This window comes from Cynocephalus volans, chromosome 5 (assembly GCF_027409185.1).
Source record: "Cynocephalus volans isolate mCynVol1 chromosome 5, mCynVol1.pri, whole genome shotgun sequence".
Lineage (NCBI taxonomy): Eukaryota > Metazoa > Chordata > Mammalia > Dermoptera > Cynocephalidae > Cynocephalus > Cynocephalus volans.
Window position 1 is genome coordinate 52,670,068 of NC_084464.1, and position 72,089 is coordinate 52,742,156.

The following is a 72,089-nucleotide window of genomic DNA, read 5'->3' on the forward strand; positions in this document are numbered from 1 at the left end:
TGTGCTGAACATCTCAGGAACGTGAGGAGGGCTGCCAGCACCAGGCCCTTGGTCACAAGGAGGCCACACAACAGAAGCAGCAGGAAACTGCTGGCAGGCAGATGGGAAGGGAGAAAGAAGTTTGGTCCCACTGAGGGACAAGGGAGGGAAGGTCTGGGCTGGGGGCAGCAGCCCCCGAACCCAGCATGGGACCACAGCATGTATGTGTGCAGCACCCAGACAGAACTCGCTAGAAAGGGGCAGTGGTTTGGGGCAAGACCCAGGGGCCTCCTGGTAGAAGATCATGGGAACCCAGGCACCCAGTGGGGAGGGAGAGGTTGGCCAGGAAAAAAGATATGACCAGGGTTGTCATTTCTCTGGGTGACACTGCTAGGGAGCCCACAGCACGAGTTCTATTGGATGGGGAGCAGAGAGCCACTGGGGCCAAAGGTATAAGCAGCCTTATTAGGGTTCAGGGGAAGACTCTTTGGATCAGCGATAGGCAAACCTGGGTGGGGGCTACAGAGGTGCATGTGGAGAACCTGAGACCACCTGAGCAGCACCGGGCCAGGAGACTGCAGGCCTTGATCCTAGTCCTGGTCCAGCCCTGAAATAGCTGAGTGACTTTGGACAGGCCACTTGCTTTCTCTAGGCCTCCTTTCCCTCCGTTGTGAAATCAGCACTGACAGATATTCCCTTTCCTCCATGCTGGGCTCCATCCAGTTTAGAGTTACCCTGTCACTCCTGCCCAGCCCAGCTCTGGACTGAGTCCTGGGGACCCCCTTCAAACTCCTGTACCTCCCTGGCCTCCTCATTCCTGCATCAGAGACCAGCCCTCCTTCTGGGGAGACCCCAGACCTACCTGGGCTCAGGGCTGCTGGCAGAGGCTGGACTGGCCCTCTCTGGAAAAGTAAGTGCAGCTGAGGACAGGACAGAGAAGGCAAGGGCAGCCCTGGTCCCCAGGAGGGAAAGGGTGAGGGGTCAGACCAACCCTGGGGTCCCTCAGGCCAGGGCTGACTGGGGCCCCAATGGGAGGGAGCTTCTCCTGGAGTTGGTGGAAAGCGGAAGAGAGAGAATCCTGATACTGAGTCACCCCCAAAGGCAGGGAGACCTCAGGATGGCTCCTGCGGAGATACCACAGGCCCTTTATCCCAGGAACCCAGATCTGATCCTGTCAGCAACTCAGACCTCAAATCACGGAGTCCTGAGCCCCTTCTGGTCTTGCCTTGAACTCAGGTCCAGGAAAAACAACCATCGTGTCCAGCCTGGGGAGATCTGGACCCCAGGCCCTCACACAGATGCCATGTGCCTATAGAGGGTGGACAGTTCTGAAGGGGAGGTTGTTCTGTGCCAGCGTGTGGCCTGGGGCTTGACACCCAGTGGGCCCAAAGAGTGGCTTCTACCTGTTGGGGCCAGGACACGCAGGATCCAGGACATGGAGGTGACAGCCTGAATCTGAGGACTGGAGACCCAAGAGCCCCACAGCCATTGTGGAAGGAAGCAGAGAGCTGGTGGGGTCTGTGGAGGAGGCAAGAGAAGGGAGTGACCAGTTTTATTTTCCTGGACACCCAGGAAGGTGCCTTCCCTTAGCAAAGAGCTCACCTGAAGTCACCATCAGGTGGACATTTTTGAGAATAAGGACACTCTTCCTGGAATCATCAAATATTCCACACCAGTAGTGTCCTGTATCCTTTGTCCTGACTTCAGTCATGGTAATGATGAAGAAGCCAGCATCAGCGTTGTCCCAGATAAAATGTGGAGGGCTCTTAGCCATTACGTGGGGTCCGGAGCTGGTGACTAACCTGGAACAACGATGTGTTTCCGCTTCCTTACACCAGGTTTTATTCTCATACTCACATTTCTGGGGAGGGAACTGGCATTTCACAGAGGCCACCTGCCTCTGCACTGCTCACACCACCTCACTGTCGTGGATCTGTGCCCAGGAACCTAGGAAATAAGCCTGTCAGTTCAGCCTAAGGAATAAGGCACAACCACAGTCAGCACCTGACCCCAGACGGCGCTGCAGCCCCAGCACCACACCTGCTCTCTGTCCGACCTGTGTTCAGAGACCGCTCCCCATCTCTCCTCACCTCCACCTCCCCTCCCCCCACCCTCCACCCTTGCCCTGGTCCCTGGATCTACTCCCCTCCCTCTGCCCCTCACCTGAGGCCAGGAGCAGCAGACCCAGCAGCAGATGTGGGGCCTCTGATGCCATGTTGCCCCCTCCCTGTGCTGGGGTGTGTGCAGTGGGGAATACAGGGTGGTTCTGGGACAGACAGTCCTGGCAGCTTGGCCTGACTCTGCTCAGATGCTCCAGCACAGGGAAAGGGAAGACTGAGAAAGGAAAGGTCCTTGACTGGGTAAGTGTGAGGTCTGCAGGACAGACTCTGTGGGCAGAGGGGAGGGTGGAGCATCACTGCCCTGCAGGGGCCTCAGCCCTGGCCACCCAGCTCCCCAGTCCAGCCCATCCCCAGCCCCCTCCCAGCAAGTACCAGGTGAAAGTCCCGGGAGGAAGCTAGGATGGAAATAACAGGCTGCCCTGCTTCTCCCAATCTCTTTCCCTTCTATTTCATCCTTCCAGACCCCGGCTTCCTCTGCCCACCTCCAACACCCCAGGAAAGGACAGGCTGAAAGCAGGTCAGGGTTCAGGGGAGTGTTTGAGGCCTAGCAGGCCCTTAAGCTGTCTTGTCCCCAGGAAGAGCAGAGACCTCCTGGCTGGGAGAGTGCATGGTTGAAATGACAGAGGGCACACCCACTGCCAGACTCTCACAGCCCCTGAGAATTTCAGATGGCGTGAGCCTGGATTCATTATAACACATAGGAACCAGAGTAAAGCGTTTCCAGGCCAGCCACCCACAGCCAGCTGCCCGCCTACCACTGCACGCTCCTACACTCCTCTAGCACACACCCCAAGAAGTATAGCACAACAGGCATCACCAAAATGCCTAATACCACATTATTTCATGTTTAATGGTCTCTTTAGTGCATAGGTTTGTATGCAGCACACATGGACTGTATATGGTACTGCATACAAATCACATTTCCCTTCTATGCTGTAACAAACACAGACTGTGATGTAAATAAACATGAAATAATGAGTTAAAGCCACTAAGGAGCTTATCTAAATTGGACTTGGGTTGGTTGTGTCCCCAGGCGCCTGGCAGAGCCAAACGGTGGGAGCCCCAAAACCTTATGCCATTCAGAGAGCAGCTGAGACACCACAGCCACTGACCCTCCACTCATAGCACCTTGATAGTCTTCCTTGGTACACAAGGACGTTTGTCACAGTGGGTTTTTTCAATCAGCGTGTTTTGGGTAAGCTCTGTGCAGGTCATAGGAGTGAATGGATAGGTTGAGTGCAGATTGTGAGAGAAGTCTGCAGTTTCCATTTTGAGAGGTTATGCAGGAGCTAGGAGATTCAAGGAGAGAGGAGAGGGGATTTCAATTTTATGGAAACAAGGCAGAAGAGAAGGGACCTCAGGAAAAAGCATAAAAACACATCTGCACAGTTTACAAAGACTGGTCACAGGAGTATCTAACTCTGGAATTCCCAGACATGTCTATACCCTAGAATCACCTGAGGATTTTTTTTAAGTGTTGACAATTTTATTTTCACATTTCACAGTACAAATGAAAACTGCACTTTTTTTTGTCCCACTTCTCCCCTCCAAAACTATTCTCTCTTTAATAGGAAAGGGGAGCAAGTCTTGCATGTCACGCTGTTAGAAAACACCCATAGTCACAGCACCATGATCTCTTGATGAAGTACAACAAGTAACATAAAACTGATATAAAGAAGCCTCCTCTCTATTCTTAGCTGTCCAGTCGTGTCATTCCTGGCCGAGTGGGCACTATCATGGGACGGGCAGGAGGTCTCATCATTGGAGGACCAGGCATCATTGCCACGTGGCCTCCCACGGGTGGCCTCATTCCAGGAGCAGGTCCCACTGGCATCATCCCAGGAGGAGGAGGGCCCATCACTGGCATCATGAGAGGACCCCCCACATGGGGTGCTGGCATATACCAGGGCGAGGAGCACCCGGGAGACCGGGAGGAGGTGGGATCATTGCCCCTGCAGGAGGAAGAGCAGAGAATGGAGTAGGAGGTAGATTTCCTTGTTGAAAAGCAGCCGTTGTTTGGTCAGTCAGGCTCTGAGCCTGCTCTTCCATCCATTCCCTATAGCAGTCTTTCACATTCTCTTTGTGTTTCCTACCACTGCAGTGTGTCTTTCTCACAGATGGAGAGTCGTGGGTGAGGTATGTATCACAGTAGTCACAATAAAACTTGGGCATGTTGCTCTGCAGGTCGTTGTCCACTCAGCTCAGGCCACACCCAGACCGATTAAATGAGGCTCACTGAGGTGGGACAAGGTGATACCAGGTGCAGACAAGTCTGGGAATGACTGGTCTAATTTAATTTCCACGGCTCTTAGAAACGCTGCATCACCCATGCTCTTAAGGCACAGAGGATGACAGCGAGTGAAAAACAGACCTCAGCGTGAGCTCATTGCAAAGCACTCACAAGAGCCAGATTCTGAACAGGAAGTCGTTGTAGCAATACCTTAATCCACTGATCTCAGTTACATCTTCCTTTTCCTTTAAAAAAAAAAATAGACAGGTTTTCAAGATGGCGGTAGCTGCGGCAGTTGGCGTGGAGTAGCTGAGGTGGGAAAGGCGGCCACTGGGCCTCAAGAAGCCGGGAAACTTGTGGACCTTCCTCTTGCCATCTCTTAAGGGAGGACTGCTGCTGCTGGCCGGTCGTGGGGGGTGACTGCCACTTTGCCCTCGGCAGGAGAGGCTGCCTCATTTACAGGCAACAGCTTTGAAGAATGGAGCAGGAAAAGAACTGTTTCTTAGCTGCAAAAGCGAGTCTCTAAACAGGGAACATGGTGCCAGGGCTGCTGTGGATGCAGACAGGATCCCGGAGGCCGGGGCTGCGCTGAAGGCGGCCAGATGCCCTATTCAGGATTCGAGGTTTCAGGCCGGCATAAAAGAAGATTCCTGGGAGCGCCCGAGCTGCGCCGCAGGACCGAGCAAGCAGCCTGAGGCGGCAGCAGCCGAGAACGGGGAAGGTGACAAACCAGAGGCAGAGAGTGAGCGCCCGACCTGACACAGCCCTGTGAGTGACCCCTGGCCCGGCCCTGCTTGGGGGGCTGATGCCCACCCAGCTTCCGCCTGCATCACCGGGCCATTCACCGCCCCAGGGCTGCCTCCATTTTCCCAGGTGCTGGCAGCTCTGCCCGGCTCGGCTCCTCACTCAGCCTTCCCACTTGCTTGCCCTGGCGTGGGGCTTCCCGGGGCCTGCGGGCCGGCCTCCCCTCCCACTCCCTCCAGTTCTCTGGCGGGGCTGGTGGCGTGGGGCATCCCCGGCCAGTGATGGGAGGGCAAGGAAGTACGGGCGGGGATGACTGTCACTCCACCACACCCTGGACTCTGGCCCCGGTAAACTTCCTGTTACTGGGAGGCAGATACCATCTCAGCGGCCACCAGTTCGGAAAAATGCCTAACCAATTTCTGGTTGGGAATAGTGTGGTAGGAGAGTTCCCAAGTCCGCTTGAACCTGCCGGAGAGCTGATTGCAGGCGGGCACTAGACTTGGTCCATGCCGGGGGGATACAAAGGTGAACAAGTCCCGAGAAAGATCTACACAGTGCTACAAAGGCACCCAGAGTGACCGGTCATCTGTGCCTAGCAGAAACCTGGTAGACTTCCTGGGCAAGGCGCTGCCGAGCAGGGTCTTGAAGGCCCAGCTGATAGACGAGGGTTGCAGAAGACACGTCCCAGCCCAGCCCAGTTCGCACAGAGTGGGGAGACGTGCGGCCAGGGAGGCGGAGACTCGACAGAAACCACACACCCTGTGGGGTCACCACTGCACGATCCAACAGCCTGGGCCAGAGCACACAGAACAGGGAGAAGTCCTGCACAGGAAGTGAAAGCTCAACCCTGTGGTACGTGATCCACCAGCCCAGCAGAGTCCAAGCTGACCAGAAAGGTGGCTCCCTGGAGGGGCCCAAGACCCGAGGCAACCACACACACAAGGCACTAGAGGCCAACTGAGCAGTCACAGAGGTAGCCATACCAAATTGGCAACCACAGCAACATCTTAGTTAGTCAATAGTCTCAAACCGGTGGACTGTGAAACCCCCTGCCACAATGAATAAACATCAAAAAAAAGATACCAGAAATACAAAAAATCACAAAAGTACACCACCAAAAGTTAATAAATCTCAAACTCTAGATCCTATAGAACAAGAAGCCCTTGAAATGACTGACAAGGAATTTCGAGTGATAATTCTAAGGAAACTGAATGAGATACAAGAAAACTCAGCTAGACATCATGATGAAATGAGGAAAAGTATACAGGACCTGAAAGAGGAAATGTACAAGGAAATCAATGTCCTGAAAAAAAAATGTAGCAGCACTTGCTGAACTGAAGAAGTTATTCAGCGAAATAAAACACACAATGGAGAGTTTAACCAGCAGGCTTGTCGAAGTTGAAGAGAGAACCTCTGAACTTGAAGATGGGCTGTTTGAAATAACACAAGCAGACAAAAAGAAAGAAAAAAGAATCAAAGACCTTGAAGAAAATCTGAGAGAGATATCAGACAACCTTAAGCACTCAAATATCCGAGTCATGGGTATTCCAGAAGGGGAGGAAAATGGAGATTCCATTGAAAACATATATAACAAAATAGTGGCAGAAAACTTCCCAGGTATAGGAAAAATCACAGATCTTCAGATCCAGGAAGCTCAATGATCTCCAAACGTATTCAACCCAAAAAGGCCTTCTCCAAGACATGTCATAGTCAAATTGGCAAAACTCAGAGACAAAGAGAGAATCTTAAAAGCTGCAAGCGAGAAGCGTCAAATCACCTATAAGGGAGCCCCAATCAGGCTAACATCAGACTTTTCATCACAAACCCTAAAAGCCAGGAAGGAATGGGATGATATATTCAAAATACTAAAAGACAAAGATTGCCAGCCAAGAATACTCTACCCTGCAAGGCTATCCTTCTGAACTGAAGGGCAAATAGTATATTTCTCAGACAAACAAAAACTGCGGAAGTTCACTACCACATGACAACCCTTACAAGAAATCCTCAAGGGAGTACTGGGTTTGGTTCCTGAAAAATAACTACCACTGCCATAAAAACCCAAGAAAAACCAAAACCCACTAGTATAATAAAAATGGCATTCATGAAGAGAAAACAATCAAACAAAAACGCTATCTACAACCTAAGGAACCAACAAACACAGAAACCAAACAGTAAATCAGAAAGCAAGGAACGAAAGACACCTAAGACAACCAAACAACCAATAAAATGCTAGGAATAAATCCACACCTTTCAATAACAACTCTTAATGTAAAAGGCTTAAATTCCCCAATCAAAAGACACAGACTGGCTGACTGGATCAAAAAGGAGGACCCAACTATATGCTGCCTACAAGAGACCCACCTCACCCATAAAGATTCACATCGACTAAGAGTGAAAGGATGGAAAAAGATTTACCATGCAAACAGAAAAGAAAAACAAGCTGGAGTAGCTATTCTTATATCTGACAAAATAGACTTTAAACTAAAAACCATAAAAAGAGACAATGAGGGACACTACTTAATGATAAAAGGACAGATCCATCAAGAAGACATAACAATCATAAATATATATGCACCCAATGCTGGAGCAGCCAGATTTATAAAACAAACTCTATTAGACCTAAAGAAGGAAATAGACACTAATACCATAATAGCAGGGGACCTGAACACCCCACTGTCAATATTAGACAGATCATCTAGGCAAAGAATGAGTAGAGAAACACAAGATCTAAACAAGACTCTAGACCAATTAGAATTGGCAGATATCTACAGAACATTCCATCCAACAACCTCAGAATATTCATTCTTCTCATCAGCACATGGATCATTCTCCAGGATAGATCACATATTAGGTCACAAATCAAGTCTCAATAAATTCAAAAAAATTGGAATTATCCTATGTATTTTCTCAGACCACAATGGATTAAAACTAGAAATTAATAACAAATGAAACTCTGGAAACTGTACAAACGCATGGAAATTAAACGGCATTCTACTTAATGACATATGGGTCCAAGAAGAAATCAAGCAGGAAATCAAAAAATTTATTGAAACGAATGAAAATAATGATACATCATACCAAAACCTGTGAGATACTGCAAAAGCAGTATTAAGGGGGAAATTTATTGCATTAAATGCTCACCTCAGAAGAATGGAAAGATGGCAAGTGAACAACCTAACACTTCACCTTAAAGAACTAGAAAAACAAGAACAATCCAAACCTAAAGTTAGCAGACGGAAAGAATCATTAAGATCAGAGCAGAACTGAATGAAATTGAAACCAAAAAAACAACACAAAAGATCAATGAATCAAAAAGTTGGTTTTTTGAAAAGATAAATAAAATTGACAAACCATTAGCATGGCTAACAAAAAAAAAGAAGAGAGAAGACTCAAATAACAAAAATTAGAAATGAAAAAGGTGATATTACAACTGATTCATCTGAAATACAAGGAATCATTCGAGACTACTATAAACAACTATACGCCAACAAATTTGAAAATCTGGAGGAAATGGATAAATTTCTGGAAACACACAAGCTCGGAAAACTGAACCATGAAGACGTAGAAAATTTGAACAGACCAATAACAATAAAGGAGATTGAAGCTGTTATCAGAACGCTCCCAACAAAGAAAAGCCCAGGACCAGATGGATTCACAGCAGAATTTTACCAAACATTCAAAGAGGAATTGACACCGATTCTTTACAAACTATTCCAAAAGATTGAAACAGACGCAAATCTCCCAAACTCATTCTATGAAGCAAACATCATCCTGATACCAAAACCAGGTAAAGATATAACCAAAAAAGAAAACTACAGGCCGATATCCTTGATGAATATAGATGCAAAAATCCTCACTAAAATACTAGCAAACAGAATACAGCAACACATACGTAAAATTATTCACCATGATCAAGTGAGATTCATCCCAGGGATGCAAGGTTGGTTCAACATACGCAAATCAACAAATGGGATACACCATATTAATAAAGTCAAACACAAGGACCATGTGATCATCTCCATAGATGCTGAAAAAGCATTTGATAAAGTTCAGCACTCATTCATGACAAAGACCCTCTATAAGTTAGGTATAGAGGGAAAGTATCTCAACATAATTAAAGCCATATATGCCAAACCCACTGCCAATATCATCCTGAATGGGGAAAAGCTGAAAGCTTTTCCTTTAAGAACAGGAACTAGACAAGGATGCCCACTCTCACCACTCCTATTCAACATAGTGTTGGAAGTACTAGCCAGAGCAATCAGAGAAGAGAAGGAAATAAAGGGCATCCAGATTGGAAAAGATGAAGTCAAACTGTCCCTGTTTGCAGATGACATGATCCTATATATCGAACAGCCTAAAGCCTCTACAAAAAAACTGCTGGAATTGATAAATGATTTCAGCACAGTAGCAGGATACAAAATCAACACACAAAAATCAGTAGCATTTCTTTTCTCCAATAGTGAACATGCAGAACAAGAAATCAAGAAAGCCTGCCCATTTACAATAGCCACCAAAAAAATAAAATACTTAGGAATTGAGTTAACCAAGGAGGTGAAAAATCTCTATCTTGAGAACTACAAACCACTGCTGAGAGAAATTAGAGAGGATACAAGAAGATGGAAAGATATCCCATGCTCTTGGATTGGAAGAATCAACATAGTGAAAATGTCCATACTACCCAAAGTGATATACAAATCCAATGCAATCCCCATCAAAATTCCAAAGACATTTTTCTCAGAAATGGAAAAAACTATCCAGACATTTATATGGAATTAAAAAAGACCACGCATCGCCAAAGCAATGCTGAGCAAAAAAAATAAAGCTGGAGGCATAACACTACCTGACTTTAAGCTATACTACAAAGCTATAACAACCAAAACAGTATGGGACTGGCATAAAAACAGACACACTGACCAATGGAATAGAATAGAGAATCCAGAAATCAACCCACACACTTACTGCCATCTGATCTTTGACAAAGGCACCAAGCCTATTCACTGGGGAAGGGACTGCCTCTTCAGCAAATGGTGCTGGGATAACTGGATATCCATATGCAGGAGAATGAAACTAGATCCATACCTCTCACCGTATACTAAAATCAACTCAAAATGGATTAAGGATTTAAATATACACCCTGAAACAATAAAACTTCTTAAAGAAAACATAGGAGAAACGCTTCAGGAAATAGGACTGGACACAGACTTCATGAATATGACCCCAAAAGCACGGGCAACCAAAGGAAAAATAAACAAATGGGATTATATCAAACTAAAAAGCTTCTGCACAGCAAAAGAAACAATTAACAGAGTTAAAAGACAACCAACAGAGTGGGAGAAAATATTTGCAAAATATACATCTGACAAAGGATTAATATCCAGAATATATAAGGAACTCAAACAACTTTACAAGAAGAAAACAAGCAACCCAATTAAAAAATGGGCAAAAGAGCTAAGTAGGCATTTCTCTAAGGAAGATATACAAATGGCCAACAGACATATGAAAAAATGCTCAACATCACTCAGCATCCGGGAAATGCAAATCAAAACCACATTGAGATACCATCTAACCCCAGTTAGGATGGCTAAAATCCAAAAGACTCTGAACGATAAATGCTGGCGAGTTTGTGGAGAAAAAGGAACTCTCATACATTGTTGGTGGGACTGCAAAATGGTGCAGCCTCTATGGAAAATGGTATGGAGGTTCCTCAAACAATTCCAGATAGATCTACCATACGACCCAGCTATCCCACTGTTGGGAATATACCCAGAGGAATGGAAATCATCAAGTCGAAGGTATACCTGTTCCCCAATGTTCATCGCAGCCCTCTTTACAATAGCCAAGAGTTGGAACCAGCCCAAATGTCCATCATCAGATGAGTGGATACGGAAAATGTGGTACATCTACACAATGGAATACTACTCAGCTATAAAAACGAATGAAATACGGCCATTTGCAACAACATGGATGGACCTTGAGAGAATTATATTAAGTGAAACAAGTCAGGCACAGAAAGAGAAATACCACATGTTCTCACTTATTGGTGGGAGCTAAAAATTAATATATAAATTCACACACACACACACAAAAAAAACCGGGGGGTGGGGAAGAAGATATAACAACCACAATTACTTGAAGTTGATACGACAAGCAAACAGAAAGGACATTGTTGGGGGGGAGGGGGGGAGGGAGGAGGGATGGAGGTTTTGGTGATGGGGAGCAATAATCAGCCACAATGTATATCGACAAAATAAAATTAAAAAATAAAAAAATTAAAAAATAATTTAATTTCCATGGTATCCTGTGAAGCCGTCATCTCTATCCCCTTTCACAGTGAGAAAACTGAGGCACAAGAGTTTTGCCAATTCCTCTCCGGTTCCCCAGTGAATTAGTGGCCTCAGGAGCCAGGCCTCCCTGTCCGCCCTCAGGCAGCTCTGAATAGGGGGCATCTGCAGGAGCACAGCCGAGCTCAGGCCTCTGAGCACCCCCCCCCGGGTGATAGACAGGCTGCCCCTGCCCCCTGCTGGCCAGAGGGTGCTATTACCGCGAGCGTGCAGGTGCAGTGCAACAGCTCTGCAGTTTCTCCCAGATTCTTCCTTTGTCTCCTCCCTGCAGTGTCCCAAGAGCACTTTCTTCCACTATCCACCCCCTGTGGCCCTCTGTCCTTCTGATTTCTCTTTGCTGTGTAACAAGGGGCTCCTCCCTTCCAGGCAGACAGTGAGCACCTGTACTGCGGTCTCCCCACCAATGTCTGTGACGTAAACACCCTCCATGCAGAGCCAGGTCTCAAACCCCTCAAGGGTGGAGACTCTGCTCTGCATCTGGGCCTTCGGGCCTGTCAGGAGCTCAGCTGGATACCCAAGAATAGAAGCAGCAGAGAAGGGGCACCTAACCAGTCTTTGTCCCCAGTCCTGAGAAAGGTTGCCTCTTCACAGACGTGGCTCCCCCAGGGGGAGCTTGGGGCACATGGCTGTGTGGGAACTGGGCTCTGGGCAGTGACCAGGAAATGAGGGACTGGGGGTCACTTTCATGGAATAGCAATGCCTGTGGCCCTTTCCATGAGGAAACAGCCCTGGGTGACCCCTGGTTGTCTCTGGAATCCCACTCTGTTGACTCTTCTAGGGAATACCTGTACCTTCTTCTCCTGACCCTAAGATTCAGGACATGAGAAGAATCTGGGAGAAGCTGAGACCACAATAGTCCCAGGAGGGGGGTAAGGAAAAGCAGCTCTACCCGCCCAGTCTCCACATGGCTGCAGAGCAAAGCGGACTCAGTTTCCCTGTTTGTAAAATAGGAACATTACATCCTCTCTCCCATCAAGTCCCTCAGGTGAATAGCTCTGAGTAGACTTCCAGTGGCCTTCCCTTAGATGATTTTTCCTGGATCTTCCTAACTGGAGCCCTTTGCTCTGAGTCCCCTGCAGAGGATGCCACCAGCCCAGGAGAATGCCCAGTGATGGGTGTCTCCAAACTAAGTGGGCCTGAGCTCCTTTGTCATGCCTCCTTCCACTCCCCAGACACCCATACACACGCACGCGTGCACACACACAGACACACGCACGCACGGTCAGGCTGATCAGGCTGGGGCCCTGATTGAGTTGGGGTTCTTTGCACTTCTCCACACACTCTCTAATGCTTGACATTAATCCTGTGTCCTCCAGAGGCCAGAGTCAGGTACAGACGGTGCAGCCCACATCACAGGTGAAGACCCTAGATGGAGGGAGCATGGGGGATGGAACTGGCTGTCTTCAAGATAGAAGGGGATGAAGATTTGGATAGAGGAGACTGGGACTCCAGAAGCTGGAAAAGATCTGGAGGGTTTGGTGACAAAGGAAATCATGGATTTGAAAGCCATTTATCACTTTCAAGTTCTACACAAATTTGGCACAGACATAAAACTCTAGTATAATTGACTCAAATTTCATGTTTATCCAAATTTTACAATATTCTATGAGAGGAAAATACAGGTACCTTGTGGGGAGGGTTCTTTTTTTATTAATATTATTCTTTTACATTCTAAGATGTTGCAGAGCTGTTGGGGAGGAGAGGAAGAGGGGGGAGGGGAAGAAAATAGGGTGGGAGGAGGAAGGAGGGGGGCATGGTTGAGGCCTGTGGCACCCCCCTCATTCCTGCAGAGGAGGCTTCTAGCACTGGCTTGGTCATTGCTGGGCTGGGTGCAGATGTCAGAGGATGTGGCTGAAGTCCTGGGTCTTCCAGCAGTGGTTCCGTGGTTGACGGTGGGCTGGTTGCGGGTGTCGGGGGGCATGGCTGAGGCCCACAGCCCTCTGCCGTCACTACCTTGGGAGCCCAGGGGGCTTCCAGTCCTTCTAGGTTTTATAGGTGTTCTTTGGTGATGTGAGACCTTTTCTAGTTAATATCAAACTTTGTCTCTGGTCTGTGGGTATTTTGTTTTTCCTTTCAGTTCTGTGTTGGGTTATTCACTGTTCCTATCATTTAAACTCTGCACTGGAACTAATTTTTGGTCCTTTACTTACTTCTAAAATGGGGAACTTCCTGTGGGGACCAGCACTGGAGCCCTGTGGTTTAGCTAAATTGCTGCTTTGCTGCTGATTCCATAGGGAAGGCTTTTTGGGCAGCTCAGGTTTTAATGGTTGACTTTATAGGTACTTCTGGCTCTAGTGAGAGCTGTTGTACCTGGGTTGTGTGGAAACTCTAGTTTGGGCCTGAGTCTTTCCAGCAAACTGCTCCCCCTGTAGTTCTATATTCCTGACCAGTCTCCACTGAGTGGTCCTACGCTGACTGGAGGGCAGATCAGCTGTCTTTGCTGTGCCCCAGTGTTCCCCGGTGGCCCGTGTCCCTCACCACCCGTGCTCTAAACACTTCCTAGGGGACGGGCCATGTGCCAGTCCCTTTGCGATGACTCACTGGCCTCTGAGTGGCTCCTTTTTTCAGTTGTGGCCCCTCACTCCTATGTGGATACACAGGAATCCTGTTAGTGGTCTTCCTGGCCTGAGGGCAACCAAGGCCCTCTTTGCCCCTGCCACCTCCAAGCAGCTTCACATGAAGGGCACAGCTATGGCTTTTGCCAGCTCCTGTTCCATGTGCTCACCAGCTCCAGCCTTAAAGCATCTGGGGCTCAAAATGGTGGGAGCGATCCTTCCTTTCTCTCATTGTGCCTTCTCCTGCCTTCGTGAACTCCCAGGGGAGGATTCTTAAGTATAGAATTTTTCTGTTTTTTTCCATCTTGACCATTGTAAGGTTTAGAACATTTGTGTGGGGAACCCTGGGCAATCACTTTATGAACTGAACTTACCCCTTACTTTGACTCTAACAAGCACACTTGAAGCCACCGCTCACTCTTCCTCCTTCCTCCCCTGCAGGCTGCCGTCTGCCGAGGTGTGTGGTCTTCTCTGGCCCCAGGTCACAGAGCCCACACCACACCCACTGCTGTCCTCACTTACCAGGCCCGCTGTGCCTTTCACTGCTACATCATTTCTTTTCTTAAAATGTATTTTATTTATTGAATCAAAATCAATTACACATATTTTGGGGGTTGAACATTGAGATATGTTGATTAAATCAATATTACTAGCATATATATTGTTACAAATCATAATTCTTCTTTACGCCCCTTGTCCAACCTCTCCCCTTCCCCCATTCCCTCCCCTCCCCCCTCTAATTGCCCTAGATTTCCTCTCTCCTTCTGAATGAATAATGGTTACTCTGTTAATTTGTTGCCTAGATGATCTGTCCAATGCTGAGAGGTGTGATCAGGTCCCCCAATACTACCATAGAACAGATGCTTCTTCTGTCACTCTGAAATAGGTTTTGTGGAAAGAGACATCCTCTTCTTTTCTTTGTCTCTGCTGGTGACTCTTCTTGTGTGAATGCACTCCGGTGGTTGGCGGACCATCTGCGTGGTGGCTGTGGCATCTAGCTGCTTTTGTGGCAGCTGTGGTTATTGTGGTTGTGGTGGGCCACACACATGGAGGTGCTGTTTTGGGTATGCTCCTTGGCACTGGCGGTATGCCTGGTTGTGAGGTGTGTTTGGTCCCCTTCTCCATGCCTGGTCCCTGGGCAGGCCCTAAGGCGCTGGCACCATGTGCCTGGTTGTGGGGGGTAGCCAGTCCCCTTCCTTATACCTTGGGTCACCAGGTGAGACCCAAGGAGCTGGCTTGGTGTGCTTGGTTGTGGGAGAGTGGTCCAGTCCCCTTCTCCATGCCCCAGGTCGCTGGGCAGGCCACAAGGTGCTGGCATGATGTGTCTGTTTAAAGGAGAGTGGTCTGGTCCCCATCTCCATGCCCCAGGTCTCTGGGCAGGCCCCAAGGCGCTGGCACCATGTGTCTGGTTGTGGAAGGAGGGTCTGGTCCCCGGCTCCGTACCTCAGGTCACTGGGCAGGACCTGAGGCACTGGCTTGGTGTGCCTGGTTGTGGGAGAGAGGTCCAGTCCCCATCTGCATGCCTCTGGACCAGGTGGGCCCCAAAGTGCTGGCACGGTATGCCTGGTTGTGGGAGAGAGATCCGGTCCCCTTCTCCTTGCCTCGGGTCCCTGGGTGGGCCCCAAGGTGCTGGCATGGTGTGCCTGGTTGTGGGAGGAGAGTCTAGTCCCCGGCTCCATGCCTCGCGTCACTGGTCAAGACCTGAGGCGCTGGCTTGGTGTGCCTGTTTGTGGGAGGGGGGTCCAGTCCTCTTCTCCATGTCTCAGGTCCCCGGGCTGGCCCCAAGGCACTGGCACAGTTTGCCAGGAAGTGGGATGGGGTCCGGTCCCCAGATCCAAGCCTCCAGTTCCCACGCAGGCCCCAAGGTGCTGGTGGTGTGCCTGGGCCAGAACTAATTTTTTGTCCTTTGCTTCTAACGTGGGGGAACTTCCTGTGGGAACCAGTACTTGAGCTGTGTGGTTGTTTAAATTGCTGCTTTGCTGCTGTTTCCCTAGGGAAGGCTTTTTGTGCAGCCCAAGGTTTAATGGTTGACCTTATAGGTACTTCTGGCTCTCCAGAGACCCAGTAGATCTGTGTTCTGTAGAATCTCTGATCTGGGCCTGAGTTTTTTCATCAAACTGCACCCCATGCAATTCTGCATTCGTGACCAGTTTCCTCTGAGTGGTCCTGAGCTGATTGGCGGGCAGATCGGCTATCCTTGCTGTGTCCCAGTGTTCTCCTGGTGGGCTCATCTCCCCACCCACCCGTGCTCCAAACACTTTCCATGGGATGGGCCCTGTGCCAGTCCCTTGCAATGACTCACCAGCCTCTGAATGGCTCCCTTTTTTCTCAGTTGTTCTGGCTCCTCACTCCTGTGTGGGTCCATGGGAACCCTATTAGTGCTCTTGCTGTCCTGGGGGCCACCAAGGCCCTCTTCTCCCCTGCTGCCTCCAAGTAACTCCATCTGAAGGGCACAGCTGTGCCTTCTGCCCGCACCTGCTCCATGTGCTCAGCAGCTTGAGCCTTAAAGCAGCCACGGCCCGAAATGCTCAGAGCAGCTTTTTCTTTCTCTCATCATGGCTTCTCCCACCTTCATGAACTCCATAGGTCTCTCTTCCTCTTCCCCTGAGCTCCACCGGCCCCAGCTTGGCTGATGTTACATTTTTATAGTTGTAAATTTGGTTGATTTGTGGGAGAGAGTGACGCTGGGGACCGTCTGTTCCACCATCTTGACTGGAACTCCACTGCTACATCATTTTCACTTTTGGACACCAGAAAAACATTCAGGTTTTGAACTTTAGGAGCTTTACAGCTTCGGGATCCCTGATTTTTGCTTAGGACACCCATAGGTTTGTTTTTTATAATCTCTACCATGCCAGGATGGGTGGGAGAGGAAAAATCCCCACCTCCCAAGGGCATTTTTTAGGAAATAGAAAATGACACCATTTGTTCTCAGATCCTGACATTTCTCCAGGGCTCTGGCCTCCTCTTCAGGACAGGGGACAGAAGCCCATCAGCCCAGGACTCCCAGTCCACTATCTTCCTTCATTCAGCTTCTCTTTCTTCTCCAGCTCAGAGAATCTTTATTTAGTCCAGGAAATTAGGGGTAGGACTAGAAGAGCTGCTTCTTCCAGATCACATACATTTCAGACAACTTTTCCTCAATTTATTGAGTAACAATTTACATAAAATAAAATTCACCCATTTTAAGTGTACATTTACATGAGTTTTGACAAATATATATATCCATGTATCAATCGCCACTAGCAAGATATAGAATCTTTGCATCTCACCAGAAAGTCCTTTTATGTGCCTTTATAGTCAATGCACTTCCCCAAAATGTCCTTCATCAGGTGAACAGGTAAACAAATAACACATCACACAATGGAATGTTACTCAGTAACAAAAAGGAATATACTGCTGATAAACCAATCAATAAATGAATCTGCATTAGTCTAAGCAAAAGAAAAGAAATATTAAAGAACCCATACTGTATGATTCTGTGTATATGAAAATGTATTGCAGGCAAAGATTTTCCCTGATGTTTTCTAATTTTGGTTTCTATATTTGGGACTATAATCCATTTTGAATTAATTTTTTAATATGGTGTGAGGTAAGGGTTAATTCATTTTTCTCCATATGGATATCTAGTTGTTCTAGCACCATTTGTTGAAAGACTTTCCTTTTGCCCATTGAATTGCTTTGGTAGCTTTGTTAAAAATCAGTAGCCCACATATGTGTGGGACTATTTCTGGACTATCTATTCTTGAGGATTTCTGGTCAAGATGGCTGAATAGATGGTCCCCAGTGTCACTCTCTCCCACAAATCAACCAATTTACACCCATAAAAAAGCAACTACAGCCAAGCTGGGGCTGCTAAAGCTCAGCGGAAGAGGAAGAGAGACCTACAGAGTGCATAAAGGCAGAAAAAGCCACCATGAGAGAAAGAAAAAACTGCTCTGACCATTTCAAATCCCAGCTGCTTCCAGCCTGGAGCTGCTGAGCACACAGAGCAAGAGCTGGCAAAAACCGCAGCTGCACCCTGCAGATGAAGTTTCTTGGAGGCAGCAGGGGAAAAGAGGGCCTTACTGGTCCCCATGCCAACAAGATCACAAATAGGGTTCCCATGGACCCATATAGGAGTGAGAAGCCACAACAACTGAAAAAAAGGAGCCACTCAGAGGCTGGTGAGTCATCCCAAGGGACCAGAACACTGCCCATCCCATGAGAAGTGTTTGGAGTATGGACAGTGGTGGAGACGGGCCCACCAGGGAAACAGTGGGGCATAGCAAGGACAGCTGATCTGCCCCCCCAATCAGCATGGGACCACTCAGAGGAGACTGGTCAGGAACATAGAATTGCATGGTGTGCAGTTTGATGTAAAGACTCAGGCCCAGAACAGAGTTTCTACACAACCCAGGTGTACCGGATCTCACGAGAGCCAGAAGTACCTATAAACTCAACCATTAAAGCCTGAGCTGCACAAAAAGCTTTCCCTAGGGAATTGTCAGCAAAGCAGCAATTTATCTCAACCACAGAGCTCCAGTGCTAGTCCCCACAGGAAGTTCTCCCATTTTACAAGTAAGCAAAGGACAACAAATTAGTTCCAGCACAGAGTTTAAGTGGTGGGAACAGCAAATAATCCAACACAGAACTGAAAGAAGAAACAAAGTACCCACAACCAGAGACAAAGTTTGCTACTAACTAGTAAAGGTCTCATTTAACCAAAGAACACCTATAACACCTAGAAGAACTGAAAGTCCCCTGGGCTACCAAGCCAGAAAAGGGGGAGGGCTTTGGGCCTCAGCCATGCCCCCTGACACCCACAATCAGTCCCAAGGGTGGGGGCCTCAGGCCTCGATCACATCCCCCAATACACACAACCAACCCAGTGATGACCACTGCCCTGGGCGGGGGGGTAGAGGGCCTCAGCCATGCCCCCCAACACACACACCAGCCCAATGATGACCACTGAGCTGCCATAGGAAGTGCCCCAGGCTCTCCTGAGCTGGGATGGTGGGGGGACCTTGGGCCTCAGTCATGCCCCCCTGACATGTGCAACCAGTCCAGCAATGCCCACCAAGCCACAGAAAGAAGGATCCTGGCTTTCCAAGTTGGGGTGGTGGGTGAGGGCTTTAGCCACACACCCCTGACATCTTTACCCAACCCAGCAATGACCAAGCCACTGCTGGAAGCCCTCTGGTCTCCCCTGTGGGAATGAAGGGGGTGCCACAGGCTTCAATCCCTCCCTTCCTCCTTCCTCCTTCTTCCATCCCATCCCTTTCCTCTCTCCCCTTCCCTTCCAACTACTCTGCAACAACATCATACAATGTAAAAAAATAATAATATTAATTTTAAAAATTAATAAATTTAAAAAAATTATTCTTACTCTAATACTATATTGTCTTGATTACTATAGCTTTATGGTAAGTCTTAAAATCAGGTGGTGTGAGCCATCCAACTTTGTATTTCTTTTCCAAATTGTTTTGGCTATTCTGTGCCCTTTGCATTTTATAAGTTTTATCAATTTCAACAAAAATATCTATTAAGATCATGTCCTATGTGATCATATTGAGTATATACATCAGTTTGGAGAAAAGTAACATCTTAACAATATTGACTCTCCCAGTTCAGGAAGATGGTATTTCTTTGCATTTATTAGGTCTTCTTTAATTTATCTCATCAACATTTTGTAGTTTTGAATGTATAGGTCTCGCCCATATTTTATTAAATTCATCCCTAAGTATTTAATGACTTTTGTTGCTATTTTAAATAATGCTATTGTTTTTAATTTCATTTTTCTATGGTGCACTGCAATTATATAGAAATTCAATTTGAGTTTTCTACATTGAGCTTGTACCCTGAAACATTGCTAAATTCTGCTATTGGTTCTTGTAGCTCTGGGGGTAGATTACTGAATTTAATATGTATGCAATTATGTTGTCTGTGAACAAAGAGTTTTCCTTCTTCCTTTCCAATCAGTAGGTTTTTATTTCTTTGTATTGCTTTATCACAGTAGTTAAACCTCAAGCACCATGTCGAATGAAAGTGCTGAAAGGTGTAGCCCTGTTTTTTCTCCTAAGGGAAAGGATGGATGGAGTCTTTTGACGTTAAGTATGACATTGGCTGTAGATATTTTTCAGATGCCTTTTATCAGAAAAAGGAAGTTCCCTTATATTTTTAGTTTGCTATTAGGTGCTAATTTTTCAAATGCTCTTTCTATGTCTTTTGAGATAATCATATTTTTTTCTTTCTTTTTAATATGGTGATTTACATTGATCAATTTTTCATATGTTAACCCAACCTTGGATTCCTGCCATAAACCCCATCTGATTATGGTACATTTATATATATATATATATATATATATATATATATATATATATATATATATATATATATATATATATATATATATATATATATATATATATATTATTGAATTCAGTACACTAATATTTTGTTCAAGGTATTGTCTTCATGAAGAACATTCGTCTATTATTTTCCTATGTTCTAATTCCTTTTTCTGCTTTTTGTTTCAGAGAACTCTTGCCTTCTAAAATGACTTGGGATGTGTTCTCTATTTTCTTAAAGAGTTTAGGTTTGGTATTAGTTCTTTCTGAAATATTTGTGGCATCTTGTCTTGCTAAAAACTATATTTCTCTTGAAATTAGAGACCCAGATGGCTTCATTGGTAAATTCTATCAAATATTTCTATGTCTGAAATGTTTACTGTTGTTATTATGGATTATTATTTATTTTAAATGTTTAATTTAAAATTAATTATCACAAGAAAGAAGGAAGGAAAAAAGACCACAGTAGTGCATTGGTCTTGCAAAGGGAGAGAACATTCCTTGGGCTACAAAGTGGAGTGGGGGGGAAAGGTGGTGGGGGAGGGAGGTTGGGGATAATTGGGTGGGGGACATGGGGTGCAAATGCAATGTGTGGTAATGGGTATGCTGCCAATATGAATCTGGCCCTCACATCATGGGCACGAGGGGTGACAATCAGCTTTGTATCTCATGAATATTCATAATAAAAAATAAAAAAATAAAATTAACTATCACAATACTCTATTCTGTAGGAAACTGGTCTGTCTTACTTATCAATCTATGCTCCGCATCTAGAATGGTAGGCTCTAAATAAATATTTGTTGAATAAATTGTATGAATGAATGAATAGACTCTACTTTGGCTCTTTATGATTTTTCAGCTAATATCTTTGAGTTTTCAGAAGCTGGAAGAATCAAGGAGTGGATTCTTCTCTGGAATTGCTGGAGGCTGTGCAGTTCTACCAACACCTTGATCTCAGACTTATGGCCTCCAAACGGTGAGAGAAAAAAATTTCTAAGTCACTCAGTTTGGTAATTTGTTACAGTAGCCCTAGGAAATTAATACATTATCTATCAGGATTTTTATTTTTTGTAATTATAGAATTACATTAATTTATATGTTTTCTAACACATTTCCTATTTATCATTTCAACTAGTTTGTCATTACTAAGGGCATATATATGTATTTCCTTCTACAAATTTTTTTGAGCAGTGTATTTACTCATTTAATTTAATTTAAATTTTTTCACCTTTCTGGATGGGCATTCTTGTCTTTCACTATGTTTGTGATATATTTTATATGTACAAATACTTATAAATATGTTCTTTTAAAATATTTAACATTTTATGCATGTTTTAAATTTATACTAATTACATTGACATAAATTTATTATTTTTATTACAGCTAAATACATACAAACCATAAATGAATAATCAAATTATTAGAAATAATAGATAAGATTATCAGCTTAGCTAGATACAAGATCCATATGCAAAAATTAATTGCATATATAATCACAAACAACAAGCAATTACAAAATGTGATTTTATAAAGACACAATTTTTGGTCACTTTCATAACTAGGATGCAATAGTTATTTAAACGTGTGTCTCCTTGGTCTCGTCTCAGTGCTTACCACCACCACTTGTCGGTCTTTTAAAAAAAGAAAGACATGAGTTTCTGTCGAGTAACACCATCTGGTTGTCTTCACATGGTCAGGATAACTTAGGCATAAGCTGGATGGTCAAGTTTCCCTTCACTCTCTGTAGAAATTGATTTGTTGTTTTCTAACATTTGGTGCTGCTCTAGAAAGCTCTGGAGCCAAAGAGATTTGTTATCCCTTTGTAAATAACCTTCTTGTCTTTCCAGTCCTGAAGCTTGTAGAACATTTTTCTACAAAAAATGCCGCAGGTATGACAATGGCTGACCAGTATTTGGTTCCCCTTTACCTCTGGACAGAGGATCATGCTTTTCAGCTCTCTGATCATCTGCTTGGCTAGTGACATGTGCATGGAAGTGGAACTCCTCACTTCCAGCAGAACCACTTAAGGGCCAGTGCTCAACTTGCAGCATGCTCTTCCCTTTCCATGGCAACCCAGAAAGCAGGGGTCGATGTGCAGATCCGTAAAGTCAATGCACCTTGGATGCTGAGTGGGCCGCAGAGGACATACACCCTGGAGAGTCATCGGGTTGTGCTGTGGCCTTCACAGGAGCAAGGAAACACTTTCTTTGTGTGAACCCACTGAACTGGGGTTGTTACTCCAGCAAAATCTGCCAGAACTGATATAGATAGAGTTTACTTCTCTTTCATTGGTTATTAACAAAGTTGCTCCTAGGAGAGGGTACTTCAAAAGGTTCATGGAAAAATAGAATTGAAAGACACTGCAAATCTTTCCATGAACTTTTTGAAGTGCCCTCATCTATCATCCTTCATTTCAGAAAAGCTTTCTTCCATTAAGATTACATTTTTACTTGCGTTCTCATTCTACCAGCCTCTCCTTCAGCAACACCACTGTACATCAGCTGCTCCATTCTTTGTCATTTTCCACCTCAGGGGTTAGCAAACTTTTTCTGTAAAGGGCCAGACAGTAAATATCTCATGCTTGTGGCCCATATGATCTCTGTTGCAACTGCTCATCTCTGCCATTATAGCATGAAACCTTCCATAGAGAATGCATAAATGAAGGAACACGTCTGCATTCTAATAAAACTTTATTTACAAGATCATATGTGAGACTGGATTTGGCTCAATGGCTGTAGTTTACCAACCGCTGCTCTAAAAGCAAGGAGCAAAGAAAGAGTTTGCATGGGATCAGGAGAGAACACCCTCAACACCGGATGGCGGCAAAGGGAGTTTCCAAGGAGATCACACGGGGATGTCTCCAAGGGATAAAACCAGATGGGAACTGATATGTATGAACAGATTGAGGTGAAATTTACATTTTTGGTGTAGAGTTTGAAAAGGAATTGATGATAGTACTTAGAATATGAAGCAAATTTTTTAAATTAGGCAATTCATAACCTCATGAGAAATAAAAAGTTCTGCCAAAGAGAAAATGTAATCATAATAAGTTTACATGACTAGGCTATGAGAATATATGGTCAAAAAATATAAAATCTAAATAATAATTTACAGATAACTATATTTGACCATATTGGAAGAATAGAGGAAGGGGAAGGACAGGTGTGGGAGTGATGTGAAAGAGAAACCGTCCTCATCTTGCATTGTACACACTTCGTGGATAATACTTAAAACTATAGAACAGACTAATGTCAATGTCAGGATACGTATGAAAAATTCTTTAAATTGACTCCCTCAGAAGAAAGAGAATTGGGTGTAATGTGTGAAAGCATAGAATTGCTGCCTTTTTATTAATATGCACTTACAGCATACAGTTTTTAAAGATATGAACAGGCATTATTTTGATGAGATGTTAAAACTTAAAACAATGGGGTCGACCCTGTGGCTCACTCAGGAGAGTGCGGCGCTGGGAGCGCCGAGGCCGCAGGTTCAGATCCTATATAGGGATGGCCGGTGCGCTCACTGGCTGAGTGCGGTGCGGATGACACCAAGCCAAGGGTTATGATCCCCTTACCGGTCACAAAAGAAAAAAAAAAAAAAAACCTTAAAACAGTGCTGCAATAACAGCCATTGTACCCTTTCTCAATTCCTAGATTTAGAATTGCTTAGTCAAAGATGATTTGTGTTTTATTTTCTAATTTTTTTTTAAGCTGATTAATGATGATTTTTTTTTTTTTTTTTTGGCAGCTGGCTGGTACAGGGATCTGAACCCATGGCCTTGGTGTTGTAAGGCTGTGCTCTAATTAACTGAGCTAACTGGCCAGGCTTGTTTTTTAAAATGGATTTCAATTCATCTCACCACACTCTTTCAGAAAGGTGGTACCGATTATTTTTACCCAGAAGAATATGCAATTGCCTTTTTCCTAAAACCTCCTCTACCCTAGTAACCATCATTTATTTTAATTTTTGTCAATCTGATGACAAGAGTGGTTTTGCATTTATTTTGATAATACTTATTTTGAATAAATTTTATTAATATTGTCCATTTATGATTTGATCATCACATACTGTGCACACATCCTGATAGCCAACTCCGTACCCCATAAATATGTATAAATAAAAATAATAAAAAACAAATAAAAATATTATCCACTTATATTTCTTCTATAGAAAATTGCCTGCTCATAGCCTTATCCTCTTTTTCTACTAATCTAATAACCCGTTATTGCCAAGTAGGAAAAAACATTTATTTACAACTGCAATTTACTCCTGAATTTTATTTACTAAGTTTTTGGATAATGTCCAAGTTGTAATTTCTGTAAAGTGTGATTACCATTTTCCCCTGTATACTGCCGGCATTGGGATCATGAACAAAGTTCGTTTCCACCAAAAACATTATATAAATTTTATATTTTTTTTCTTTTAGAACTTTTCTGTACTGCTACTTTATGTATATAACTAGAAGTCAAGCAAACATGACATTGTGGATGTTGATTGCTAACGATGACAGACATTAAATGAGCAGATACCATCTAACAGGCACTTCACAAATGTTTCGAAGGGTTTTCAAGAAAGGAGGAAACAGACTTTTAGAGATTTAGAAATTTGCTCAAAAATTTCAGAGCCCCAACGAGGCAGAGTGGGAACCCGAAGCAGGGTGTGTGTCTCAACAGTTCAAGTTTGTTACAGCACCAGCTTATGACTTAGATGCCTTAAAATCTAAAATTTGGGGCGTGTGCATGTGAGTCTAACACACTACTAAAAATCACCCCCTCCTATTCCACTTTGGGGACAATTTCCAGGACCGGGGGAGATATGAGCCTGACATGCCCATGTTGGTGCCTCTGCACTGCCCGGCCCCTAGGCCCCTGGCAGGCACTTCCTGTCTCCCCTCTGTGCTGCTGTTTTCCTCCCACCCTCAACACCCCAGGGAAAGGACAAGCTGAAGATGAGCCCCAGCCCAGGGGCCTTTAAGCCCCTCTAGTCCCCAGGGAGGGGACTTCATTGGAACCACACGTGAACCTGGCACATAGTCCATCAGTGTCCACTCTGATGACACTGGGGCTGACGCTGCCTGCCTGACAGAACTCTCGGAAGAATCAAGCGGGTAGTGAATGTGAAGCCCCCCGGATGTGGAGGACGCTGCAGCAACCATGAGCTAGGTTAGTGGGTGTGAGGTCAGTTGTCCCTGGAATCCCATCAGAGCCGCCTCTGGCCAGCTTCTGTGAATAGGACACGGTCTGCTGAGGAGGGGTTGGGGAGGAAGGAGCCCAGGCCGATGCAGCTCTGGCACCCTGGGCTGCCAAGATCCCCTACAGGGGTCCCCAAAGCAGGGGGCACAAACTGGAGGCCACAGAGGGGGATAACTGAACAGCCTGAAAGGGACAGGAGAGAAGGTGAAATATGCTCATTTTACAGACAGAGATACTAAGCTCTGGTCTGCCCCAGAACCATTCTGGGAGAGGAGGGGAGGATCGGCCCCCTGGGGCACGATATGTTCAGCTCTCAGCTCCCTCTCCAGGCTTCTGTGGGGGTGTGCAGCAATGAGGTTGGGAGAAGAAGCTGCTGAGGCTCCCACATACCCTGAGGGGTGTCTCAGAGGGTGGGCAGAGGGGTTCAATCCCCCAGAAAACCCACACACTCGAACAGGACTTCTGGCTTCATCCTGACTTGCCTGACAGTGGCTCCTTGCCCCCATCTCTTGAGGAAACTTATGAAGGAACCCCAAATCCCACCACAGCTACCTGTCCCACCCCCTCCTACAAAAATTCAAATTGTGACAGGGACTGTTGTGAGCCCCCCAAGAGCAGGGCCAATCCCACCCAGGGTGGCAGGTTGAACCTAAGCCCAGGAATCTCCCCCCAGCTCCCATTCCTGGGGCTCCAGGTCCTGGATGCTGGAGGAGACCAAAGGTTCAGACAGTTCCAGTAGAGTCCTCACCTGGGGTGTCCAAGGCCCCATGTCTATACAGAGGGAGCCCACCTTCACATTCGTGGGAGGCTTCAGCACAGAGAGGCAGATCCCACCCTTTGAGAGCCCCCTGTGTCCTGGGGAGTGAGAACCACTCTGACACAGCAGAGAACCATAGCTAGAGAGATAGTTAGTGGTATGGGGCAGGGGTGCTCTTATGGGCCCACTGGCAGGAGGCATCACTTCTCAGTGGTGTGCAGTGGCCAGAGAAAGAGGAAATCAGTTTGGGAACACAGTTGCCAACACCCTCACACCACACACGCCCCCATGCCTGCTGAGCCAGGGCGATCTTCCTCCCCAGCAGGAGGGTGCCCCCCCAAATCTGATATGAAAGGAGGTTCAGGGATTCAGGGAGGGGCAGCTGAGCTCAGCTGAAGGTGAGGAAACCCCCACGAGCTCAGCCCTGCATTGTGCGTGATTTGGTGGGAGCCTCTGCACGCCCCTGGCTTCCTGCCCTGTCTGTGGGGCAGACTTCAGCCAGGCGTCAGAGAGGCTGTGGTCAAAAGTCAGGAGGCCTCCTGGTAACACCACTATCTCATCTGTGACTTTGAGCAAGTCACTGACTGTATCTGGGCCCCAGTTCCCCTATCTGTGGAGAAGAAAAGTAATACCTCCCTCATACACCTGCTGCGGGACTTAAGACAGAGCGCACAGAACCTGCTTTGTAAACTGAAGCGTTAGTGCGTGATGCACCTTGCTGCTAGGCTGCCTTCCAGCTCAAAAGCTCCATCCTGCCTTCCCACCTGCGCTCCCTTGGGCATGCGTATCTGACATCCCTACTGTGTCCTCCTTTGTCTGTCCTCTGCCCCTTCTCCTTCTCAGTCTCTGTTCATTCCTGCATAAGAAGGACACTGCACCAAGGCAGGTGGGGAGCAGGAGTCCAGGGGCAGGCAAAGCAGTGGCCTTAGAATCAAGTCCATTCAAGAGGCCCCAATTGTCATTTCAGTCATCAGCTGTGCAGAGTTCCCTGCGGCAGACCATAGAGTGCAGAACACCGATGGTTGCAACTGGAACGCCAAACAGCCGCTACATGGGTCCTGATACTGTGTACGTAATCTCTTTCTTTGTAAAGAGCATCTTTTTAAATTAAATCTTAAAAGTGTTGACATTCACTAAAGAGACGCTAGAGTATCTCGTGTTTATGTATAAATTAAACAGGTATTTCTCCAGCACCCATAGGTGGTGGGAGTTGAGGTCCAGCTTCCTGTGCTCCCTCCCCCACCCCAGGCATCCCCTCCCATCATCCCCTCTGAGGACACCTGCTCAGCGCTCTCTCCCAACTCTCCCCTCCCCCAGCTTTGCCAGGAATCCTCCTGCACTTCCTCACTGGAATTTAGTCTCTGCCCTCTTTTCCCTCTCCTCCAGTACCCACAAAAGTTCCCAGGGTGGAGGCACTCACTGACCCTGGACACAAAGTCTCTGACCACCCCTGGGGCTAGTGGGGCTGGGGCTCATGGTCAGATCTGCAAGGGCCTCTGATGTTCCCCGAAGTGAAGAGGCAGTGCACAGAGAGGGGGAAAGAGGAGGGGTGAGGCGGCCAGACTCGACCACAGTTTCCTCCTGGCCTTTTTAGCTCCTCCCTCAGGGGAAGGTCATGGTGGGAAGGGACAGGTGGACACAGGGGAGAGCAAACATTCCCCACAGAGACCTGAGAGCTATATGCCGGCCAGGGCTGAGCCCTCCAGGCCCAGACTCACACCTGTAGCTGGAGGACCCCACTTCCCTGTGCCCACAGAATCTGCCCTCCCCACCCTCCCACTTCCCCAACCCAGGCCTGGCCTTTCTTCTTTTTTCTATCTCAGAGGTGCTAGAAGAGCCCAACAGAATTAGGCCCAGCTCCCAGCTCCCTCTCCCCGGTCTGCACCCCACCCCTCCCCCAGCACACAGGAAAAGGGCCACATGGCCTGGAGAGCCCCCCTGCCCCAACTGCTGCTGCTGCCGCTGCTGTTCCCAGGTGAGGAGGAGAAAGACAGGAAGAGCCAGGGAGGAGAGAAGGATGTAATAGGAACTATTGGGACAGCTGGGACAGCCGGGGCAGGGATCAGGTGGCTCTGTGGCCAACGGCCTGGTGTGGGACAAATTCTGAGCGTGGCCCTGACCTGCACCCTTGTCCTCCAGGCTCCTGGGCACTCTTGAGGGCTCATGAAATTCAGAAAGTGGTGGGACAGACGCTCTCTTTGAAATGCCGGTACCAGCCCATGAGCGGGTCCTATGAGACGAAAGGCTGGTGCAAGATGAAGACAAGACTCTGGTGCATCAGACTGGTCACCAGCTCCCAGCCCCGGACACTAGCTCAGACTGCTCGATTCTCAATCTGGGATGACCCTGCTGCTGGCTTCTTCACTGTCACCATGACTGATCTGAGGGAGGAAGACTCAGGACACTACTGCTGTAGAACCTACCACACTTCCAGCAACTCTGTCTCTGAGTCCATCAAATTCTATCTGGTGGTGTCTCCAGGTGAGCCCCTTCCCTGGGATGCTCGGGGAAATGCCCCTCACTTCCTTTTGGTGCCTCCATTACTGTTGGTATTCTAATCATAGGAACCAGCCCCCGCCCCGCCCAGGCTCCTAGGAAGGTTATTGGGATCAGATGCGCAGGGGACAGGCACATGTGCAAATACACAGCCACCTCACACTGTCTGTCCCCATGATTTACACGCCTGCAGCCAGTAGCCTCCTTAGAAATGCTCAAACGGATCATTTGAGTGTGCTGACTGTTCCCAGCCCGTATAACACTCCCACAGGGGAGCCCAAGACCACCTGGCATCTTTGGCATACAACAGGTACTCAGTAAATGTATGTCCACTGGCTACAAACCACCCCTCACCATGTGGAACCCGTGGCTCACATGGGCTTGTTGGTATATGGGAAGGGACCTGTCCCTCCCTCACAGTCCAGATTAGGGGTCAGCAAACATGGCCCAAAAACTAAGAATGGTGTTTAAATGGTTGGGAAAAAATCAAAAGAAAAATAATATTTTGTGTCACATGAAAATTATAGGAAATTCAAATTTCAGTGTCTATAAGTAAAGTTTTTTGGGGACATAGACATGCCCGTTTATTCGCATATTGTCTACGGCCATTTTCACACTACAGCAGCAAAGTTGAGTGGTTATGACAGAGGCTACATGGCTGACAAAGTCTGAAAGAGTCACTTCCTGGCCCTGCACAGAAAAAGTTTGCCAACCTCTAGTCTAGAGCAGAGATTCTCCAAGTATCTGTGGTGGAGGACCCTATTTAAAAACAATCCATCAGTGACTAATTTTTTTTATAAAATACAGTAATAACAAATTACTAGCAAAATAAAATGAAAAAAATACAAACATACAAAGTACAGCCCAAAATGCGTATTATATTTGACAGATATAATACTACCTTTCAATAAATATAATCAGAACAAACATAACATAGGGAAAAACTTTAATTATAAAAACTACAGGGCCGAGCCCGTGGCGCACTCAGTAGAGTGCTGCGCTGGGAGCGCGGCGACGCTCCCGCCGCGGGTTCGGATCCTATATAGGAATGACCAGTGCACTCACTGGCTGAGTGCCGGTCACGAAAAAACGACAAAAAAAAAAAAAAAAAAACCTACATATTTTCATTTAAAAATGTGCATAAAGATGATTGATATAGTGGCTTAATGTTGTACCCATAAGGTTTTGTTGTTCCTCAGCTGTAACCCAACAAAAAGAAGTGAAGTCACAGTTCTCCACGTTAAATACCAATAAGCACGTTTTGAACAAACACTCTGTATATCCACATTTACAGATCTTTTTGTTTATTTACTTATTAATCTTTTTTTTTTTACATTCTGAGATGCTGTTGCAGAACAGTTGGGGGACAGAGGGAGAGGGGAATGGGGAAGGAAATAGGGTGGGAGAAGGAGGAAGTAGGGGGCGTGGTTGAGGCCTGTGGCACCCCCCCCTCATTCCTGCAGGGGAGACCAGAGGGCTTCCAGCAGCTCTGTGGTCATTGCTGGGCTGGGTGCAAATGTCAGGGGGGGGGGTGGCTGAGGCCTGGGGCACTTCCTGCAGCAGCTCAGTGGTCATCATTGGGCTGGTTGTGGGTGTTGGGGGGCGTGGCTGAGGCCCTCGGCCCTCCCTGCTCCCTGGCTTAGGAGCCCAAGGGGCTTCCAGTCCTTCTAGGTTTTATAGGTGTTCTTTGGTGATGTGAGTCCTTTACTAGTTAATATTAAACTTTTTCTCTGGTCTGTGGGTATTTTGTTTTTTCTTTCTGTTCTGTGTTGGATTATTCGCTGTTCCCACCACTTAAACTCTGCACTGGAGCTAATTTGTTGTCCTTTGCTTACTTCTAAAATGGGGGAATTTCCTGTGGGGACCAGCACTGGAGCCCAGTGGTTGAGGTAAATTGCTGCTTTGCTACTGATTCCCTGGGGAAGGCTTTTTGTGCATCTCAGGTTTTAATGGTTGACTTTATAGGTACTTCCAGATCTTGTGAGCTCTGGTGCACCTGGGTTATGTAGAAACTCTGGTCTGGGCCTGAGTCTTTTCAGCAGTCTGCACCCCCTGCATTTCTATACTTCTGACCAGTCTCCACTAAGTGGACCTGTGCTGATTGGAGGGCAGATCGGCTGTCCTTTCTATGCCCCAGTGTTCCTCCAGTGGCCCATCTCCCCGACTTCCCGTACTCCAAATACCTCCCATGGGACGGGCCATGGGCACAGTCCCTTGTGATGACTCACCAGCCTCTGGCTCCTTTTTTTAGTTGTTGTGGTACCCCGCTGCTATGTGGGTCCATGGGAACCCTGCTGTGGTCTTGCTGGCCTGGGGGCCACCATGGCCCTCCTCTCCCCTGCAGCCTCCAAGCAACTTCATCCAAAGGACACAGCTATGACTTTTGCCAGCTCCTGCTCCATACACTCACCAGCTCTAGCCTTGAAGTAGCCAGGATTCGAAATAGCAGGAGCAATTCCTTTCTTTCTCTCATTGTGACTTCTCCTGCCTTCATGTACTCTATAGGTCTCCCCTCCTCTTCCACTGAGCTCTAGTGGCCCCAGCTTGTCTGTTGCTGTTTTTTGATAGTTGTAAATTGGTTGTTTTGGGGAGAGAGTAATGCTGGTGACTGTCTATTCTGCCATCTTGACTGGAAGCCTACAGATTTTAATGTGACAAATGAGCACTCTTTTACTTGTTAATTTACCTAATCTGAGTTCCACTAATGACATCATAACTCTTAGGAGATAATCGTATAAAAAAATTGTGTTGATGCTTTTTTAAAAGTAATACTCATAGTAGAAAACTGGTCTCACAGAGATTATGCTGATGGAAATAGAAAAAAATTTAATCAGTTTCAACAAGCCCAATATTTTCATTTTTAACTTTTACTAAAGGAAGCAAGTGTGTTGTGTTTTTAAATTGCATCTTCAATCCCTCTTCAGTAGCCAGTTCCAAAATTTTATTCTATAAATTTATAGTTAAATGTAAATTATCTTTTGATGAAAAAACAGACTATGGATCTATGAATGTCCTCTGCATATATCTTCTTTTGACAGAAAACTAAATTCAAAACATTCTATCCAATTATTAAGGTTTCTCCGTGAGTACTTGTGCAGATATGCAATATTAAGATTATCACCTACTGTTGTTATTAAATTAAGTACATGTCATTGCAATGCATAGAAACTCTTCTTCTAAACTTTTAACCTTTATTTTCACACTTAGATTTTACTTGTAATTGAAAAACATGCTACATTCTTTCCTTGCATGGAAATATTAACATCAAAGCTATAATATAAACAAGTCTGATTATGCAATTCACATCTGTAAAAAATTAGTACTAAACTGGTTTCTTGTCTTGCAGAAACATTAGGAGTTCTGACCATAGATCAAACATTCCCAGCAGAGCTTCTCCCCCCATAACTTGGCATGCAATCCAATGTTTATGATCTGTTTACATATTATCACAGAAAGAGAGAATAATTTCAAATTTAACACCTTTACCTAATGTAATTCACAATTTTTACCAACTTGGCTACCACATTGTTCCCTTCAGCTGGTGCATTTTTCATAGCAAGACTTCTCAGTGAAGAAAGCAGGGCATTGTTTTATAATCTAGCCCACGGCTTCTCAATCCAGATGACGATCCAGAATGTTTTCCTGCCATAGCAACCACAGCCATCACATCATACTCCTATATAAAATTTAAATCCCAAACCACATTTTAATAGTTTTATACAGTTCAGAGCTAGTCGTGTTTCCGGCAATGAAGCTAAAACATAACAAAGAATTCCTTCATATCATTGCATTCACATTGCACAGATAATAAATAGCTGTGCTAGCAATATTTGTGCATTTTTCAAGTTGCCGAGAAAAATATTTTGCTAGCTTTGTTTGTTCTAGGAGGTGGCCTTTCCTATCATTATCCAATTCCTGACTAATTAGACCTAAAGTGTCAATGGAAAGTGATATTTAAGCTCCTTTCTTTGCCCTAAATTAACCCAATATTATTGCAGTCTTTCAAGAATGTTTGGATAGTTGTAGATGGATTTTAGTCTTTGTAACACAAACTGTTACTTTACAGGAAGCCCACAAAACTAGAGTTTATATCTGAAATACTGATTACTTCCCAGAGCTTTTTAATCCAAAACTTTTTTTCCTCAAAAAAATTAGTTCGTTTTGACCTTGTGTTTTTATGTTTTATATGTATATGCTGCTTGTTTTTATGGTGTATTTGCTTCATTAGCCAATACAACTCAACAAATAACTCACTAGTTTTAATACTTCACTACTAATTATAACTGTGAAATTCACACTATATGAATGTCATCGTTCCCTATTGCTGCCATAACAAATTACCACAAATTTAGTAGCTTAAAACAACACAGATGCATTACTTTACAGTTCTGTAGCTCAGAAGTCCAGTTGGGTCTCACTGGACTAAACTGAAGGTGTCAAGCAGGCTGTGTTCCTTTCTGGAGGCTCTAGGAGAGAATCTGTTTCCTGCTCATTTGGGGGGTTGACAGAATTTAGTTTCCTGCAGTGATATGACTGAGGCCCTGTTTTCTTGCTGGCTGTAAACTAAAGGCTGTCCCCAGATTCTAGAGGCTGCCACATTCCTTGGCTGCTTGCTCCCTTCCTCCTATGTCTAAGCCATCAACAGCAGGTGGGGTCCCTCATACATTGTATCTGTCTCTGAGCATAGCTGGGAAACATTCTCTGCTTTTAAAGACTCATATGATCAGATTGGGCCCACCCAGATAACCCAGATCTTTAAACTTATCACAGAAAAGTCCCTTTTGCCATGTAAGGTAACATATTCACAGGTTTCTGGGAGTAGGGAATGGGCATTTTGAGGTGCCATTATTCTGCCTACCACAATGAAGCGTTCTATTTTCAAATAAAAACAGTGCAAAGTCTTTGGAATAATTTCAGAAGGAAAAATTTTTTTGGAATCAATTCTACCATCATCACTCCCACATTCAGAAAAGATGCCTTTCCTTGACAAAAAGTTCAGTTCGTTTTGCTGTCTGTTAGTACTCTAGTTAGCTAATGACCACTCTACTCTAAATTAGCTAATCATGTTAAACTCTAATTTAAAAAAAATTTTTTTTGAATAAAAATGGAAATGATTGTAAAAACAAATTATAAAAATAAACATGTTTATACATTTTTGCTTATAGCTAACAACTAACCTTGTGTGTCACACACTGTAATGTGTATTGTGTGTTACAAGCACACAGCGCACTCCATACGTGACTCTCCATGCCAGTGTCACAGCATCCCAGCTGGCCTGTGCCCTGTACAACAAGACGAGACAGGTCTACTAATGATATGCTTAGATCTTGAGGTAATATCAAATTGATATAAAAGTTTTGAAATCCTAACTCCCAATTTTTATACTTACCTTGTTTGGGCGGGTTACAAACAATTTGTGGACCAGCGTCAGCTCACAGATCACAATTGAACAGCACAGGTCTAGAATTTTCCCAGACTGTCCCAAACACCTCCTCCAGGCTATGCACATGGGTTGTTCCTAGCATCCTAGGCAGTCTAAGAGAGAGTACCCCTATGGGACAAGATCACGTCCACATGTCCATCAGCCTGGGGCTCTCTCCAGGGAAGACTTTCAAGAGCAGTCCCTCCTGCAGGTCCTCTCTTAGCCTTGCCCCTCTCTTTCCTCCAGATTCCAGGGAGGCTCCTACCCTGGTGGACCCAGGGTGGGTATGTAGACCTAGTCGAGGACACTGAGGATTCCCATTCCTCTTATAGCTTTGGGGCCAACCCCACTTTTTTTCCCTCTGGACCCCCCACCCACCCACAGCAGCCATTGTCTTTTTATCCTCAATAGCTCCCACCACTTTTCCAGAGACAACTGTCCCTCGGCCTCCTCAGGTTCTGAGCACAGGTAGGTCTGGGGTCTTACTGGGAAGGTAGAATGGTGGCAGTGGGGGGCAGGCAACTCACAAAGTCTCAGAATCAAGAGGAACCATAAAAGGCATTTCCTAGGCTGTTGAGGCTCTGGGGGGCCCAGGGCTGTGCTGCAGAACTAGGCTGAAAGCAGCCCTTCAAATTCCCCATGAGGCCCCCTTCCCCAAACAACCCCAGAACTGTGAAGGGGAACAGAGATCATAGAGATGAAAGGGCCCAAAAGACTATGACTGTTTCCACCCTTGAGGAGGCTGAGGTAGAGAAGGTCGGTCCAAAGATGCAGAAATTCTGGAGGGGGTGGGGCGCAGGCCTCTTGACTCCTGTTCCGCTGCTCCTCCTAGGCGCAGAGCTGCCTCCACAGACAATAGAGCCCAAGCCACAGGGCTGTCTAGTCCTGAGCCGGGGACTTCACAACCCTTTCCCCATCCCCACAGGTCAGTTTTCTCCTCTAGGCCAGGGTTCTCTGTTCCCATCTGTTCAGCTGTCAGGAACAGGTGGGCTGTCCCTCCAGCCCACTAACCAAGGTTCTTTTCTTCCTTGGCAGTCTCTACCTCCAGGCAGGCCACGTGGGTTCCCCATGACCTGGTCTCTTCACAGACCCAGAGCTGTGTGTCCTCAACTGGAGGAGCCAGAGAAGCCTCCAGGGCTCCATCTGCCATCACTGCCCCTTCACAGTGAGTTCTGGGTGGGACCCGCATCCACACAGTCCTAACACAGGGGCCCGCATATGGAGAATGCCACCCCTGCCCATCCTCTCTTCTTGTCCCCATGCCTGCCAGGCCCCAGAACTCCACTCTCCACTCAGGCCCTGAAGCCCACGGGGACCTGGTCCCAGCACTCTGTGGACTCCTCATAGTCAAGAGCCTTCTGCTGTCTGCCCTGCTTGTCTGGTGAGTGGGATGTGAGTTGGGCTTGGGGCAAATGCAGCAGGGAACGGCATCTGCCCCAGTATGAAGGGCCAGAGAGCAGGGGCAGGAAGAATGCTGATTGACGGGGCCTCACTGGCCCATCACCTGCCATGTTTACACAGACATACAAGCCACCTCTGTCCTTCAGCTGCACTCTCGGGTGACTCATCCATGTACCTCTGTCTCTGTGTTTTCTCCTCTCTCTCTCTCTCTCTGTCATCCCTCCATCAGTAACACTAACCTGCACAACCAGAAAGTCTCTCCTACCACCCACCCTTCTAAGAGTGCCCACATCCAGGGACTACCTAAAGCCTCCATCCCAAGACTGCCTCAGCCTAAGCCCTGAGGGAGAAAGGGTGGACACAGGAGGAGAGGAGCCAACAGTTCTGGGGAGAAAGGGACACGTGGGGAAAAATGCAGGTGGGGCTGGATGAAAGGTGCAGGGACACACAAGCAAGGCCCGGAAATAGGGTCAGGTCTGGCCAGGAACTGGCATGCTGGAGGAGCAGCACCTGTGGGGAGAGGGAACAGGACCCAAGGATGGACTCATGTCACTTCCTGTATTTCTTCCCCTCCTCCTATGTCAGGGCCTTAAGGAATCGACATGCGCAACATCAAGGGGACGCACCTGACCCAAAGTGGATGGCCAGTCTCCCTCAAGCCCAGGCCCCCAGGAGCTCCTCCCTGACCTCTGAGCCCTGTGTTTCCTACAATAAAAGGGCCAGAACTTGACCTAATGCCCTTGCTGCACCCCTTTTGCAGAGCAGGTGACCTCCTTCCAGGCCCTTTCTTGCTCCTACTCAGTTTGCTTCCGGGCCAGCGCCATCCACAAAGGGAGCGAAGCCCGGAGCGGCTTCTGTCCACCAACCTGAGCCACTGGTGACAATTCTTCCTCCATCTCCTCTTGTCTCTAGCCCCTAATGAAAGGAAAACTTCAGACAAAATCTATTTAACAGAGTTCATTTGAGCAAAGAACAATTCATGAATTGAGCAGCTTTCAGGCAGTGAGGGTTTATCAGCAGAAAAAGTCTGGAGAAAAGAGAAATGAGAAACAGAAAGCAGATCGGCCGTTTCAAAGTTCCTTTCCTTGTAAAGGTTAAAGCAGAGGAGACTTCTTTATCATGTTGGCTAAAACTGGCTTTTTTAGGGACTTGGCTATTATCTCTCTCTTTCCTGATTTCTAATAAGGTCAGATAAACTACTTAGTTTCAGCTTGGGATTGCTTCTCGGTATTTTGGCTAAGATCAAGTGTAGTTTTGGCTTGGTGGCGTCGAACTTTAGCACAAGTGACTACATGTTGTCTGGTCTGGTCTGTTGGGCCTAGTGCAGGGCCTCAGTCCAAACCAATGGCCTCCTATCAATTTTATTTAACACGTCTCAGCCAGGCACCTAGGTCACCCCCAACATCACTCTCTCTCTCCCTTGCTCAGCCACACTCTGCCAAAGCCTCTGTGCATTTTCACCAAAAGAGAACTAAAATCTGGCATCATTACTAGGGACCACATTCCACCCAGGCCAGCCACCCCTTGTTATCCCGTCACTATATGTACCCCATGCTGTCCTTCCTACTGCCGCCAAGATGGCTACAGGCTCTAGAAAGAGCGAACTATCCTTTTGTCTGCACAAGCTGGCAGGAGGATCCTTGGCACACCCACCCGAGATCCTGCTGGGTCCTACCCCAGGTGCTGTCACCCTCACAGGGTTGTCCTCTCTTTCTGACACTTACTATCTTGATGTTGGACCTTCTGGACTCAGCCTCTAACTTTATCATCTTTTCTCTCTTGTTCATCATCTATTTTTCTTTATTCCTACTTTCTGGGAAAGTTCCTCAAGGTTGCATTCCAGTTTTTCTATTCAAATGTTTGCAACTTACGCTACCATATTTTTTCATTTCTAAATGGTTCACTTGTTCTCTGAGTATTCCTTTTTATAGCACACATGTTTTATTTTGGCATGCCATATTTTCTCTAGAAATATTACCATTTTGACTTTTGAACTTTTTTAAAGCTTTGTGTATTTTCTATTTCCTCCAAGTGGCTGGGTATGTTTTTTTAATTTCTCCTTTTCTTGGCCTCTGTCTTTTCTCGGAGCTTTCTGGAAACCTCTGCTGCTTCTGGACAGCCCATCCACACTGAAGGGCTCAGACGCTCATGTGTGCTGCAGGAGCTCTAGACAGATTGGGCACAAGCATGCCTCCATCTTTTCTCTTTGACAACTTGGTTTCTCCAGAAAGGACTCTTAACAGTACTCCTTGAGAGAAGAAGCCTTGACCCAGAGTTCTGGGCTCCAGCTGCAGCAAAACAAAGAGGCCTCATTGCCCCGGCCCATTCTCACTCAGCCCCCTGTTGCACGTGTGCTCTCGGTGATGCCCTGAGCTGGAGCCCTGAGCGGAGCATCTGTGATTCACCTCCTCAGACACTAACCCCAAGCTCTCAGCGGGAGGTGAGTGAGAGAAAAAAGAGAGGATGTGGGCAGCTGGCCTACTCTGGGTTGCACGGGAGGCAGAGGACCTAGGAGTCTAACCGGTTCTTAAAGGAGACTTGCAACCTATTCTCTGGTTTCCAGCCCCACTTCTACTCTGCCCTCTGACATACCCAGGCCTCCCATTTCTAAGCTTTTCTGGTATTCTAAGGTAACAATGACTTGCTCCTTATTCCTCTTAGCCCTACCAGCTTTCTCTGGTCTGTGAAGTTGTCTGATTTTTACCCAGTTTCAAAACTTTCATGGAGCTCTCTCATGACCTTGAGGATAGATTTATACAATTTTTACCCATTTATTGCCATTTCACTCACCCACCTTCTTAGTAAGAATGAGGAGGGACCCCAGAATTTCCATCAAAGCACCCCTCCCTAGCACCCACTACCGAGGGCAGGATAAACAAGACCCCAGATCTTCACTGGCTCCTGTAAAGACTCCTGGCTCCCTCACCAAACTCATGGTCACCACTGAGACCCAGAGGAGCCTCTGTGCTTTTATTCCTGTCACTCCCATCACCACAAGTCACCCAGGACACCCTTTCCTCCTCCATCAACCAGAATCAGGTCTCAATAAGACCTTGCCCATCCATTCAATTATAGCCCCATTTCTCACTCTCCCTCAAACCCAGACTCTGCCTCTGAAATGCGCCATCATCAGCACAAGCTCCTATATTCTCAACTTCTCTGAATGTCACCTTTGTCATTTCCCTGAAATCTGCCTTTTCTCTGTAGTTCTCTCAAGTGGTGGCTCTGTGTCCTCTTCACCTCATGCCACTGGGCCTGCAGGTGGGGTTGGTGCCCTCTGTGCTCCTCGCTGCCCCTTCCTGTCTTCCTATCCACCCTCCTCTTCTGCCACTAGGCTATGCCACCATCATTGTCCACCCACCACTGCTGCAGATCCTGCCTGGGGGCTGGTCCCCAGAGAGATCAAGCCACAAGTAGAAGCTTGGAACTTTCAGTCCCACCTCCATCATCCAAGAGGAAAGAAGGGCTGATAATTGAGTTCATATTTGATCATGATGAAGCCTCTGTAAAATCCCAAAAATATGGTTCTGGGAGCTTTTAGGTTGGGGAACCCGTCTGTGTGCTGGAAAACAGAAGCTCCTGTACTCAGGACCCTTCAGACCCTGCCCTATTAGTCTCATCTGGTTGTTCATCTGAATCCTTGACCACCCAATTTGTTTTTGTAATAAACCAGTAAACATAAGTGTTTCCCTGAGTTCTGTGAGCCATCCTAGCAAATTATCAAACCTGGGAAGGGAGTCTTGGGAACCCTATTTTACGGCCAGTCAGAAGCACATCTGGGTCTCTGGCCAAACCACCCTGAACACGCCCGATCTGGTCTGATCTCGGAAGCCAAGCAGGGTCGAGCCTGGTTAGGACTTGGATGAGAGAAGTACATCTGGGGCTTGTGATTAGCGTCTGAAGTGGGGGCAGTCCTGTGGGACCGAGCCCTTAACTGAGGGGTCTGCACTAACTCTGGCTAGTGTCAGAGCTGAACTGAATTGTGGGACACCCCACTGGTGTCCACAGAGAAACGGAGAATTGCTTGATGTGGGGGGCAGAGTGGAGGTAACCCACACTTTTGGTCACAGAAGCATTCTGTATTCAGAGCATAGTAGGAGAAAACAAGTTGGGTTTTCCAATTAAACACACTACCTTTGATCTTTCTGAGGTCTTAACAAAGGATTTTATAATCATGCTCTTTGTTCTGTGTTTAGATCACATATTCTTGAAAGTGCCTTGGGTTCGATGATAACATCACTTACTATCTGGTGGCCAAGAATTTTCAAAGTCATGAAGTCTCAGCTCCTTCATGTTAAATAGTCCTGCCTATAATTTCTCTCTTCTCTCATTTTACAATGAGCCAGAAGAAGAAACCAGGTAACACCTCCAACACTTTGCCTGGAAATTCTAGCTCTGCCACCCAGGTCATTAGGTACATTGTCTACTTTCCACATTGCTGAAGGTGCTAGTGTTGCTAAGCTTTCTGCCGCTGCATAATAAAGATCCCCTTTCCTTCTCACCTACTGACTAAGTGACCCTGCAGAAGGTACTTGAGGTCTCTACACCCAGTCTCCTCATTGGTAAAAACAGAACTGATAGCATCCACAATACCAAGCTATTTGTATTTCTCAGTAAAGCACCAGACTTCTGGAGGACACTGAACAAATGCTGAGCTGTAGAGGGAGCCAGGTCTAATAAAAAGTGGACTGGCCTGTGACACAGAAGAGACCACTCAGAGCTGCCCACTGCTGGAGAGACAGATGATAATGTGTGGGCAGACAGTGAACTTGGAAACCTACAGGAAGGAGGCTCCTCTTCTCTGTGACCAGCAGAAGGAAACAAAAAATAATAATAATCAGGGTGAGGAAACTAACCAAATTTGGCCCAAAATGTACACAAACTGACTGACACCTCTCTGGCTGGCAGTGGCCAGGGAAGGCCTTCCTACTTGTCAGGAGGGTGTGAGCCGCCAACCCTATGTGTAATGGGAGGGGGAAGCAGAGGTTATTAAGAAATAATTTTTAATTGTGTTTGCTGCATCTATATGCAATTCTGCAGCAATCTCTAATCACCTTCTTGTTTCCATGTTCTGGCTGTGGGTGGGACGTGCAGTGGAAAACCCTGATAGAGCTCAGGAGCCTGGACACCAGTAAAGCCACCTGCCACATTCAACGGGTCACTGACCTTCTCTGGACCTCAGTTTCTTCACTAATGAATGTGCTTTGTAGATTATATAATTATATGAATATGTTATTTGTGTTGTTTCCTAAGTTTACTTCAAACTCTAAAACTCTGTCCTGCATCTGCACATTTTATCTCTAGGGGACCAACTTCTCCAGTTTTCCCTCCTTTCTCTATCCTAGTCTGGGAGCCCCTTAGGTGCTGTTGCAAGCAGGAAAGGGCATGTGCATAAGCCCGGTGAGTAGAGGGCCAGGGGTGAGCAAGTCTTGGAAACAAGACCTGAACTTGTTTTCTCTGCTCAGCCCTGTGTGAGTTTGGGCAAGTCACTGCCCCTTTCTGAACCTCTGTTTTTTCCTTTGGAAAATGAAGGAGATGGAGATGAATTCTGAAGCCCCTTCCGCATGAGGCTAAGTCAGTGAGCATGAACTGAACACTTTCCTGTGCCCAGCTCAGGGTTACCAGGGACAGAGCAGCACAGGACACAACCAACCGAAAGGAGCCAGCCCAGGAACACAGCTGTGAGTCCGTAGGTGGAGGGGTCCCTGTGGAAGATTCCAGCACAGACTGAGAGAAGTGGACAATGGAGGAGTAGCAAAGTTGGAAAGGAGATGGCTGGGGAGAGAGAGATGACAAGGGACACTAGAGGGCACTAGATAGTGAAGGAAGGAGCCCAGCAAGGATGAGTAACTTTGCTGTGCAGTCACATCAGTCAGGACAGCCACGACCTCACAGGAGTTCAATCGGGAGGGTGCACAGTCCCAGGAAGGCGCTGAAGCCCCTGTCCCATCTCGATTCATTCTTAAGTGTCTGGTAGCATCCTGGAAACAAGGGCCAGTTTGGGCTTCCAGGGTCTGGGGTCTTTTCCTCAGAAATCTCAGTCTCCACCACCTCTTTCCAGTTCTCACCTTTCTTACTGGGCTCCTCTGGGGAGCAGAAAAGCCTGAGGACAGCCAGAGTCTTAGGCAGACCAGAATTTCTGTTCATGGTTAAAGAGCTGAACTTACTGGGGGGAATCTGAGTGTGGACTGAGTAGCAGAGGTTATTAAGAAATAATTTTCAATTGCACTGGCTGTGATTATATTAATTTGCCATGTAGCAAGAAGCTCTTTTTTTAGAGATGTATGATGAATCATTTAAGGGTGAAATGTCAGGATATATGCAACTTATTTTAGAATACTTCTGCATAAAAAATACAGTAAGTTAAAAATACACAAGTGGAGTGGAGCTCCTAGACCCTGAGCTCTGTGACAGGGCCTGCCGCAGGAGCATCCTGTTCTGCTATGGAAATCAGACAAATGACCCACCTCTGTGCAGAGATTACAGAAAAGTGCCCCTCTAGGCCTGCCCATTAGAAAAAAATCACCCTCTTCTCAGCCAGCACAACAGATTCCAGCTGCCCTTGCCCTCTGGGCAACCCTGATGACCAATATATCCAGGGAGTGCCCATGGTCATTAGATGACAGATCAATGCAGCCACTATCCACGCCCAGCCCACAGTCCCACCAATGTGCCCATGTCTCAGTGCAGCCCTGAACTTAGCCTTGGACAGCAAACCTCTGCAATGACTGCACCTAGAATTGCACAGAGCACATCAGGTTTACTGTTTCTATCGCTCTTTTTTTTTTTTTTTTTGTAAATTATGTATAAACATCATTTTCCTGATTTTAAAAATCCTGACATTCAGTAAAGAAATACATGTTAGTGGGCTGGCCAGTTAGCTCACTTGGTCAGAGCATGGTGTTATAACACCAAAGTCAAGAGGTGAGGTCCCCGTACCAGCCGGCCATGAAAAAAAAAACAAAAAACAAAACAAGAAGCATGTGTTAGATTTAGATTCCTTCATCTACTTATTTTTCAACTGGCATTTCCAAAGCACCTGTCGAAAGGGCAGCAGCAGGAGCTGGTGGTAGAGCCGGCTTCGAGGGCTGAAACTCCCTTCCCCTCTCCTCCCTGTCCTGCTCCTGAGCCCAGCCCAGCCCCTCCAGCATACCCTGAGGTCCCCTGCTCAGTGCTCTCTGCCTCTGCTCCCAGCTTTCCTCTCCCCTACCTCTGCCTGAGACTGCTCTGCACCTGGGGCCTGGAATCCAGTCTCTGCCTCCTAGCTCCTCTCCCCTCCAGCACTCACAAACCTCCCAGGGGGGAGACACACCACTGACTCCCCAGTGGGGCCTGGATGGGAGGCCTGTGAGGTCTTGTGGGGCTTAGGACTGTGGTCAGGATCCAAATGCCCCTGTGACCCTGACAACTGATTTTAGCTGCACCTCTAGAGGAGGTTGATAAACCAGGCCCAGAGAGTGAGAGGCAGTCTGGAGACAGAGGGGAGGAAGAGGAGGAGTGAGGCAGCGTTGAGCTGACCACTTTCCTCCCCGCCTCCCGCCTCACCCCTCGCCCCACCCCCATGAGGGCGGGGGACTGGAGGGAGGGGGGCTGGGCAAGAGTGAGCCAGAGCACCTCACAGTTTCCTGTGGCTGAGGCCTCTCAGGGACCAGAGATGCTGCATGCACCTGGGAGAGGGGGTCTCCTGGCTCCACCTTCACCCTCCCCTACTCCCAGAGAGCCCACTTCCTCAGGCCTCCCACTTTCTCACATGAGGCCTTGTCCTTCTCAATTCTTCCTTCTCAGAGGTGCTGGGGGAGCCTTGATGAATCAGGCCCATTTCCTGGGGTCCACATAATTTCCTAAGCCCCTTGGCCCCCACCCCAAGAGCTAAAGGAGAGGCTGGCTTTGTTGGCAGGACCCTCTCTCGCTACTGACGCTGCTAAGAGCACCTCCACCCGGCCTGCCTGTGCCCTTGACTTCAGACGAGGGGGTGAGGAGGAGGACAAGAGAGAAGACAGGAGAGGGGAGCGGTGGGCAGGGGGAGGTGGCCCTGCCTGCCAGTGGGAGGCTTATTCTGGTTGTGGGCCCACTGGCGGCCGCTCCCCCAGCCTCAGCCCTGCAGGGCCCCCTGACCTGAGGCTTGTAATCCAGGGTCCTGGGGAGAGAAACCTGAGCCTGAGCAACCAAGGGAAGGGGATAGGAAGGGTCCCTGTGGGCAGGGCCTGTGCCCACCCCAGGAAGATTGCCAAAGGAGGGAGTCTCGGGAAATCACTGTAACCTGCCAGTCATCAGACCCAGACACAAGGGATGACTGTCCTCTCCATACGTGACCTGGGACAACACCCCTGGGTCTGGTTCCACTGTCCCCCTAACTAGGCTCCAAGAGGAAAGCTCAGGCACACTGGTGGGAAACACAGTGCTCCCTGCAGCTGTCGATATTCTCAGAATTGTCCCCAGGTATCCCCAGGTGAGCTTCTTACCTGAGGAAATGGGCCTACACGGGCTTCTGGGAAAAATGCCATTTACCTGTCCCCAGAGAAGTACTGGCCCCTCCATACAAACAGCTCCCCACTACTGGGCCAGAAAGGAAGACTGATAGATTTTTCTATCTACAAAAACAATTCTTCTGTATGATAAAAGATGATATAAAAAATCTTTTTAAAAATGTGACAGGATAGAAAAAAAACTGTTATATACGAAGATTAATAACCAGAATATAAAAGGAACTTGTAAAATCAATCAATAAAGGGCACCAACTCAATAGAAGAAACAGAAAAGACAGAAACTGCAATTCAAAGAAGCGCCCATGGAGAATTAACATGTGGAAGACAAGATCAATTTTATCAGCAAATGGGAAAATGCTAATTAAAACAACAGTGAAGGATCATTTTTTTACCTGTTAAATTAATAAAAATTTTAAAGTCTAGTTATTCCCAGTGGTGATGAGGTTGTGAGCAAATTGGCAGTCTCAAAAGCCGTTGGTGGGAATATAAATTAGCACATCCTTTCAGGAAATCAATTTGTCCATATTTATCAAAATATTAGACGTTCATCCACTTCCAGCAGACAATTCCATTTCTAATGTCTGCTTGAGAGAATAAATCATGTATACACCAAGAGGCATATATCCATGGTTATTTGTTGCAACATTTTATATAATAGTGAAACTTAGAAACAAATCAAGTAGACATGATATAGGAAAGGAACTAAACAAATGATGCTACAATTTCTACAGCTATGTAGCAGGGTACAGAGAACGAGGCTGACCTGTGTGTACTAACATGCACAGATCAGTTGGCAAAACATATTCAGTTCAAAAGAAATCAAGCTGCTGAATGACACATATCATAGTATCTCACTTAAATCAGTTAAAAGGAAAATGAAGCTAGATCCATACACAATCTGTGTATGTATGTGCATGTATGTGTGCGCGGGTGTGTGCACACGTGTAAAAACAGGGAAGGGCATGAACAAGAATCATCTCAAGATGCTCTGGAGTAACATCTGGTACCCTAGTGTGTGACTGGGGTGGGAGACAGGGTGTGAAGGGGCACTTTTGCATTTTACCTTGTATCCTACTGTATTATTTGAATGTTTTTACAATAAAATGTACTTGGGTTTTAAAAAAAAAAAAAAAGATAGAAATGTTTTTAATGACTGTTGTAGCCGGTGGGAGATGCAGTGAATAGGAAAGGTCACAGCAGTCTTGCCCCGGGGTCAGCAGTGGGAGGGTGTGCGTGTGTTGTCCTGACCAAGTCTCCGGTGACAGGCTAGTTTCAGTGACCTCTCAGGAGGCTTGGTGACCATGTGGCACATCCTCATTGGTTCCCTTGCACTTTCCTTGCACACTCGTTCTGTCCTCTCCATCGTCCGGCAAGTGTAACCTGGTCAGCTGAGCCTTGCTCTGTGTCCTGCCCCTGGCTTCTCACTTACCACAACAACCCAGCAATTATTTTATATTCACACAAAAGCCCACACACAAATGTTTACAATGCCCTCAGTCATAATCACTACAAACCAGAAACAATCCAAAGGTGAAGGGATCAACAAACCGTGGTACAAGTGCAATCTAGCAATACAAAGTAGCAAACTACTGCTACACATAGCAGACTTGATAAATCCAAACTGCATTAGGAAAGAAGCCAGACTCAAAAGCCTGCACACTTCAGGATTCTATACATATATATGACATTCTGGAACAGGTGAGACTATTGGGACAGAAATCACTAATTAGTGGTTTCCAGGGGCTGGGGTTTGTACAAAGAGGCATGAAGGAATTTGGGGGGTGATAAGACTGTAGTATGTCTGGATTGTGTTGGTGGTTGTGCAACCGTAACCACCTGTGCCCACGCCGCTCATGTGATCTGATCTGGACCCAGAGGCCATCTAAGCCAGTGCTTTTCTCACTTCCCTTCCTCCCATCTTTATTTCTTCTTCCCTTTTCTTCCTCCTCCCTCTTGTGTTTTAGCAGTGGAAAGCTCCCTTCAGACGGAATCCTACATGTGCCCTGGTACATACACCCTCTGGACTCATGCTGTTCTTGATGAAGGATGAGGGCCCCTCAGCAGAAGTTTGTCCCCATGCTTCCATTCTACAGATAAGGAAAGGAGACTTCATGTCCACATCTATGCTCTGTGCTGCCAACCTTCCTCCATGTCACTTTTGGAGACCAGGCAGGGGAGGCTACGAGGGGCTGTCACGGTGAACAGCTTATTCTAACTTTCTGGAGTCATCTAAATCTGCAGTTTGGTCATGGGCTAACAAAATAGAAACGGATTTTGGGGGAAATATGCCTTTTCCAACAACCTGCCCACCATACCCTTCTCTCTGCCTTCTTATCTAAAAGAGGTCCAAGGGACCATGTGTCCAGTAAGAAGAACCGTTTTTTTCAGATTGACTATGAGTTTGCTGCAACATAGACACAGCCTTAATAAGGTTCATCTTGCAGCCTCTTGTGCAACAGAGCAGGAATGCATCTTTCAAGACTTTGGGGATTCAGGAATCCCACTGGGAATTTATACCACAAAAAACACAAATGTGAAATGACATCTGTCGATGACTACTTATTACAGCACTGCCTGTAATTTCAAAAGATTGAAAACAACATAAATAGCTAAGCTACTGGAATATTTCACATTTTCACAGGGTGAGGACTCTCCCTACATACTGATATGGACTAATCACCAAGATATTTTATACTTTTTTAGGTACAAAAGTCTGTCTATAATATGCTAGCTTTTATGCTTTAAAAATGTAGAAATTAAGGATTAATACTTGTGTGCATTAAAAAACTCTAAAGAAAAACAATAAACTAATAACAGTAGTGTTGGGGTAGAGCAGGAGGCGGGAACAGAGTGAGATAAACATTTTTCACTTTTTACATACATTTATTTTTTGAACCACTGAAGCTATTCAAAATCAAATTTTTAAAAAATAATTGTAAATGAGTTTCCACTTTCAGGAAGATGGAGTAGATGTACTTTTGTCTATTCTTCCAACTACATGGAACTAAAAATCCTAGGAGATATGTATATACCTATATATCTCATATGTACATATGTCTTATAACATAAGACAATTCTGAAAGGTGGAGTTACGAAGAAGGACCAGCTGGGACCCAAGGGCCAAACTGCAGTGAGTTGCCTGAGTTTTCCCTTTACCTCATGTACCCCAGACTGGACACCAGAGAAACTGCAACCCAGAAACACCAACCAGCACAGAGGAAAGCCTTAAGGAATGCCTGCTGTCTCTAGCCAAAGAGGGAGGAAAGAGGCAGACAGGGCAAGACAGAAACTTTTATATATGAGCTGTTCTACTCTAGCCAAACATCACAGAAAAAACTGTGGCCTTATGTCACCCACGCCAGCAAAGGCCAAGCGGGGAGCCCAGATTTTACCCTCTCCAGGCTGTAATAAGGCGCCCCAGTCCTCACCCTCGAATGAAGCCAAAAAAGGCCAAGTGGGAAGCCAGGACTTTCATCCACTAGGGGCAATATCAGCATTGCCACTGGGGCGTCAGTGGAGACCACCCTCACCCAGCAGTAAGAAGTGCCCCTCACCCTTCCCACTTGGGGTGGTGTCAGAGGAGGACTGCTGGAGCATCAGAATTTTCATCACTGTTCGGTTTTAACAAGGCCACCCCCAAACAGTAGCAGTAGAGTCACCCCTTCCCCTCCCAGCCAGGGTGGTATCAGCAGAAACCTAACTTTCACCCCCACCCAGCAGTTATAAGGAGGCCTCCTCAGCATCCTCCCACCTCCTTCCCACCAGGTGTCAACAGAGGCCACAAGAGGAACCTGGACTTCCACCCCTACCTGGCAGTAATAAGATGGCACCCCACTTTTACCCACAGGAGCAGTAACAGAAAAGGCCTGCTAACACATGATTCAAATAAGATTCATAGTCTTAGAGCACGATTCTGAAAATGCCCAACTTTCAATCAAAACTTAGTCTTTATACCAAAAACCAGGAAGGTTTCAAACTAAATGAGAAGGGACAATCAACAAACACTAATTCTGAGATGCACAAATGTTAGAAAGCTTCAGTGAGGAATTAGGAACATATTGAAACAAAGTTTTTAAAAAATAGGCAGTCTCAGCCAAGAAATAGCAAGTCTCAGAAAAGATACAAAAAAAAAAAAAAAAAAAAAAAAAACCTAAATGGAAACTTCTAAAACTTTAAAACTAAAAATATACAATAGCCAAGATAAAAACAATTTAGTGAATGGGATCATCAGTGGAATGGAGATAACAAAGAAAAGAATCAATAAATTTGAATGTAGAACAATAGAAGTTACTTAACCCCTGGACCACAGAGAGAAAATAAACTAAAAAAGAGAGAGAGAGAGAGAACAGAGTCATCCATGTGGGACCATAACAAAAGATCCAATATTTGTGTCATTTAAGACACAGAAGGAGAGGAGAAAGAGGGTGGGACTGAAAAAATATTTAGAGAAATAGTGGATAAAAAGTTCCAAATTTGGTGAAAGACACAAACCTCTCGGTACTAGAAGCTGGGTGACCTCAAACAGAATAAACCCAAAGAAATCCATCCTAAGACACATCGTAGTCAAACACAACACTTTTCAAGTGCTGAAAGGAAAGAACTCCCAACCCAAAATTTATATTCAGTGAAAAAAATCCTTCAGGAATGAGGGGAAATCAACACATCCTAAGATGAAGGAAAACTGATGAAGATAATTTGTTGTCAGCAGACCCATCTTTAAAAAATGGCTGAAGTTCTACAAACAGAAGGGAAATGATAAAAGAAGAAATCCTGGGACATCAGGAAGCAAGAAAGAACATGGAGAGAGGAAAAATATGAGTAAATATTTTAGGCTTTCCTTCTCCTCTTGAGTTTCCTAAATTATGTGGGATGTTGAAGCAAAAATTATAACACTAATGTTATAATGTCTAGTGAGGTTTTCAAGGTATGTAAAAGAAATATTTAAGGTAATTTTTAAGGTAATTATCACTGAAAATGATAAAAAATCAACACAAGCCATGTATATAATGTAATACCTTGATAAGTTATGTATATAGAACATAATACCTTGGGCAACCACTAAAAAAGCTATACAAAGAAATACACTCAAAAACCCTATAGATACATCACAATGGAATTCTAAAATATGTTCAGGTAACCCAGAGGAAGGCAGAAAAAAGAAAACAGAGAAACAAAAAACAGAGGGAATAATCAGAAAACTAAAACTAAAATGGCAGACTTAAACCTAACATATCAATAATTACCCTAAATATAAATGATCTAAATACACCAATCAAAAGACAAAGACTATCAGAATGGACTAAGAAAGTTAATTCAACTATACACTGTAAGAAACTTCCTTTAAATATAATAATATATATAAGTTGGAAGTAAAGAATTAAACTAGATACACCATGCAAACTTTAATCAAAAAAAAAGGAGTGGCTATATTAATATCAGATAAAGTAGACTTCAGAGCAAACAAAATTATGAGTGACAGAGAGGGACTGTACATGATAAAAGGAGCAATGTACCAAGATAACATAGCAATTACTAATGCATATGCAGCAGAGGTGAAAAATGTGTGAAGCAAAAACTAATAGAACTGACAACAGAGAAGGACAAATCCACAATTATGTTTGGAAATCTCAAAACTCCTCTCTCAATAATTGATAGAACAACTAGCCAGAAAACCAGCAAGGATACAGAAGAATACAAGAACACCATCAGTCAACCTTTAAAGAATACTGCACCTGATACCAGCAGAACACACAATTTTTCAAGTGTCCACAGAACACATACCAAAATTAACCATATCCTGGGCCATAACAGAAACTGCCAACAAATTTAAGAGAATTTAAATCATACAGTGCATGTTTTTTGACCACAATGGAATCAAACTAAAAATTAATAACAGAAAGATGACAGGAAAATCTCCAAATACTTAGAAACTAAACAATATGCTTTTAAATAATCCAATGGTAAAAGAGAAAGTCCCATGGGAAATTTAAAAATACATTGAAGCAAATGAAAATTAAAACACAACATATCAAAATTTGTGGGAAGCAACTAAAGCAGTATTAAAAGGGAAATTTATAGCACCAAAAAGCTTTCATTAGAAAAAAATAAAAGTTGCAAATCAATAGTCTAAGCTTGCACCTCAATCTAAGTTCAAACCTAGGAAAAGAAAAGCAAAATAAGCCCAAAGCAAGTAGAAAGAAGAAATTGATAAAGATAAGAGAAAAAATCAAAGGAATTGAAAGCAAGAAAAACAATAGAGAAAATCAGTGAAACAAGAAGCTGTTTCTTTAAAAAGACCAATGAAAGTTGACAAACCTCTATCAAGACTGACACAGAAAAAAAGAGAAAAGACACAAATTCATAAAATCAGGAACAAAACAGGACTATCACTACAGTCCCTTCAGACATCAGAAGGATAACAAAGGAATCCTGTGAACAACTCTACACAAATACATTTGACAAGTTAGATAAAATGGACCAATCCCTCAAAAAGTACAACCTATGCAACTCACCCAGTACAAAATAGACTATATGAGTACCCCTACAACTATTTAGAAAATTGAATATGTAATTTAAAACCTGAAAAAGAAATCTCTAGGCCCAGATGGTTTCACTTGAGAATTCTAAAATAATAATTCTAAAACTTTTAAAGAAGAATTAACACCAATTTTACACAATCTCTTCAAGAAAATAGAAGAAAGAAGCCTTTATCACTTTGATACCAAAACTAGGCAAAGATAGTATAAAGAAAGAAAACTACAGACTGATATTCCTCATAAACATAGGTGCAAAAGTTCTTAATAAAATACTACAAAATAGAATTCGGCAATATATAAAAATAATTATACACTATGACTAAGTGAAGTTTATTCCTAATGTGAATCTAGTTCAATATTTGAAAAGCATCAGTGTAATCCACTGTATTAACAGGCTAAAGTGGAAAAATAATATGATCGTATCAATTAATGCAAAAGCATTTGGCAAATTTAATACATGTTTGTAATACTCTTAGAAAACTAGAAATAAAGGGGAACTTCCTCAACACGATAAATTACATCCATTAAAAAACTACAGCTAACATACTTAATGGTGAAAAACTGAAAATTCTCGCTAAGATCAGGAACAAGGCAAAGGATGTCCATGCTGTTATTCAGCATGGTACTGGAAGCTCTGGCCAGTGCAATTAGGCAAGAAAAGGAAGTAAAAGGCACACGTACCAGAAAGAAAGAAATGACAGAATGATCTGTATAAAAAAAAATCCCAAAGAATACACACACACACCAAATAAAACTCCTAGAACTAGTAAGAGAGTTCAGCAAAGTCATCGGATACAAGATCAACATACAAAACAATTATATTTCTATATACTAGCATTAAATGCATGAAAAACAAAATTAAAACTACACCATCTGCAATCACTCACAAAAGATGAAATACTTAGGTGTAAATTAACAAAACATGCACAGGAATTGTATGCTGAAATATACAAAACACTAATTTAAAAAAAGAAGATCTTAATAAATGGAATGTTCATAGATTGGAAGACTTAAAATAATAAAGATGTGAGTTCTCCTCAAATTGATATACAGGTGTAATACAAGTCCCATCAAATCCCAGCAAGACTTTTTTGCAAACATAGACAAAATAATTCTAAAACTTATGTGAAAAAGCAAAGGAACTAGAAGAGCTAAAACAATTCTGAAAAAGAATAGATTGGGAGGAATCAATCTACCCAATGTCAAGACTTATATTACATACCTGCAGTAATCTTTTTTTTATAAAAATTATATATATTTAAGGTGCATACCATGAGGATTCGATATACATATACATAGTAAAACTGATTACTACAGTCAAACTAATCAACACGTCCATCAGCTCACATAGTTACCTGTGTGCATGTGTGTGTGGTGTGAACACTTGAAATCTACACACTCTTAGCAAATTTCAAGTACACAACTCAGTATTCTTAACTATGGTGCCCTGCTACATTAGATTTCTAGAACTTACTCATCCTACCTAACCGAAACTTTGTACCCTTCGACCGATATCTCTCTATTTCCCCCACTCCCCACCCCCGGTAATCACCATTCTACTCTCTGCTACGAATAGGGTGAGTTTATTTACTTACTTACTTACTTACTTGTTTATTTATTTATTGGCAGCTTGCTGTAGGGGGATCTGAACCCTTGACCTTGGTGTTATAACACTGTGCTCTAACCAACTGAGATAACCAGCCAGCCCCTGAATTAGATGTTTTTAGATTCCACATATAAGTGAGATCATGCAGTATTTGTCTTTCTGTGCCTGATTTATTTCACTTAGCATAATGTCCTCCAGGTTTATCCTTGTGGTCAAAAATGTCAGGATTTCCTTCTTTTTTTAAGGCAGAATAATATTCCATTGTGTATATATACCACATTGTCTTTATCCGTTCATCTGTTGAGGGATACTTAGGTTGATTCCATACCTTGGCTGCAATGAATATGGGGATGCAGATATCTCTTCAAGATACTGATTTCAGCTCCTTTGGGTATATCCCAGAAGAGGAATTGCTGGATCATAAAGTGATTCTATTTTTAATTTTTTGAGGAACCTCCATATTGTTTTCCATAATAATCATACCAATTGACATTCCCACCAGCAATGTATAAGGGTTCCCTTTTCTCCACATCTTCGAGTTTGTCGGTTTCTTAAAAAAAACTAAACATGCACTTACCATAAGAAATAGAAATTGCACTCTTGAGCATTTGTCTCAGAGAAATAAAAATTTATGTTCACATAAAACCCTGTAAATCAGTGTTCATAGCAGCTTTATTTGTAATAGCCAAAAACTAGAAACAACCCAGATGTCCCTCAACAGATGAACGGTTAAACAAACTGTGGTACATTCATAGAATGCAATAAAAAGGAATGAACTATTGATACACTCAATAACCTGGATGGATTTTAAGAAATTTACGCTGTGTTGAAAAAGACAGTCTCAAAAGATCACACACTACACAATTCCCATTTATATAACATTCTTAAAATGACAAAGTTATAGAGATGGGAAACACATTAACGGTTTCAAGCAGCTGGAACGTTGGGATAGGGAGGGGAGGGTATGATTATAAAGGGGCAGCATGAGGGAGAGCTTTGCCGTGATGAAATGGTTCTGTATCTGGATTACAGTGGTGGTTACAAGAATCCACATCTGGGACCTCTCCGTGCTATGTTTAAACTTCCTATAAATGTATAATCATTCAAAAGATAAAAGATTTTTTAAAAATGGTTCAGGGAGTCATTTTGTGTCTGTCTTCTCTGCTATTAAAATGTGAGCCCATCCTCTCTGCTCCACATTTCACAATGTGACACCCTACGTGACTGAAGTCACCACCAAGACCCTCACCAGATGTGTTCCCTGGACTTTGGACTCCCAAGCCTCCGAAACTGTAAGCAAAAGTTTCGTTTTCTTATTTAAAAAAAAAAAAATGTGAGCTCATCCTGCTGAACAGGTTTCCTCTGACTCCTCACAGGGCTGAGGACACCATAGGCTCTTGTTTAAAGTATTTTGAGGGCAGTGATCCTGGCGTTGGGTGGACGCTGCTCTGGGATGTTCTGCAGTCAGACCTTTCCAGAAGCTTTACATCTCTCTCGCAGGATACCTATGTGGCTGCTGGGAAGGGGCCTGCCTCCGGGGGGGAAGGTGAGAGGACAGAAGGTGGCCACAGCCTGTTGGGAAGGAGTCCGGCAGCGGCAGCTGCATCCCAGCCCACTAGAGGGCAGCAGAGGATGGAGAATGGTTCCCGGTTCTGCGCTGGAGCTGGCAGAATCTCAAGCAGGTAAGGTAAGGGCTCTTCCCAGGAGGCCTCTCCCAGCCTGACAGCTGCAAGGGCAAAACCAGCTGGAGCATTCCCAGTGTGTAATAAAGGGGGAGCCCCAATGCCAAGCAGGGATCTCCTGACTTTGGGGTTAAAGATGGCAAAGGAGCAGTGAGGTAGACTCAGTGTGGTCATCTCCTCCCTGACTTCTGTTCTTTAGTGCTCTCCAAGGTTGCAGAAGCTCCCCACGCAGAGCACCTTCCTTTTCACGTGCAGTATTGAGGTTGCTCAAGGAGCCTGAATCTCAGAGAGCGGACAGAGACCCTGATCCCCAGGCATGCAACACGCAGGACAGAGTTGTCCAGCTGTTCTTGAACTAGTCTTAAGCTGCAAGCCATGGATCCATCTGAAATGAGCTCCAAGAGAGAAGGGGAAAGGACCTTGGAACATCAAGCTCAGGCCACCAGCTGAAGATATTTTCTAGACAACTCTTCAGGGCCAAGGAGAAGGAGAGTTCCTGGCCTACGATGAAGGTCAATATTTCCCTCTTCTCACACCCTATGTCCACCAACATATGTCCACCCTCTGCCATTCACTAGCTATATATTCTTAGACAAAGTACATTGCCTTTCTTGGCCCCAATTGCCTTATCTGTATAGGATGGGAAATAGTTCTCTCTCCCGAAGTTACTCTGTGGTTAAATAAAGTAAGTGAAGCACCTTGCACAACACCTGGCACCTGGCAGGCGATACCTATGCCTGTTCCTGCGCCCCCTGCCGTCCCTGGTTCAGTTCTGCATCTTGTACCGACTCCGGCTGCAGTATCCCTCGTGGCCACGAGAGGGCGGTGTGGGACCACGAGGACGGCTGTACTTACACCCAGACTCACTGGGGAAAAGGAGAGAGAATTCCACAGCCCGAGGAGCAGCGGATTTAGAGCGTCTGGATTTTACCTTCTCGCGCCGCAGTTGCCCACGCTGTTTCTACAGCCCGGAAAAGAACCACGGTAGGTAGAGCAAAGGCAACAGGTGGGGCAAAGGCACTCAGGGGGTGGGAACGCCAGATATCCTCAGGCCGGGGTCCCGTAGTCCTCACCCACAGCCCAGATTCTGGAGCTGGCCGATTTAGGGACCCCACCCACTGTCACCCTCTGGACACCTTCCTGAAAAGTATGGGTGGGAGGAGCAGAGTGCCGTTGAAGAAATCTCCTGGGGCCCTTCCGGAGCAATCTTGCCTAAGCGTTCATATGTAACACGTTGGGCTGGGACATATATTGGAGCTCTGGATTAGAAAATCACAAACCTGAAAACCATGGACGAGTTAGTTAAATTCTCTAGTCTTTATCGTTTTTAAAAAAACATAAATCAGATTACATCATTCCCTTTTTAAAAACACTGCAGTAGCTTCCCATCACACCCAGTATATAATCCAAGACATGCCACCATCACCACCGTGGCCGACGAAACCCTGCATGATCTGGCCCCTGGGGACCCTCCAGTGACTGCATCTCACCTCCACCCTCTCTCCCACCTGTCAGGCTCCACCCCAGGCACTTCCCACCACAGTCATGGCTCGTTTCCTTGCTTCACTGGGGTCTCTGCCTTCACCCAAGGGGCCTGGCTTTATCTTTCCTCCGCAGCACAGAGGGCAACGCGGCCTGACATCGAGCTCTACGCTTCTGTGTTTATCTGTTTGTCCTTCTGTCCCAGGAGAATATAAGCTCCCTGAGGGCCAAGATCTTGTCCTCCCGTTGCTCTACCCCTTAATAGGCACTTACTAAATATTTTTGAATGAATTAATCTGCAAAATGTGGAGGCTCAGGAAGGATCATGATGGTGACAGCTTTTTGTAAATTTAATTCAATATGCACTGTTGTGCGCCTATTTTATACCAACGATACAGGCTTTAGGCGTCACCGTCGTTGCTGTTATTCACTGTCATAAAGAGTATAAGGTGGGAAATAGATCCGATCTAGGCCCAGAGCGCAGGCCGTAGACGCCTCCATATCTTGGGGGCTCTCTTTCCCTTGTTGAAGCGGCTGGTCGCCGCCGAGCCCGCGGAGAGCAGAGCGCGCAGGGAGCCACAGAGGCGCGGCCCGGAGGGGGCGGCCTCCCCTCCGCATCGCGCCCCCCACGCGCGCATTCATGCTCTGGGCCTGGTGTTTCCAACAAGCAGGGGAGGGGCAGCGGTGTCCGTCTCCCTCTCCCATCCCGGGTTCTCGCACGCTCGTCCACTTTCCCCCAAAGAAAGGCGACCGGGACTTTTGCCTGTTTCTGTCTAGGGCAGCCTGAGCCTCTGGAGATCCCTGGCTGGGGTCGCAGGACAGCGCGCAGGGAAGCACCAGCCTGGAGCATCGCGTACCCCCTCGGCCGGCGGAGGGCGAAGAGCAGGAGGTGCCCCGGAGATCGTGGTTTCTGGGTGTGGGGGTGATGGGAGAGGCGGGCTGCGTGGAGGAGCCACGCGCGAGGGCCAGAGTCGCGGGGCGGCGGATAGCGGGGAGCAGCTCGCTCCGGAATGTTTTATTCCGGTCCCCGCGGGGAGCCCCCACGAGCCCCGGCTTTGTGCGCGCGTGTGACAAGTGTGCAATTGCGTGTGCGACTGCGTGGGCACTTACACGCTCCCGGGGAGGCTGGGTTCAGGAGCGTCACTGTTCACACAAAGAGCTCTTAGACAAGGAACACTTAAATTTAGGGGCAAAAATAGAAAAAGGTTTGGGGAGCTGGGGGCGGCGGAGCCTGGGGCTCGAGGACGCCATCTTGCCGGGGTCTGGGGCGCCGCTGTTCGCCCGCCGGGGCGGGAAGCGGGGGGAGGGAGAGCGCCCCGGCCCCCTTCTAGCCTGTTCTACGCAGAACTTTTTTCCCCTCCCTCTTCCCTCGCTCTGCCTCTCTCGGGGCGGTCTCCAGGGACTGTCTCTCACATCCATTCTCCTTTCCTCCTTGATTTATGCTGCAGAGTGGAACGACCTTCCCTGACCTCATTTTCAAGTCGACGCGAGCACACCCGGAGCCGGCTACGCACATTCCGGAGGAGGTGCGCGCCGACACACACACACACACACATACACACACACACACACACTCACACACACACACACACACAAACTCTCACACACACACTCACACACACACACTCACACTCTCTCTCACAAACACACACACACACACACACACACACACACACACTCCCAGGTCCCGAGACCTGGGCTGCTGGACCCTGTCCGTCCCTGAGTTCACACCAGCTCCGCCACTATTATGGGCACTACCGGGCTGTAGACGCTCAAAGAATAGCTCCTCATTAGCATCTTGCTTTGAATATCATTTGCATTTTATTCATCTCATGTCAAAACGCTCGGAACTCTCCCCAGCCCGCACCTCTCCCCGGAGCTTGGGAGTCACGGGCCTCCAGCTCAAGCCCCTTTCCTGTGGGTCCCACACTGGCTGGCTCCCACCCACCCTCGGGTGGTCACAGCCCCCCAAAAAAGGGGCTGAAGTCTCCTGCGCTCTTGGCAAGTTCCTGGCCCTGTTCTAAGAGTCCATTATCTCATTTAATCTTTACAGCAACCCAAAGAGCAGAGCACTTCTCTATACCCATTTAAGGGTCGAGGAAACTAAGTCACAAAGGGGACTTGTCCAAGGTCATGGAGCTGGAAACCGAGAAAAGTGAACTGAACACCAAGACGACTGGACGCCAAAGCCAGAAGGCTTAGCCACTTCGCTGGCCCGCCTCGCGCAAGGTCAAAGCTGAGGTAACCGCAGCAGAAGGTCTGTTTTCCTCCGTGGAAGAAAGTCTTCCTCTGGGCCGCCACAACCTTTCCCCCGGCCCTGCTGCGGGGACACCGGGGCGCGTTCCCGGGGCGGGGTCTCGCAGCGCCGCTCCCGCCCGGCCGACCCCTGTCCTGACCCTTTCCCGGCGCGGGCTCGGCCGGGTCGTCTGTCGGCGCTGGCTAGTTAAGAAAAATAAACAACGTTCCAAATGAAGGCGATTCCTTTCAACCCAAGCCTCGCTGCCTGCCAGAGAAATGCAAACAGCGGGGGACGGCCCGAGCCCGCCCCGGCCCCCGCGCCCGAGCTGCGGGTGGGAGGGCCGGGCCGCGGTAACCCGAGACGCCGCGCCGGCTCCCCGCGCGCTGCCCTCCGCCTGCCCCTTCGCCCCTGACCCCGCCGGCGGCGCGCCCGGCCCGAGCCCGCTATCCCTGCGCCCCCCCACCGAGCCAGGACCCCCGCCGACAGTCCTCGGCGCCCCGAACTGCCCCCTCCCCCAGCGCTCTTGGCTCGGGACCCCATCCCGGCCCGCCGCCCCCGGGGTCCCCGCCGAGTCCCGCGCCCTCGCGGCCGCATGGCTCCCGTCAGCAACGCTCCCCTGCGGTGGCCGTGCGCCAGGCCTCAGCGCTCGGATCATTAAACACCGAGACAAAAATGGGCAGGGGGCGTCAGAAACCCGCCTTAGCAAACTACCGCCTAGCGGATCGGGTGGGGGGCTGCTTCCACGTACGTCTCTTCCCCATCCTGCCGTGTGAGGCCGGGGCACCGAGGGCCACCACAGCAAAACGCTCGACCTGGCCCGGCCCGGCCCAGTGTGGCCACTGCGGCCCGACGAGGCCCAAGGGGTAGCGTGCGCTGGGGCGGGGGCGCTCAACCCGGACCGGCCAAGTGAGCTGCGCTTCTCGCGCGGGGGCTCGTTTTCCCAGGGCTTCCGCGGCGGGGAAACCTGCGCTCGGGACCACCAGGGGGAGCCGAGCGGCGAGCGAGGATGACCCCGCTCGTGCCCAAACTCCCCTTCGAGGAAACGCAGCCCGGCGTGCGGTCCAAGCAGGACGCAACAACGCCCCCTCGTCTTTACGGCCGCGCGAACGACTCCAGAGAGTCGCGGTGGCTGCACGTGCGTGCGCGTAGCGGGAAGGAATCTGGAGCAAGCCCGGGCGCGGAGAGTGGAGGGAACCCTGGGATCCCGGTAAAGTGACCTCACCAACTCGAGGACGGGTCGCTGCACCGTGTGGCCCAGCGGTCTAGCCCGTTGCAGAGGCCTGGAATTCACCAGGGCCTCACCCCTTGCGGGCCACGCGGCCGGCGTCCTGCGGTCCACCACCCGCGCCCCCCCTCCCAGCCTCGGGTCCCGGAGTGTTGGAGAGGGACGGAGGCGCACCCACTTCCTCCGAATTCTTTCATTGCAAAGCTGGGCCGCGCCAAGAGCGGCGGGAAATGCCCGGTTTGAAGCTTCTGTCGGCTTCGTGAGAGTCAGGGACAAGCGAAGAGGCGGACACCGCCGGCCCCCGGTCCTCCCCATCCCCAGCTCCTTTTCGCAGGACAGGCGTGTCTGACGGTCGGTCTTAAGTGAAGGCTCCCTGCGTCCCTGCCTGCGCTTTGCGGCTGCCAATTATTTCTCGGGGCTGGGAGCCGAGAGCTCTCACTCGCGCGCACATGCACTCGCCCACACTTGCAGCCGGCGGCCCGCGTCCCTCCGCGCCGCTGCGTTGCGCAGCTCAAAGACCTCTGCAGCTCCTGGCCTTGACTTTCCCGCAATCTCTAGACGCGAGCGGCAATCAACACCCGTCAGTGTGCCGGGCCGCTCGCTTGCCTGCACGTCCCCTTCCGGCACACGCACGCAGACACCGCATCAGATTCCCTTCCGCGCACTTTCTTGAAGGGGAGAGATGTGAACCCGGGAGAATTCCTGTTCCCTCGAAAATTCCCTATCTGGGCTTCAAACGGGAATTTTTCTCCCATTGTAGTTTTTGGGTGTGTGTGTGTGTGCGTGTGCGTGTGTGTGTGTGTGTGTGTGTGTAAGTTTGCTTGGAGAGTAGAAAAAGAAACATATCACCACCGCCACCACCACCATCTTTCCCAGTTTCCTAAATCGGTTCCTTTCCGCCAGCTGAAACCGAGCAATTCTAGGAGAAAGGAATCCGTTCCTTTGGGGTCCTTTAAAAAGCGACCCTTTGGAGGCGGGTGACAAATCTGCGCTGCCTGAGTTCTTCTCCCCCACCCCATCTTTGGTCCTCACGGACCTTGCCGTGTAGACGTGACCTTAAAGAGCTCCTGCGGCAGCAGGTTTGAAAGCCCAGCTCCGGGTTCCTGGGGCAGCGTTGAACAGGTCAGCCCCTTCATTCTCCTCCTATCCCCATCCTCCAAGTCCGGTCCCCCTCTTCCACCCCGCCCTCCACCCTCACGTGGGACTCAGACACCGATCCCGAGGCGAGGACGCGGCTGACAGTTAAATTGCAATGTAGGCCGAGGGGGGGAAAGGGACCGTGTCTCTTTAACGGGCCCTGCAGACAAAGCGTCTCCCCTCGCAGCGAGCGGAGCCGGGCGCAGCCGCGCGCAGACCTGTCAGCGCGTCTCCCGCGCTTGGGAGAGAGTTTGCAAAGTCATAATTATATCTCTTAACCTGTCTTGCTCTCTGCAGAAGAAGGTCCCATTATATTGAAATGAGATTATTAGCCATCAAATACTTTCTTTCTCGGGAGTTTTTTTTTTTTTTTTTTTTTTTAATTCAAATACCTTAACGACTTGGCAATTGCATTTTGATCAGATTTAGTCGGCGCCCCAGCCCGGCGCGGGAGCCGGGGCGGGAAGGCAGGTGGTTGGGGAGGAAAGAGGGGGTTCCAAAAGTTTGCAAAGAAGAGCAACCCCTCTTTTATCCTTCTCCTAGGTCTCCTCTACCTGTTGAGGACCTCTAGGCCTGGGGAGGGGGCGTAAGATAAAGGAAGTCGGGAAGGAGTGGGGGAACGTCTTCTATCCCCTCCTGACCGTAGGTTTAAACCACTTCTTTGAAAATGGAAAGTGACTTTCAGGCGGTGCGGACGTGGACGCTGGGGCTGAGATCAGGTTGGGGAATTTTGAGGGCTGCAGAAATAGGGTTGGGTCTGGGACACCAGGTAAGGGCTGAGGCTGGAGTTAGGAGTCGGTCGGGCTTAGGCGTTTCCGCTGGAGCTTGTCTCAAGCCGCTCGCCAGGTTCCTGGTGGATGGAATTTCACTACGTAATAAATGAGGTTTTTGCTTTACACCCAAGGTCTGTCTGGTTTTACCAAAGATTGTGAGCCCCGTGAGGGGGAAGCCCATCTTATTTCCAGACCCTAGAACTCCTGTCTCTACTGCCAGCAGAGCCCCCCCCCCACGCCCCCGACTGGAGAGGGTGGGGGGACGCGAGGTGGAAGATTTTCCAGACTCTAATTGTAAAGCCTCTCACTCTGACTTCCTCTGGTGGGAGGAGGAGCCAAACTGGTGTTTTCCTTGGCTTGGGCCCAGACTCAAAGAAAATACAGGGAGCAAGACAGCCACCAGCCACCAGCCCCCTACCCCATATTTCATATAGGAGTGTAATCCTCGTGGGTCCAACCCAGCATTTCGTTCCAGCTCATCATCTTCCACATGAACACCTCTCTTCAGGTATTCAAAAAGCAATATGGAGCTCCAGAGTCCAGAAACTTGTCTTCTAGGCCAGGCTAGAACTACCCTACCGTGGAGTAGTCAAGCCTTTGTTTCTGAGCCTCAGTTTCTCCCTGTGCACAATGAAAGGCTTGCACTTGAGTTCCATATGGTCTCTTTAATATGACATCATTTTCATGTAATGAAGGTGCTTACAATAGATTTGGTCATCTGGAAGATTCTAGAAAAGCCATACGACCCTTCTCTTCCCATCTCTTCAAAAAAGCAGCCTGGGAAGTGGGGCAGGGAGGGCAGTAATCAACTATGGCTTTACAAACCCCAAATACAAAAACTTTGGGAAACTTTGATGGTATCTCCTGAAGCTGAGGCATGCATACCCTATGACCCCATCAGTTACACAGGTAGACATTGCCCCAACAGAAATGCAAACATATGTTCACCAAAGGACATGAACAAAAATGGTCACAGCAGTGATCTTCATGATAGCCTCAAACTGAAACTACCAAATGTCCGTTAGGGATGACATGAATAAATAAATATTGGTGCACAATGGAATTCTATATAGAAAAGAAAAAGAATAAGATACTGCTATGTGCAACAAATAGATGGCTTTCACAATGTTGAGCAAAAGAAATCAGGCACAAGAGTACATTCTCTATGGTTCCATTTATTAAAAGTACAAAAACAAGGAAAACGAATCTATGCTATTAAACAGCAGAATGGTTGTTACCTAGAGAGGGCCTAGCTGGATGGAATTATGAAAGAGGCTTCTGAGCAGATGATGACCTTCTGATTCTTGATCTAGTTACACAAGTGTGTTCAGTTTGTGCAAATCCATTGGAATGCACACCTATGTTAAGTGCATTTTGTGAATATGTATTGTATTTAATCCTTAAATTAGACATTTCTTCTCCCCAATCTTTAATCTCATCTATACACTCACACATTCTAATGCTTCAAACTCCATGTGGCAGGAAATCAATCAATACAGTGTGTTTAGGCCTCCGGCCCTGTGTTTAACACTGGAATAGCCACAGATGTATTTTAGCCTCTGCCTTCAAAGGTTTGCAATCGAGTTTGGGAAGTAGACAAACACACAGGAAATAATCTGGGAAATATCCAATGGGATAGAGTAAGTGGTTTATGCTTTTGTCATATGAGCCTGACTGCCATGGCTGAATAACAGCTTCACTGTTTACTGTGTGACCTTAGACAGGTGATTCATGTCTCTGAGCCCCAGTATCCTCACCTGAAATATGAAGAGGACAGTGCTAGTATTTACTCACAGGGCTGTTGTGAGGATTAAACCGGATAGCCTGTGCAACAGCATGGGGTAGTGCTCTGTAACTGTTATCACTATTCTCACCTGTGTGATGGCAGGTCTGGCTCAGGCTGTTTAGAGTTCAGAAAACAGTATGGTGAGTGTGAATTGGGGGAGGAAGGACAGGGCTACTGAGGGAGGGACAATTTGAGCTGGGAGAGGTCGATGGAAGGGGGGCTTTAGAAAGATCATAGAGTGGTGGTTCTCAACCAGGGGTGATTTTGCCCTCCAGGGGACATTTGGCAATGTCTGGAGATATTTTTGGTTGTCATAACTGGGGGTGGGGGTGCTACTCGCATCTAGTGGAAAGAGGTCAGGAAGGCTGCTAAACATCCTACATGCTCAGGACAGCCCCCAGAAGAAGGAATTATCCAGCCCAAAATGTCAAGAGTGCTGAGGTTGAAAGCCCTTGATCTGAGGAATAGATAGAGAATATTTGGTGGCAAAAGGAGGGCATTCTAGGAGGAGAGGAAGGTGTGTTCTGGAAATTGTGATATAAACTGAGGGTGGTAGCATAGGGAATGACCAGAGGAGTCCCTGTCCTAGTCATCATCCTTCAGGCTGCAAGCTTCTAATTCATCTCTCTGATTTCAGAACTTGCTGAAGGCTTAGAAGGCTCATCCTGGGGCTGATTTCTTTGCTGCTCTCAGGACATACTTGGATAAAGTAGAGCAGATTCTCAGGAGACTTGCAACACCACAAGCATCACATCTGAGTTGGAACCACAACTGGAGAAAATCCCTAGGTGGCTGAGTCTGACCCTCCTCCAGGGGCTCAGGAGGGGGAAGGACTTGTCCACCGTTATGCAGTGCAGCTGGGGATGCGGGGACTCTACCAAAGAGCTCTGTTCTGGATGTACATCAAGCTAGAGGAGAAGACATTGCAGATACTGATTTAAATAATCTAGACAGGGAAAGTTTGGCTTTGTAAAAGTCAAAAAGGAAAGTTGGCACTGATCTTCGGAAGTGCTCAAGAGAGCAATGTGATTCTCTAGGGGCAAGCATGATTTGGGGCCCTAAAACCATGCTTCATAGCCATTACGTTCCAGAAAAGAGGAAATTTGCATTACTTAATCAAAATGTTTTTCCTGAGGCAATATCTGTATGTCAGCACTGTTCTAAACACTGGGGACACAGCATTGAGCAACAGAGACAAAGCAAACCTTCATGGGGTACATCTGCTGGGGAGGAGAGTGATAAATAAAACAATATACAATGGAATGCCAGGCATTTAATTGAGCACCTACTACAGGTTGGGCATTCTTCATAAACATTCTCAATTTCACAAGAACCTTTAAGATAAAAATCCCCAGTTTAAGATGGAGAAACCGAGGTTCAGATAAGGTAAGTGACTTCCCCAAAGTAGAATGACTAATAAGTGGCAGATTCAGGATTTGAATTCAGTTGCCCATTCATGATAAAAATATTTAGTAAACTTAGAGGGAATCCCTTTAATGTAATAAAGACTATTGGCAAACAAACAAACACCTACAGCAATAATCATACTTAATGATGAAATAGAGAAAGCTTCCTCCTTCAGTCAGGACAAGATGTGAATGCCCACTATCAAAGCTTCTATTAAGCATTGCATTAGGTATTCTTGCCGGGACAATGAAACAAGAAAAAGAAATAAAAGGCTTATGGATTGGAAAGGGGAAAGTAGAAACGTTATTCATAGATAACAAGATTGTATATGTAGAAAATCCAAAAGAATCTGCAAGCTACTAGAATTAATAGATGAATTAAAAAAGAAAATGCTGTGTTAGTCCACTCAGCCTGCCATAACAAAATACCATAGACTGAGTAGCTTATAAATAACAGAATTATTTCTTACAGTTCTGGAAGCTGGGAAGTCCGAGATCAAAGTGCAGGCAGATTCAATGTCAGTTGAGTGCTCACTTGCTGACAGATGGTGCCTTCTCACTGTGTCCTCACGTGTGGAAAGGGCGAGGCAGCTCTCTGGGCACTTTTATAAGGGCACTAACCCTATTCATGAGAACTCTGCCCCCATGACCCAATCACCTCCTAAAAGGCCCCACCTCTTAACACCATCACCTTGAAGTTTAGGATTTCAACATAGGAATTTAAGGGACACAAATATTCAGTCTATGGCAAATGCAATAAGTGGGTAATAGCTAAAGGGTTTTTTGTTTTCTTTCTGCAAAGATTTTATTCTGCACAGAGGGGAGAGGGGGCTCAGTCCTGGCAGTGGCTTTCCTCATGGAAGCCAAGACATTGCTCAGCTCTGCTGGCCTCCTCTTGGCGCAGATGTGTGTCTCCACCCTTTCCTTGATGAACTTGAGGGCTGCTTGTCCTTGGAGACCTGGAGCAGCTCTGTGGCGCTCCACTCATACAGGCAAAGCCATACACCTCTCGGATCATGTCCCACAGGACCTTTGTATGATTGGTGAGGTGCGGGTGCCAGCAGCTGTCCCTCACTTGCTCACGGTCTGGCCCCTGTTGAGGCCCAGGGCCATGGGTAGCACTGAGCCATGGCTGCTGTGGAGGAAGGTGGGATTTCCTTTTTGAGGTAATAAAAATGTCCTAAAATTGGCTTCGATGATAGTTACACATATCTGTGAATGTCCTAAAAGCCATTGAATTGTATCTACTTCAAATGCGTGAATTTTGTGGTATGTGAATTATATCTCAATAAAGCTAATTTTTTTTTAAAAGATGAAGGATAAGTATTGCTGAGACTCCTTCCTACACTACGCATCACCAGTACTTAGAAAAATTCCTTATAAAAATGCAATTTACAATAGCAGCAAAGACTATCAAATGCCTAGGAATAAATCTAATGAAAAAAGTACAGTCTCTACACTGAAACTATAAAATATTATTGAGAGAATTAAAAGACTTAAATGAATGTAGTTATACCATGTTTGCAAATGGGGAGACTCATATTGTAAAGATGTCAATTCTCCAGAATGATCCATAGATTCAATACAATTTCAATCAAAATCCCAACAGATTTGTTTGTGGACAACGAAATCAGGTAGATTGATTCCATGGCCCACTGGAACCTGGACACTACAGAAAAAGATCCAAGGGTCATAGTGTCCCCTATGTACCGGGTTACAGGCAGCCATAACTTGGAAGACCATCAAGACTCTCAACCATAAAATCAGAACTCTGGAAAACCGAATTGGAAGTAGAACGGGGAGATAAAAATATTTTCAGTTAAAGAAACTCTTACCATGATTTCAAGAGACACAAGAGAAAGAGAAAGACCATAATTAACTGAATATATTTTCATTTAAATAGGGTGGTAGAGAGGACTTGTCGCCTTCCACAAATGATATCATTGGGGATATGGCTCCCTTCATTGTGGATATAGGTGTGCAGGGATTCCTCTGGCAAGGACTTGGAGAGTGGGTCAATAAATCCCTTAGGCCACATGCCCATAGGCACCAGCTTGTGCAGTGGTGTGGCATTGCAGGAGGCCTGTGATCTGCCCTAAGATAGCAGCTGGGACTTAGCCTTGGCCTTAGGCTTTGGGGAGCTACGGCAGTGTTGAGCCCTGAAGACAATCACTGGAGGAGATGGCCACTTCCTCCCTGCTGGCAAGTTGGGGAGTGCTCAGGAGGCTGGGCGAGAGGTTGGAGGGGCCAGGCAGGCAGCACTGCGTCGTCCTCAGGCCGCACCACAGAGGCAGGGCTCAGACGCATGCAGCACAGAGAAGCAGAGCTTGTTCCCTGGTGAGTGAGAGGGCAGAGCTCAGCATTCCTCAGTCTCCCACCTTGATCTCTTGGGGTTCTAGGCTTTCCTAAAAGGGGGGGAATTCAGATCAGTTGAAAAGAGACTCAAGAAGAAGAGAGAAAGAGACACGAAGACAGAGCTCACCGCCACAACACCAACTCACTCTGCACCTCTCAGAAGGACGTCCTCCTGCTCCTGTAATGGGGACTGAGGCGGATTCTTCACCACAGCATCTCTTCATTTTCTCTAGAAAGAGAAGTGAGAGAAATTGAGAGCTGGGGGAGGGAGCCGATAGCTGGGAATATCAGTGAGCCAGAGCAGTTTCCAGGGAAGGGAGAGGAGGATGAAGGACAAGGAGGCGTCTGCTTCCTCCGGGCTGGAGGATGGAACACCCTGTCTTCCAACACACATGTTGAGTAGGAGAGCTGGTCAGATCACCCTTGACATGAGGGAGGGGAAGAGGGGGAAGATGTCATGGGGAGGGAGAGGACACTTCTCTTTTCCCACCTCTTGCAGTATCTTTTTGAGTCCATGAAAGTCCACTTAGTACACATTGTGAAAGGCTTCTGTCCCTACTGCGATGTCACAGATGGGTGGGCACTAGCAGGCTCCAAAGGTCCCTGTGCTGAGTCATTGAGCTAAGGAGCCCAGTTCTCTCCTGCCTCTTCCCCTGGTAGTACACAGACAGCATCCATTCCAGAAACACAGCAAGCTCCTTGCACTCATTGCTGTGTGCCCAGCACTGTGGGGCCTAAAGTAAGGAAAAGAGCTCCTCCCTGTCCTCATGGGGCTTGCAGTCTAGCTGGGAAGAAGCACACACGAGACACTGGTGTGAATACCGCTAATGGGCCTCCCCACGAGGCAGGTGTAGCATGTGGACACCAAGAGCTAACAAGGCCCTTCCCCGCAGGCTGGGGAGTCCAGAAGCTTCCTGCTGGAAGAGAAAGGGCAGAGAGAGCCAGGCTTAGGAATGAATGAGATTTGGGTAGAGGAATCCAGCAAACGTTACTGGGAAAGATGCAAAGCAGGATCAGAAGCCAAGAGCCCAGGTTGGCTGAGGCAATAGATTCACATTTGTGGGAACCGGACACTAAGAGGGCTGGAAAAGCAGGGACGAGCCCCAGTGGGGAGGGTCATAAGTGCCAGCAAGAGGATTTGAGGCCGACTGAGGGTTATGGAGAGCCTCTGGGAGATGAAATAAACTAGACAACCACATCAGTCAGGGTCCCCACAGGAAACAGATGGAGCGTCCCCACTCAAGTTGGGAAAATTGAGAGAAAGTTTGACCCCAAACCGGGTGGCTTAAAACAACAGAAATTTATTGCCTCACAGTTCAGGAAGCCAGAAATCCGAAATCAAGGTATGGGCAGGGTTGGCTCCTCCCGGAGGACCTGAGGGAAAATCATCCCATGCCTCTCTCCTCCCTCCTGGTGGCTGCCAACAATCCTTGACATTCCTTGCTTGTAGCTGCATCGCTCCAGTCTCTGCCTCCATCATATACCCTGTGTCTTCACATGGCCTTCCTACAAGAACACCAGTCATTGGATTTAGGGCTCACCCTAAATCAGGTATGACCTCATCTTAACTAATTACATCCGCAAAGACCCTATTTCCAATTAAGTTCTCATTCTGAGGTTCTGGGTGGACATGAATTTTGTGGGAGGCACTATTTGATCTAGCACAAAGGGAGTATTTGCAAAGGCACGGACAGGTATAGGGAAACCCCAAGGGATAGTGTGGTGTCCAGGGATATAAAAGCAGAGAGCTGGGAGCACCCCCTAGAACTTCAGGGTGTAGGGAAGGAGCAATTACAGGAGCAGGAAGGAGAGTCACGTACAGAAGTCCACCTTGAGAGAGCTGTGATCTTCAGTGGAGCCCAAATTTACCCTGTGGGTAGGGAACCAGGGCTTAAGTCCTCCACCTGCACTCTCCTCCCTACCTCCGAGCTTCGGCCAGAGGGCACAGAAGCCACTGATGCAGCCCCTACAGACCAGCCTCCCAAGGTGGTAGAAAAATGGTCTGGAAAGGCAAGTGAAAGACAGCCAGAACAGCGACATAATGACAGCAAGGAGCTGACAGTTAGCAAGACTTGCTGAGAGCAGCCAGGTAAAGAGCGGGGTGAGCTCCAGGTGCCCATCTGCATCAGGACAAGGCACTTCGGGGGTAGAAGGAGGTGCCCATCTCCTCGGAAGGGAGGCATGATGGGGTCACTTAAAGCATCTGAATTCACACACGGGCCAGGACCATAATTAGCCATGGCCACGTTTGTTGGCAGACACCCAGCTTTTCGTTTTTGTTTTTTTTAATAGACTTCATCTTTTTAGAGAGGTTTTAGGTTCACAGGAAAATTGAACAGAAAGCGCAATGAGTTCCCATGTGCCCCCTGTCCCCACGCACGCACAGCGTCCCCCGTTATGGACATCCTGAGCAGAGGGCTACATTTGTTACAGTCGATGAATCTACATTGACAGGTCATTATCACCCGAAGTCCAAAGTCCAAAGTTAGGTTTGCCTCACTCTTGATTGCCTACGTTCTATGGGTTTAGAAAAATGTATATGACATGTTCCATCACTATAGTTACACACAGAGTGGTTTCACTGACCTAAAAATCCTCTCTGCTCTGCCTCCTCATCCCTGCCTTCCCACTAACCTCTGGCAACCCCTGATCTTTTCATTGTCTCCTTCTTTTTGACTTTTCCAGAATGTCATATAGTTGGAACCATACAGCATGTAGACTTTTCAGATTGGCTTCTTTCACCTAGTAATATGCATTTAAGCTTCCTCCGTGTCTTTTTATGGCTTGATGGCTCATTTATTTGGGGCACTAAATAATATTCCATTGTCTAGATGTACCACAGTTTATCCACATACCTGCCAAAGGACATCTTGGTTGCTTCCAAATTTTGGCAATGTTGAATAAAGTTGCTGCTATCAACGTCCATGTGCAGATTTTTGTGTGAACATAAGTTTTCAGTTCATTTGGATAAATATCAAGGAGCATGATTGTTGGATCATATGGTAAGAATATATTTAGTTTTGTAAGAAACTGCCAAATTCTTCCAAAGTGGCTGTACCATTTTGTGTCCCACCGGCAATGGATGAGAGTTCTTGTGGTTCCACGCGCTCACCAGCATTGTGTGTGATGCCCAGTTTTTACAACTTGAACACTTTCAGGTGAGGCCTTCATGTCAAGTTCACCCCCAGACTCACTCGTCTCCCATTGTCCCATCCCAGACCCACTTTACTCAAGTATATTACCTGCCCCAGCCTGAAAGACATTTGAGTTTTCAACCCCTACCTGAGGATGGAGAGTAGGAAACAGACAAGCTAGTCACTTGGGAGGAGGCTCCCTAGCCCTTCGTGTCCCCTCACCCCAATAGGGCAGAGACACCTGAGAGGAGGAGGAATGGGCCTCTGCCCACTGGGGAAGGCCAGGTGAGGGTATGGCCCAGGTAAAGGGCTGGCGAAAGTCTTTTTTAAATGGAAATGTTTCCTGGGACAGCCCTGGCACTATTTGGATACAGGCAAGAACCAGTTTTTTCCCAACCCTCTCCAAGGTTTACTCATCAGATCAGCTCCCACTTGGAAACAAGGAAAAAAGCATGGACTTTTGTTTCTGAAGGCCTGAGTTCCTATGCTTCCTGCCTGTCATAGTCCCTGGATGAATCCATTAATACCTCTGAGCCTTGGTTTCCCTTTCTGTAAATAACCACACCCATCTCACAGGGTCGCTGTAAGAGAAAACTCATATTTGCTCTCTGTCAACCAGAAAATCAAGGATAATGGTAGTTATTGTCTACTTTCTATCTGTGCCTCCTCACTATTCTCTAATTCAAGCCAATCATTCCACTGAAACTGGGTTTGTTAGGGTACCAAGTGACCTCTACGTGGCCAAGTCCAAGGACCAGTTCTCAGTCCTCATTGTTACCAGCTTACCTAGCGCATCTTAGGCTCCCACTCTCCTTAAAATACTTTGCTCACATTGGCTCTGGAGCATCATACTGTCCTGGTTTTCCTCCTACCTCCTTGGCTGTGCCTTTTCCATCTCTCTTGCAGGATCTTCCTCCTCTTCCTGACTTCTAAAGGATGGAATTTCCCAGGGCTGCATCATTGGGACTCCTCTGCCCTCTATCTACACTACACCCTTGGTGATTGTAATAGTTTCCTAGGGCTGCTGTCACAAAGCACCACAAACTGAGTGGCCTAAAGCAATAGCAATTTATTAGAGATTTATTCTCACAGTACTGGAGGCTAGAAGTCTGAAATCATTGTGCTCCCTCTGAAGGCTCTGAGGAAGAACCCTTCCTTGCCTCTTCTAGCTGCTGGTGGTTGCCAGCAATCTTGGCATTCCTTTTATTTTATTTTATTTTTTAGTAGTAACACAACTCCAACCTCTACCTCCATCTTTACGTGACCATCTTCCAAATTTCTTTCTTCTTATAAGGACACCAGTCATTGGATTAGGGCACATTCTAATCCAGCATGACCTAATCTTGCTTACATCTGCAAAAACCTTATTTTCAAATAAGATCACCTTCACAGGTTACTGGTGGACATAAATTTTGGAGGAGACACTATTCAACCCAGTACAGTGATGTCATCTGGTCTTATGTTTTTAAAAACCCTCTATACATCATTGACACTCTCAAGTGCATATCTCCAGCCCAGACTTGGTTTCCTGCCTCATATCTCCTGCTGTCTCCATCTACTCCTTCTTCTCTCCATCTTCTCCACCTTCTCCTCCATCTTCTCCTTATACTCTCGTGCCTCAGAACCGCCATGCTCTCAATGAACTCTTGTTCTCAAACCTTGGTCCTTCCCTTTCTCCATAAATGACAACACTTTGCAGCCAGCTAATCAGATGAAAAACTCTGGAGGTCTCCTTGATTCCTCTCTTTCTCTGCACCCCAAATGCAATTCATCAGTAAGTCACATTGGCTCTCCTTTTGAACTATATCCAAAACCCAACTGCTTCTCACCATCTCCACCACTACCTTCCTAGTCCCAGCCACCATCAACTGTCACCAACTACAGGAGCCTCTGGCCTCATCTTCTACCATTCTCCTGATTGCACTGTCCCTACAAACTGACAATCTGAATTTAGAATCTCAAGAGTCTGGACTTATTCTGCTGTAACATTTAAGGGATAAGTTCCAGCCAGTCTTTTAAAGAGGGCTCTTTGGTGCTCGCTTCGGCAGCACATATACTAAAGAGGGCTCTTTGAACTATAGGGAGGTAAAAGTGAAAACTGAGAGACCAATTTTTGGGCCCTGCTGTGGCCCTTTTGGATACCCATGGTGACTTAGATACAACGCTGGGGAGCTTGGACTTCATCCTGAAAGTTATGAGGCCATAGAAGTCTTTTGACCAAGAATGTGACATGATTAGGTTTCTGTTTCAAAATAATCACTTAGACAATATGGAAGGTGGATTGAGAAGATCAATGCTGGGCAGGGCTGGCTACACAATTTTCAGAGCCCAGTACAAAATGAAAATGTGGGGAGCCTTGTTCAGAAATAAGTACAAATCTCAAGATGGCAGCAGCAGAGCATTAAACCAAGGGCAGGGCCGCTCTGACATTGGAGGCATGGAGAGCTTCCAGGTTTTGCCCCTTTTCCTCTTGAATATCGCCCAACGTGTAAAAGAAAGAAACAGAAACACAACTCCATCTTCAGCGGAGCTAGGAGACATCTAACTAAAGCCCTAAAGTCCAATAAGAACAGCAGATGACACGGTGGTATATGACCCAGCAGACAGGAGTAAAGTCAAACCCAGGGTCTGCAGAAGGTGTCAAGGACAGGAGCCCCTACTGGCTACAGA

The 72,089-nt window shown here is 46.6% G+C and overlaps 1 protein-coding gene and 1 pseudogene across 1 annotated transcript; one reads left to right on the forward strand and one right to left on the reverse strand.

Annotated features, from left to right (window-relative positions):
* Positions 1 to 3,792: 3,792 nt before the first annotated feature.
* LOC134379037 (U1 small nuclear ribonucleoprotein C-like) lies at positions 3,793 to 4,273 on the reverse strand (annotated as a pseudogene).
* Positions 4,274 to 28,173: 23,900 nt separating this feature from the next.
* LOC134379038 (natural cytotoxicity triggering receptor 2-like) lies at positions 28,174 to 54,797 on the forward strand. The gene is made up of 7 exons (XM_063098301.1): positions 28,174 to 28,228; positions 28,393 to 28,734; positions 35,207 to 35,336; positions 35,442 to 35,554; positions 40,653 to 40,753; positions 53,701 to 53,882; positions 54,653 to 54,797. The coding sequence occupies exons 1-7, from the start codon at positions 28,174 to 28,176 to the stop codon at positions 54,795 to 54,797; spliced, it is 1,068 nt and encodes a 355-aa protein (XP_062954371.1).
* The last annotated feature ends 17,292 nt before the right edge of the window (positions 54,798 to 72,089 follow it).

Coding starts and splice junctions, on each gene's coding strand:
- LOC134379038 (XM_063098301.1), top strand. CDS start 28,174: ATGGCCTGGAGAGCCCCCCTGCCCCAACTGCTGCTGCTGCCGCTGCTG. Junction 28,735..35,206: donor CTATCTGGTGGTGTCTCCAG/GTGAGCCCCTTC, acceptor CTTCCTTGGCAG/TCTCTACCTCCAGGCAGGCC. Junction 40,754..53,700: donor CTGACCTTCTCTGGACCTCA/GTTTCTTCACTA, acceptor TCTCTCTCGCAG/GATACCTATGTGGCTGCTGG.